The following is a 72089-nucleotide window of genomic DNA, read 5'->3' on the forward strand; positions in this document are numbered from 1 at the left end:
CACACTACTGGTGATCTGTCTGCCCGTGTGGACCAACGAAGGCGTCGCACTGTACGATGGGAAATGTACTTTCTAAGCTGCATGTAAACATTTAGAAAAAAGTTCAAAAACGAATGACGGCACATAGTGAGGCGAAAGATGGCTCAAAGTTTTTTCCATTCTGAGCGGAATACCTCTTAAGTATATTTGTCTGCATTTTTTCCTTAGTTATTGGTGTTGCAGCTGTGATTTCTCATAGATGAGTTAACAGGTGATGTTTTACCACTTTTGCATCACTATGGATATGGATATGGAGTACTGTGGATATGTGGGTTTCTAGTTCAGTGACCTACCAAGCCTTTGGATGACACTAGGCAGCTGAGATTATAAGAGACCATTTTAGTCATCAGATAAGGGGAACCCACTGATAGAACATTTGTTCTATACCCAATGTTCTTTGAAGCCTGGAGTTAAGCAATACCTAATAGTAAAGTGTTTGAACGTTTTTAGGTTTTAAAAAAGTTAAGAAGATTTTCTATAGTAAGAAGCACAACCAGTTATTTTGGGATGCTGTGTTATAATAAAGGAATTATTTCTCACCTAGAATTCACTCTAGTTAATAAATTGAGGCAGCTTTATGGGCTGAGATCACAAGATATTTTATTTCCAGAAATGGATCTGGTTGTGCTGCAATACTAGAGACAGCCTGTGGACAAACGTCCAGTGAACATCTTGCCATGTAATAGGAGACGTGCAGCCGACTGCTAATTAATTTAGCGATTGTACATGCAGCCCTGGCCGCAGAGTTATTGAGCCCCGTAATCGAGCACCTGTCTAGCAGATTGGCTCTCGTTAAAGGGCCTTTTACAAGGCCCTTATCATTCAAAATTCAGATTATCATTCAAAAAATCGTTAAATCCTATTTAAGCGATATTCTTCTGGTGTGAACGTGGCAATGATCAAACTACAAACGGAAAACTTTTAATTCAGGAACAACAACAGCTATAAAGACAGACAGCTCAGAATACTCAGGGAGACTTGGTAAGACCAGCCAGGTTTGGGAGCATTTCATTTTTTAGCTCTTAGGTGGACAACCTTTTTAAAGGGTAACTGAGTTTTCGAGAACAATTGATAACCCCGGGCTTCATTATCGAAGAATTAGGTAATGGTTGAACTGTTCTTTGCAGCTTCATTTCCCTACTTTTTCTCTTTTTCTGTTGCTCAGCTCTTTGCATTTCTCTCCATATCAGGGGGCCTGTCCCATATCTGCTAGTCTGCCTATATAGACCAATAGACTGCCAGCCACATTCTGAACATGCTTGTTTACTGAGACTAAAGTGACTTCAGACATTCATCAGCTCATACCCCAGTGGTTAGTAAAAAAAAAAACAAAAAAAAAAAACTAAGGCCTAATTCACACATCCGTTGTTCTGTCCGCAATTGCGTACATAACATAAAAACCAATGTTATCCAATGGCCCCGTTCACACATCCGTACGTGTATACTGTGCCGCAAAAAAAACAGACATGTTGTAATGCGGACTGTTTTCTTACGGCATGGATCGCTGGGGTAATGGAGTGTTAACCTAGAGCTCTGTGAAGCATGGAGCACTACGGATGCACATTTGTAGTGTGGGCCGCGGTGGCGGACTGCACTGCGAGTGTGTGAACGTGGCCTAACTATTCTTAACCCCTTAAGGACACGGACAATGTTTGTTTTTGCACTTTAGTTTTTTCCCTCCGATTTAAAAGGCCATAGACCCATATGAGCCCTTATTCTTTGTTACATCACTTTCACTTTATAGTGACATGCTTTTCCATAGAATATGCTGAGAAACCTAAAAAAATTATTAATTATTTGTACATTGAAATTCATTTAGGATTTCGCCTTTATGCCGTTTGCCCTGTGGTAAAACTGACAATTTTTTTTGTTTTCTGTAATTATGAACTAAAAAAAATGATTGTTTTTTCTTTCTGCAGGGTATCACCTATGACCATGTAGAATTAAATGTTTACTTGAATGGAAAAAATATGCATTGTCCTGCATCTGGTATCAGAGGAACAGTGTATCCAGTTGTGTATGGTAAGTCATGTTTGTTGAACAGCAGCCTTTAGATATGGTACCAAATACATAGTGGGGAGGACTGTAATTTTGAATATTTCAGATAAGTGTAAAGGGTTGGGATACCCCTTAAACTTTTTGCCTCTGCAGCCTACATTGGTCCTAATGACCAGGTAATTTTTTAATTTTTGTCTTTGTTTTTTTAGTTTCATATTTGTTAATATTTTTAAAATATTTTTCTTTTTATTCTAACTTTTCTAATACTGTAATCTGTAAACTGTAAAATCTGCAGTCCTGTTTTTTTTTCTTTTGCTTTTTTATTGTTTACATTGTTCACTCAGGAATAGTATTGGTGTATCTTAGTAGGACAATTATGACAGTGTGTCATGGTGCAGGAACTTGCTCCTTTTTGTGAGGCACCAGTACATCATTTTGTGTCAGAGGGTTAAAGGGGTTATCCAGGATTAGAAAAAGCACAGATACTTTCTTGCAAAAACAGCACCACCCCTGTCCTCAGGTTGTGTGTGATATTACAAATCATTTCTATTAATTTCAATGGAACTGAGCTACACAACAACACCAAAAATCAGGACAGGAGAGGTGCTGTTTCTAGAGGAAAGCAGACATGTTTTTCTATGCCTAGACAATGCCTTTAGAGAGACAGTCCCCACTATGTGTTTATTATGTGGCCCATTCTTGATACTTATCTACCAGTGTTTTTATGAGCTAGGTATTGTCTAATATGACTGGTGCTCAACCATGCTGACACTTGAAGCACGTTGCGTGCACTTTTTATTTTTTCATTAAAATTAATAGCGTCACTGACAAAGCACACACACACACAACTAAGTTTCAGCAAGTCTGTTTACCAGTCCCTTGATCCATGGCAATACCGGGATGGAACAGATAACTGGCAAAGACAGTGGTAAAAAATAATTACACAACATTGTACATCATGAAGGGGGCAAATGGTTCACAGAATTACTTTTTCTTTTGCTGGAGGTGCCCCATAACCCTTGTGTCAGTCTTTTGAGCAGCACAGGGTCTAGTGGCATAAGACACTTCTCACAAGGTGAACGGTGACATCTAGTTAGTTCTTTCATACATTAGATTTCCAGGCATGGATTACCATAATATAGGAGATGCCTTTCACTGATCATTTGTGGCTATGCTTTCTCCTCTAGTGGATGACAGTGCGATCCTGGATTGTCAGTTCAGCGAGTTCTACCACACTCCTCCTCCTGGGTTTGAGAAGATCTTATTTGAGCAGCAGATTTTCTAAAGACTGAATCTCTACAGCTTTTCTCCAAAGCGTTTTTGTCTCCTAAGCTGCACGATGCATACCGAAAATGTGCTTTGTATTGATATCACTGGGTGCAGACCTTCTGGATCTTGTGTGTGTAAGTATTTTATAACCTGTCACCCACCTTCGAGGACCACAATCTAAAAATGCTGATGTGATATTTTTGTGATGTACCAGGAAGTTTATTGTTGTAAATATAACCTATCAGCCAGTAACTTAGTGACTCTTTTTACACTGGTCCAGTATTAGGTAAAATCACTTTCAACCCCCCCCCCCCCTGCAGCACATGTTGACTGATACCCGTGGGCATTCTTAACGTTAGGTATCTTACACTCTTGGAATGATCAAGCAGGTTTTAGTTCCCATCGTGGCAGCTCTAATATAACTGGAGTAAAATGCGGGGGTCATGGCTGTACTGTGACTGACTTTGCCGCTTTCCAATTCTTCAGTCCCAGAGTGCCTTATGCCTTTGTGCTTGTGTCTCAATGCATGTCCGACCTTCTCACGTTTTGTTATATCTGTCACATCACACGTGCCCGCATGGATACTCAAGCCCAGAGATGTGTTTTGCGCATAGTCTGCCAGTTAGTGATTTCTCTGTCTTGTTCCAATCTGATATGGCAACAGCGTTATTATTGCATGAGGCACGCTGGGATTGACACCATTCTCAGATTTCATCCTTCTTCGTATATTTACCGTTAACACTAACTAAGCCTAGCTGGGTTTCTGTAGCACTAATAGAGAACTGAATAGAGGGAGTATTGACATAAATGGTTAAAGGGGTTGTTTCAGATTAGAAAAAACATGGCGGCTTTCTTTCAGCAACAGCTGCACTTATAATTTACATACACTACAATGTTCTGCTCCTGTGAGTTCAGACCTCAGAAGCTTATACCACAGGGAATACCCAGAATACATTTATACATAGTACTAGTGGGTACATCAGCTCATTTCAGTGAATTTTGATTTAAAAGTTAGTGTGCCTGTAAACCTGAGCTCCAGCCTATGCTTTAGATCTGTCGTGAGGAGATGCTGGTCCTTGCTGGGAAACCAGGTTACCAAGATAACAATATGATGCCCATCGGGCTTAGTGCTTGAGTCCCGTTATGGACTTGCATTTCGTGAACATCATAGTTTCCTTGGCAACCCATACCCAAGGTGGGCCTGCATCTGTGCCCGAACTGAAGAATAGGTGGGAGCTCAGCCTTAGTCTATATTCACATGTTCCATAGGTTGCCTCTAGCCACAGACCCATAGCTATGGACAGCAATGCGGAAATGCATCTGTAGTTGTCTGCAATGCACGGACCTATTCATTCGAGAAGAGATCCCTTTCATGGATATCGGCACCCGTAACAATGACGCATCAACAGGGTCATTGAAATGAATGGGTCTGTAGTGCTGTCCGTAGTTGCGGACAGCCTATGGAGCGTGTGAAAGAGGCCTTACAGATTCACTTTAAATTGACCCTTGTACATTTAGTGCCTGCAATAGCATTGACTTTGTATGAAATACTGCATTGTAACACATAAAATACGGTAGTGCCTATACTCTATATGCTTTGTCTCATTTAAAGGCACTCATACAGAGTTTTCCTATAGCTGGTAGTGTGTGCTCTCACTAGGTAGGCTGAAACTGAAATTGGCTACACTGTATTGTGAGTGATGGAAATGTCCGAGCAGCTCAGCGGAGCATTGTGTATGAATCTGACTAAAGAAAAAACTGGGGTATGCATTACTGTATCCCATATGTAGAGGTATTTTCTATACATATGGCACCTAACGGAGCCTATACGCAGTGCAGGAAGGCTCTACAGTTCCCTAGTATAGAGCCACATGTCCTTTATGCACTATAGCTATAGTCATATAGCTTCCAGACACACTGCTAAGACAATTGCTTAAGCCCCAAGATGGGAAACAAAGCACACAAATCCATCTAATGGTTCACAATACTTTGGGGTAAATAACTGGACCTAAGTGTATCCATGGCTACAGACAACAAACAAACCTACTGCAGTCATGTCACTCCACTCTCTCAGCCCTTTCACCTACCACGTGTTGGTTGGCAAGAAACGGGGACAGTTACACAACTGCAGGATCAGACTACAAAAAGAGCTTGTTTGTAGTCTGTAACCATGGATACACATAGGTGCCATATACACAAAACTCTATGATGCTTTTAAGAAAACTTTCAAAGTTGCTTACTTTTTAACGTTTTGGTAAAAGTGTAGAAAAAAAATAAATAAAAAAGAAACCAAGTGTTAAGCACATGGTACACATTGCTGTGGCGAGGTGTGAAGCTTAAAGGGGTACTCCGGGCAGAAGACTTTTTTTCCTTAAAGGGAATCTGTCAGCACTTTATCTGCTTCAGAGGTGCTGACATTGTGAGGAAGGTGTGTGTCTATCATTGTGTGTGTGTACCTTTCTTTTTTCTGTAGCTGCTGTACTTTTTCCACAATCTTTTCCGTAACTTGCGGCACAAGTGCCAAAGAGGAGTAATGGTGCCGCGTTCATGCTGCACTTCGTCCCGCCTCACAACTACTTCCTCCTCCCAGCTTCACATGAATATTCATTGCGGGCTGGCTCTGGCTTGTTGACGTCATGCCGCAGACTACAAAGGCCGCAGGCCTGCGTCGCTACGGCGCATGCGCAAAGTTTTCATCAGGAGCGCGTGCGCGCCGCACACAGCCAGGGCGCATGAGAGAAATGACAAGACCGCGGCCTTTGCCGTCTACGGCGCAGCAAGAGATGGCGACGCCAGGAAACCGTAGCCAGCCCACAATGAATATTCAGGTGAAGCTAGGAGGAGGAAGTAGTTGTGAGGCGGGACGGAGTGCGGCACCATTACCCCTATTTGGCACTTGTGCCGCAAGTTACGGAGAAGATTGTGGAAAAATTACAGTAGCTACAGAAAAAAGAAAGGTAACACACACAATGACAGACACACACCTTCCTCACAATGTCAGCACCTCTGAAGCATATAAAGTGCTGACAGATTCCCTTTAAGCTATGGCTTTGGAGGTGTGGATAAAAAGAGTAACGTCCACTTATTCCCCTGGCACCAGCGCTGAGGCAAACATTCAGCTGCTCTGGCCTATCGGCCGCTCCATGGTCTGAGACTAGGCTTGAGACTGGGCCGCTCAGCCAGTTAGCGGCTGTAGCTGGGTCCCACTTCTGCCACTGACTGGCTGAGCGGGTCTGAAACATCCCATCTCAAGCCCAGTCTCGGACCAGAAAGCGGACAAGGGGGGCGAAGCAGCTGAATGTCTGTTTCAGCTCTGGAGCCGAGGAGGTAAGTGGAAGTCATTGTCTTTATCCACTCCCCCCTGGACTATAGTTTAAAAAAAAATAAAAATCTCCCGCCCAGAGTACCCCTGTAAGAGAAAAATTGGATGTGATATGTACATAAAGTAAATTTTTGGGTGAGTAAGTCTGTGTGTCCTTTACTGCTACACTTGGGTGGAAAGGCTTAATATTAAAAATTAAAGTGTAATTGAATCTATTTATTTTTTATAAGTTTTATTTCTGAGGTTTGCTCGCACCTTTTGATGTTGTGACTAAATGCACTGTGAATCTATTCTAGATACTGTATATTTGTGGATATGTACTTCATAGTTTATTTTAAAAACTACCAAAGAGTCAATAAAACTCAGCCAGACGACTTCTCCATCCCCCTGTCAAGTTTTCTATAAAGTTGCATGAAAATGAGGCGTCCTTCAGAATACTTTGCTTACCCTTAATTCGTCTCATTTATAAGACTCAGGGCAGAAAAGAGTTAGATGAAACCTCACAACTACTACTGGCTATGCCTCTGGTCTTTGTATATGATACCCGTCCTGTGAGCATGCTCATTAGTCAAAATATAGATGCAATATTGTGTAGACTAGGTCAGTGATGATGTGCCTAGGCCCTACAGCTATTGCAAAACTATATTTCCCATACCTGGGCAGCCAAAGATATAGCTCCAGCTGTCCAGGCATGATGGGAATTGTAGTTTTGTAACAGATGGAGGGCCAAGGTTTGCCATTACTGGACTAAAACCAGTAAGCTGATGGGTTGACGTGTTTTTCCTCTGTACTGATGCTAATAAATGAGGTCCAATATTAGAAGTTAAAGCAGATGAACACTTGTATCAAACAGGTTTACAGCATTTTGGTGTCTATTATTATTTTAAGAGCTTTGTTTACATCCATATTTTCTCAAAAAAGGAAGGTCTAAAGCAGGGTTGTCAAAGCCACGGCCCTCCACCTGTTGCAAAACTACATTTTTCATTATACCTGGGCAGCCAAAGTTTTATCTTCAGCCGTCTAGGCACGATGGGAATTGTAGTTTTGCAACAGCTCAAGGGTGCAGCTTGACACCCGTGATATAAAGAGATAAAATACTCATGTGACTGAGTATCCCTCATGTATATCCCCTGTTGCACTAATATATATATATATATATATATATATATAATATATATATATATATATATATATATATATATATATATATATTATATAATTTCTGTTTGCATGGCAGTGTTTAGATCACTATTTTGCATCTGTACTTCTAAGCCAAAATGAGGGATGTGATTCTTTCCCCGTAAAGTTTTAGGCTATGTTAACACAACGTGAGAGACCGGCCGTTCCGTGACCTCGGCCAGGTCACGGAATGGCCGGTCTATGAACGGATCCTCCCCGGCCGGTTAATCTTTTGGCTGCAGTATCAGGACTCCCCATAGGACACAATGAAGCAAGCTGCCGGAGCCGCTTGCTTCATTGTGTTTATTGACAGGGTTTCCTACAACAACAACGGCCGTACGTCTACGTAGTGTGAACATAGCCTTACACTGTGGAGGGTTCGCACAAAGTTTACCTTGCTAAACATTAATGTAAAATACTTCCTTGTGGACAGTAAAACATACCTACAAAGTTATATGACAAATGACAATAGTGCAGCTCTGTGCATGCATTTTCAAATACCTGTACGAGGTCAGTGTTGCCCACACTTTCAGCCCCATATAACTATAGATAGGAGACAGATGCCAGATTGGTCTCCTAGGTAACTGTAGCCAGCACGCAACCCAGTGCCGGAGAATCACTTTACATTCTACTGTTTATGGTCTGGTGCTGGCTACTGTTACCTAGAAGAGGAAGCAGGTGCATCCATATTGCCTAGTTATATGTGGCTGGGAACACTTCATTCACGTATTTAGAGGCTGAATGGAAAATGCATGCAAAAGGCTACATTATAGTATTTTCCCATAAATTTGTGGGTACATTTTAACGGTATGTTTTTTTTTTTTTTCTTATTCAAACTTTTATTGAAACTTTAATAGTCCAAAAGATAAAAAATAGTATGGGTTTTTATGTTCAATTCCACAGTGAAGCTCCCATTAAAATCACCAGGAGCTTTAGGACAAGCCCTCTGCACTGACCGCAGCGTGGAGATACCTCCCAACTTTGTTCCTGCAGGCTACACTGCTTCCTTAACATACATTTGCTTACGTACACCTGGCAGGCTCACCAGCTTTTTTTGAGTACTTTTACACACAGATCACTGATTCAATGTGTTTACTGTCTGAATCTGTATTTGTAAGATTGTTTAAATAAACTTTCCGCAAATTGAAATGGCTTTGCCTAACTTTAGTATTTTAGCATTAAGAACAGTACCGTGAGATTGTGCAAACGTGCACCAAGAGCCAATCTAAACAAAGGGGAGGTTTATAATGGCCAGCTGCAGCCCTAGGGCTGCCAGGAAAACATGGATGCAGCTTATCAATGTTTTCCAAGACTCCCTAGGGCCGCATCCAACTTCTCCCGACGCCGGGAATCAAAGGCCGAGCATTCGGGTTTACACTAATGTTGACAAACTTGAACTTTGACCCATCATTATCCGTCAGCTGTGGGGGAGCAGTACAGTACAATGTATACATTACTGACGTGCCCCACAGCCCAAGCAGGATCCACAAGTAGCAGATTATCCTGGACAACCCTGTTAATAAACACTTTTGATATGGCAGAGACATAATTTTTTTTATTTATTTATTTGAGTATTCAGACTCCAACCCATCCTGACAAGGAGCTGGGAAAAGTCCATGTTTAGTGTGTTCTCTCTGGCTTTGTTACGTGACCAGGATGGCCTCCCAAAGCAAATGTACAACATGCAATACACACCTTCAGTTGCCATCCTAAAGCTGGTACAGCTATTTCTCTACTCCCTGTTCATATCAAAGTCTGCACCTTTTTGTCGAATTACACCAGGGGTACTCCAGAATCTAAAGTTTATCTTTTAATACATTGCTTTAAAAAAATTCTACTACTTTGTAATAGAACTTGATTAAAATGAATATATATATATATATATATATATATATATATATATATACTGTTTAATCAAAAATAAGACATCCTCTGAAAATAAGGCATAGTGCAGTATTTACAGGATAGCTTAAAATAAGGCATTCCCCAAAAGTAATTCCCCTGCCGCCACCATCTGCCTTCTTCCACCACCAGCCTCCCATGGTCCTTTAAAGGGGTACTCCGGGCCGGGGGGTATTTTTGAGGATTGCCGGGGAGGCGGAACCCCGCTATGGCCGCTGATTGGCAGAGCTGCTTTGAGACATCACATCTCATGCGGCAGCTCTGACCAGGAAGCGCTGTGGGACGGGAGTATCGGGTAGCACAATCCAGGCACTGGAACTGGGGAGGTAAGTGACCTTCGACTTCAATTTCCACGCCCTTCCTGGTGATCCTCAAAAATATCCCCCGGCCTGGAGTACCCCTTTAACGCTGGCGATGCAGGCGTACTGCTGGTCCATGGCCCGCACGTCCTGCGCACACCTGAGGTCCCACTACTGGGTGCCGTCACTCAGCATTACTCCTGCCTGCAGCAAGTGCATACTGAGGGCCCAGGAATTTGGTGAGTATTCTTGAGTATTCTTCTTCATGGGAAAATACACCCCCTGAAAATAAGACATAACGCATCCTTGGGAGCAAAACTCAATAAAAGACACTTATTTTGGGGAAAACAGAAAATATATATACAGTGGTGCCTTGGATTACGAGCATAATTCGTTCCGGGACTGTGCTTGTAATCCAAATCCACTCTTAAACCAAAGCAAATTTTCCCATAAGAAATCATTGATATGCAGACAATTGGTTCCACACCCCAAAAATAATGATTTATTATCCTGAATAACATGTAAAACAAATGAAACAAACATTCAGAAACAGCAGAATATGTGATATTATAAGTTACTGTACAGTAATGGAGAGGATGGGAAACACAAGGGCTGACAGAGACTGCAGGGAGCATGAAGGAGTGAGCAGGACATATGTGGGCACATACATGCAGCACTCTCTGTCCGGGGAGAGAGGGGTTACAGCTATGGAGAGATTACCCCCACAGTCCTGTCCCCTCATGTAAGCCCCAGCCTGAAGTAGATCTATTATGATTTGGAAGGTGAGGGAGACTTCCTGAGTCAGAGTACAGGGCTGTAGACCGCGCTATGCAGACCATGCCCCTCCTCCACTCCCCCTCCCACCCAGCACAGGGAGCTCTTAAACCAAAGCAATGCTCTTAAACCAAGTCACAAATTTGAAAAACTGTGAGCTCTTAAACCAAGTTACTCTTAAACCAAGGTACCACTGTATATATATATATATATATATATATATATATATATATATATATACATACACACACACTCACCGGCCACTTTATTAGGTACACCATGCTAGTAACGGGTGGTCTTCTGCTGCTGTAGCCCATCTGCCTCAAAGTTGGACGTACTGTGCGTTCAGAGATGCTCTTCTGCCTACCTTGGTTGTAACGGTTGGCTATTTGAGTCACTGTTGCCTTTCTATCAGCTCGAACCAGTCTGCCCATTCTCCTCTGACCTCTGGCATCAACAAGGCATTTCCGCCCACAGAACTGCCGCTCACTGGATGTTTTTTCTTTTTCGGACCATTCTCTGTAAACCCTAAAGATGGTTGTGCGTGAAAATCCCTGTAGATCAGCAGTTTCTGAAATACTCAGACCAGCCCTTCTGGCACCAACAACCATGCCACGTTCAAAGGCCCTCAAATCACCTTTCTTCCCCATACTGATGCTCGGTTTGAACTGCAGGAGATTGTCTTGACCATGTCTACATGCCTAAATGCACTGAGTTGCCGCCATGTGATTGGCTGATTTAGAAATTAAGTGGTAACGTGCAGTTGGACAGGTGTACCTAATAAAGTGGCCGGTGAGTGTATATATATATATATATATATATATATATATATATATAGTACTTAAAGTACATTGCTACAGCAGAGCAGCCTCTGCACAGCATCCAATGGTCTCCACTCACTTTTGTGGCAGTGAAGAGGCCTGTGGCTGGAGACACAGCATGAGTACACTGGGGGAGGGTGGAAAGATAACAGCTTGTTTATTCTAGAAGGCTAGCACTGTTTAACAATTTGGAGTACCCCTTTAAACCTGCAACCCTAGTTGCTGCTGCAATGATTAAAGGGGTACTCCAGCGGGGGGGGGGGGGGCACTTTTGTGCTGGGACGAGGTGGCCGAGGGAAAAGACGTCCACTCACCTCCCCGGTTCCCGCGGCCTATCCCGCATTGCGGCGATCCTGTCCCAGTTCCCATCCGCTTCCGGGGGTCTGACGCGGGCCCGAGATGTGACGTCTCAGGTAGGCTCAGCCAGTCAGTAAAGGAGGCGGGATCCGTTTCAAACCCGCTCAGATCCTGCCTCCTTCACTTAGTGGCTAAGCAGACCTGAGACGTCATGTCTTGGGCCCGCATCAGACACCCGGAAGCGGCCGGGCATCGGAGTGCCGCAATGCGGGACCTGCCGCTAGATCCGGAGAGGTGAGTGGACGTCTTTTCGCTCGGCCACCTCGTCCCCGGTCCCAGCGCAAAAGTGCCCCCTGCTGGAGTACCTCTTTAACCTCTTAAGGACGGTACGTCATGTGTCCGCAAGAGGTGTTCAGAGCGGGGCGGCGACCCCGCTGTGAACTGCCGCGATTCCGGGTGCAACGTGTAGCCCGGGACTGCGGCTATTAGCGGGCACGGTCCGATCACCGTGCCCGCTAATTCAGTAATCGGATGCAGCTGTCAAAGTTGACAGCTGCATCCGAATACTGTATGCAGCCGTTCCCTGGTGTCTAGTGGGGTGAATCGCTCCCCGAAGGAGCGATCCACACATCCTTGACCTGCCGGGGTCTTCGCCAAAATGGCGCCGTCCCCAGCTCGGCACTCGTTTGTTTTCGGCTGCAGCAGCTGAAAGCATCCGAGTGCCGATTTCATTGATCTTTGCTGTATAAGTATACAGTAAAGATCTCAATGAGAGATTAGTGCACTTATACTAGAAGTCCCCCATGGGGAATAACCCTAACCCCAGGGGGGTTTCTAGTATATGTGTAAAAAAAAAAAAGTGTTATTAGTAAAAAGCCCCCTCCCCTAATAAAAGTTTGAATCCCCCCCCCTTTCCCCATGTTTTAAATAAAAGTAAATAAATAAACATGTTTGCTATCGCCGCGTGCGTAATCGCCCAAACTATTAATTAATCACATTCCTGATCTCGCACGGTAAACGGCGTAAGCGCAAACAAATCCCAAAGTGCAAAATTGTGCGTTTTTGATCGCATCAAATCCAGAAAAAATTATAAAAAGCAATCAAAAAGTTGTATATGCGCAATCAAGGTACCGATAGAAAGAACACATCATGGTGCAAAAAATGACACCTGACACAGCCCCATAGACCAAAGGATAAAAGCGCTATAAGCCTGGGAATGGAGCGATTTTAAGGAACATAATTTCTTAACAATGGTTTGAATTTTTTACAGGCCATCTGATACAATATAAGTTATACATGTTATATATCGTTTTAATCGTAACGATTTGAGGAACGTGCATAACAAGTCAGTTTTACCCCAGGGCGAATGGCATAAAAACAAATACCCCCCAAATAAAAGAAATGACTTTTTTTGTTCAATTTCACCACATATTGAATTTTTTCCTGGTTTCGCAGTGTACTTTATGCAAAAATTCAGCCAGTCATTGCAAAGTACAATTAGTGAAGCAAAAAATAAGGGGTCATGTGGGTTTCTAGGTGGAAAAATGCAAGTGCTATGGCCTTTGAAACACAAGGAGGAAAAAACGAAAACGCAAAAACGAAAATTGGCCCTGTCCTTAAGAGGTTAATACATGTGACTAATGGAGCGTTTACACAGACAGATTTTTCTGACAGATTTCTGAAGCCAAAGCCAGGAATGGATGTGAGAAGAGGAGAAATCTCAGTCTTTCTTTTATGACCTGTTCCCTGTTTATAGTCTGTTCCTGTATTTGGCTTAAAAAATTTGTCAGATAAATCTGTCTGTGTAAACGCACTATAACACTCTGTGAGACTGTTGCCCTAGCAACCAATCACAGCTCAGCTTTCATTTTGATAGAACACGAATAGAAATAAAAGCTGAGCTCTGATTGGTTGCTAAGACTGCTTGACAAATCCCCAACAAGCATACACTTAGATCTTTGATCATTTTTTTTTGCACGCAACGACATGACTTGCAGCAAGCCTAAAAACGGCCCTACAAACCATCCCCCCTCCTCCCCTCCCAGTTGGCACCTGCCAATCACACGCCACCGCCTCTACAAGAAACACCGGGGTTACCCATGTGGGCGTGTAGAACCTACATCTTAAGAAAAGGCGTGTTCTTTAGCCACGCCTACTAGCTAAGCGCTGGAGCGTTCTTTAATACCACGTGACATGGAACGTCACAAAGGACCGCCAGTGGAACCCATAACTTTTTTTTCCCCTCCTCTCCCGAAAAACTTTATTAAACATTTACAATAAACATTACTCAGCACTTCACCCCCCCTGACAACAGCATAGGGAGATCACGTGGTTTAGGAACGCGTTGTTACACACACATAGCGGCCAATAGACACAGGGCCCGTCCCGGATGATAAGCGGGAGTCGCTGCTTCCTCCTGGTGACGGTAGCCCCGCCCCTTGCCTTCCCTCGCAATCAGGGCCCCGCCCTCCGCCTTCCCCCTGTGTGACGCTTGCGCCCCTCCCCCATTCCCTCCTCCTCGAAGCGAGTACGCGCAGGGCGGGGGAGTGCGGCTGGCGCGGTCGTTGTGGTGTCGCAGCCGGTAACGGGAAGAAACAGAAAGAGCCGCCATGGCGGAGAGCGCCGGCCTGGACAACCACCGGATCAAAAGCTTCAAGAACAAGGGCAGAGATGTAGAGGTGAGTGCGGCCCGCCGTGTACCGGGGCGCCCTGGGCGAGCGCTGCCAGGCTCCAACATGGTGGCCTCCGGGATCCCGGCGCTCCTAGCGGGGGATCCCGGGGATACGGGGGTGGCTGGGGGCAGCGGGGGTGAGGTCTGAGCCACCGGGAGGAGGAGCGGGGATTAGCGCTGTGGCAGGGCGGAGGATTAGTGCTGCCCGGGGATTACTGAGGGCAGGCCGCAGCGCCGGGAGGAGGTGGCGGGGTTAGCCCGGTGTCATGGTGCCGGTGCCCTCCCCGCTCTGCATTGCAGGCCGCCGCTCTGGATGGAGGAGGATTTCCGGAAGTGCCCATGAGCCCATCTTCCCTTAGATGGCAGCAGTGTGGGGAATGCGGCCCCCTCCCCTGTCACTGGGGCCCCTGACGGGAAGGTGACACGGCTCACACACAACCTGTGGCAGAACTACAACTCCCAGCATGCCCTGACACCTCCATCACACAGCAGAATGTGGTAGCTAGGGCAATCAGCTGGCTGAAGCAGAGCACTGTAAGAAATGTAAGCTGCACTGTCATTGGTTGCTGTGGGCAACGGCTAATCAGAGTCCAGCTTTGGCTTCTTATATTGCTGTACAGGATGAAAGCTCACCTCTGATTGGTTGCAATGGGCAATGACTGAGCAAGGTTTGTCTCTGACTTCATACAGTACCGTGCTGGATTAAAGCTCACCTCTGATTGGTTGCTATGGGCAATGACTGAGCAAGGTTTGTCTCTGACTTCTTACAGTACCGTGCTGGATTAAAGCTCACCTCTGGTTGGTTGCTATGGGTAACGGATGATCAGAGTCCATCTCTGACTTCTTACTGTGCTGTGCTTGATGAAAGCTTGGCTCTGGTTGGTTGCTATGGGTAATGGCTGATCAGAGTCCAGCTATGACTTATGACAGTGCCCTGCACGCTCGCTCTGATTGGTTGCTATGGGCAGCTGAGTTTTTCTTCAGAATTATAATCTACCTTAGTGTGTTTCCAGTGATGGATGACAGGACAAGTGTTGGGAATGTATGGCAAGGTAAATGGCACACACCATCTGGGGATTTAGGTCCTTGTTGGTACATGAGATGGAATTGGCCTCCCTGGTGGCAGCAGCTGACCTGTGTGGTGGTGCTGGAGTGTAGTCCTGAAACTGGTCCTGTGGTCCCTTGCCTTGTGCTGACGCTGTTTAGAACAGTCCCTCCTCTAAGATCACTACCTACAGGACTGACCTTCTCCACCTGTGAGTGTTATTGGAGCTGTGTATACATCACACACAGTGACTGGCGGACATCTTTCACTTATAATCTTAATCCGCTGAGGTTTCCATGATCGTGTTGGCAAGAATAGTGCGGCCACTGTGCCGTTCTCGCTGGCGGAGTCTTGTAACAGCCATAGAAACTATGGCCTGGTGTGCCTCTTGTCTGTTCCTTTCCATCAGGTTCCCATTGCTCTTTACTGTTTCTTGTTATGGCCTATTATGTGGAAAGGGGAAAACCCTGTTAAATGGTTACTCCAGCCCTTCAAATCTTCTATATATTGCTGCCCTTATATAGAACATAATAAAGAGCCTATGCTTACCTCACCGTGCTCCCCCGGGGTCCTCCTGCGGGGTCTTCAGCTCCCCCGCTGATCAGTCCTGCCGCCACATATGAGGCGTACACCACTTGGCAGTGGCAGCCTGCTCAGCCATTCACTGACAGAGACAGGACAGCGCCGCGACCAGTGTAAGGCTGAGCTGTCGCTGATAAGACGCCGCAGGAGGGACCCTAGAGGAGCGCAGTGAGGTAAGAATAGGCTCCTTATTCTGAAAATATATATATATATTCTAGATGTTACTCATACAGGGTGATCAGCCTTGTTAGTCTGACAACTAGAATATACAACCCCTGGATGCTGATAGGCTATCATTAGAATAGTGTTGTTGCCTTTCTGTTGGTTTACAGCAGAGAAGGGAAACGCGCGGCCCAGCAGTTGTTGCAAAACTACAGTTCCCATCATGCCTGCACTCTGGTTGCTTTCTATTGGACCGATTCCTTAGTTGCTAAATATAAAGATGCATTATAGCAAACCCTTAGGCCTGATCAGTACCACTGATGCGTCAGTCAGGGAATGCTGGGAGCCGGAGGCCTACAGGTTCGCCTTCCCTGGCTTACAGGGTCACAAACATGAGGCCCCATGGTCCATACTATTCATGTGTTCTAAGTATGGTGGAGCAAAGTGGCCGTGTTGTCCTTGTGGCAGAGCCCAAGACTCCTTTTTCTGCTAAGCAGGTGAGGTAAGTTGTTGCTCACTGACTTCCTCATCACAACAATTCTGTAATGATTCTGTGCACTGTATGATACTATAATCCACACCCCACCGCGCATGTATGTATGTATGTATGTATATATATATATATATATATAATATTAATTAGATGGAGGGAGGTAGTGCTCTGTCACCCCATCAGCACCTACAACTTGACTAAAGGGTGTCGGGGTTACTATGGCAATGGGACCCCGGGTTACCATGTACGAAGGTCTATTGGATCCCGCCCAAGGTTTAGCATACCGCATTCGTACAGCAGTATTTTGCTTACCATTTTGTATCTGTATTTGTAAACCAAAACTTGAGAGACAGATTTTTATTTTATTTTTTTGATTACTTTCCCCCTCTAGTTTTGGCTACAAATACTGCTACATAGTAGCGCTGTGTGATAGAGGCCCAATTCAGGCCCTTTCCTAATACAACAAGCATGGCTGAAGTATTTCCCAGCATTCCTCAGCTTGCAGGCGATATAATATACTAATCCTTGCTGATAGATTTCTTTGGCGCCTCCCAGGTGGTGGGTGTCTGATATGGTAGCATTGATGAATGATGGGGGGGTAATGTTGCCATGAGTGACCCTATCATGTCCCTTATGGTGCTGCATTGTAAATCCTGCACTATATGTTTATACATACGGGTTACTTTTGTGGGTTTTTTTTTTCTTTCTTGTTTTTGTGGTGACAGGAAGTGCTTCCTTTTATACTGTTGAGATGCTCCACATGTGATTGGTTTTCTCTATGAAGAAAGGCTTTATGGGTCACAACACTGATGTGTATCCGTCTGGATCCTTATGGAAGGGGGTGAGCAGTACCTCCTCCATGAACACACTCACAATCCAGTTACTGACGCTGTGCTTGCCTCAGTGTTGTAAGTGGACACGGCTTTGTAATACTTGTGTACACAGTGGCACTGTTGGGAGACATTGAGACGTGCGGTGGGTTTGTAATGCACCCCTTTAATAATGCAGCAGTACTAAATACAAATAAACAAATCCCCCAAAATAATCCATATAAAATAGAGATGGGCACACCATACAAGAGAGTTCTATGTGAATGGATGTATACCAATATAAGTTGCATATCTAGCATATGCCCAGTATTCAATATATATCCGGCAGGTGTGTCAGTTGCTAAACCTAAGTGGGACCAGTCACACAGGTGTTGGTAAGGAAATAGACATCTAGTATGTGGTCAAAGATAAATTCATGGACCGTCTATATGCCTAGTATAACATGCATCAAGATACCATGTATAAATAAAATCCATGAAACATAACCATTGTAACAGCAGTAGCGTTTTTTTAATTTTTATATATTTTTTAATCCAAATTTGCAGCACTAAACATCCCTTTTAAGGGGTACTCTGAAATCTAAGAATCCAGGGTCAGCAGTGGGTGGGGGGAACATAATAAAGAATCTGACAAATATAGAAGAATCCAGCACTCACCGGATAGACGTCTTCCAAAACTTTTATTGCAGCAAAGCTTGCTGGGAGGGGATAAGATGGAGATGTGTAGGTGCGTCACTTCAGTAAGAAGGGAGGAATCCCAAATCTTCTGTCCCAGATGACGCTACTCCTAGTCTTATTCCCTCCCTGCAAGTTAAGCTGCATTAAAAATTTTGCAAGATGTCTACCCAGTGAGTGCTGGATTCTTCATTTGTCATTAAACACCTCCTCCCTCTAAGTACCCAGGCGTGTATCCTCCTCCTAATGTACCTGCTGTACCTAAGTGCTAAGTTAGCAGTGCCGGTCAGCTTTTTCTGAACTGTGCATAATAAAGAATCTATACTTACCCATCCCTGTGCCCCCTGCTCACCGACAGGCATCGGGCTACAGTTTCCTTTGACCTCCAGCATCGTCATGCCCCAGCAGGAAGGGCTCGCTCAGCCAGTCAGTGACCTCAGAGGTTTTTCACCCAAGTCACTGACTGGCTAAGTGGGCATTTCTGAGCAAGGACATGACGTTGCAGGAGTGGGAACCGCAGGAGGTTGGCAGGGTCCTTGACCCGTGATGATGCACGGGGATGGGTAAGTATAGTTTCCTAATTATGCTTCCCCCTGCCGGACCCTGATTTTATTTTTTATTTTAAGATTTTCCTAGAGTTTCTTTTAAGCCAACTAGATATTAAAAATGCATATGTTATAGACTATCATGGCTATGACGCCACACTTACTACTGGATGCATCCTACAACGGAGGCAAGTGACACATAATGGAATCTACTACAGGGGTCCTCCTTCCACACCCACAAGTTATAGTATGGAATCTAGCATTGTATAGTGGTGGCGTCCGGTCCCTGTACCCCCCTGGGTTCTGCTGACACAACACATTTCCATGACAATTACTTAATGTCCCCGGTTACAATGAAATCTCATTAGCCCAATGCTCTGAGTTTCCATTTACTAATGTGAATCACGTCATTTATGTGTCGTGAAGATGAATTTGACTCCAGCTTATAAAAAATGATAAAGAAAGGTCAGGACGGAGTCGACATGACCGCACTCAGGCATCACACATGACTCAGTGTGATGGTGATGTGGCTGCCCATTTCAGTAAGTGATGACCTTATTTTTAGTATGGGTAAACATTAGACTGTTCTGAGAGAACTCCTGGTTGACCTGGAAAGGTATCACCAACATACTGCTAGTAAATACAAGAAGCCAAGAAGGTACTACCAATGTGTGCTGAGTAACCCCATGACTATGAGCATACACTGTGCTGCGCGTGAGGGCTGTTTGACAGTTCTGAAAAGTTGTCTTTTATACTATGGACATTACTTAAAGGGGTTATCCAGGCTTAGAAAAACACTGCTGCTTTTTTTTTTTCCTCCCAGAAATGGCACCACTCCTGTCCTGTGTTTGGGTGCAGTTCATTTACATTAGAGTGAATGGATCTGAATTGTAATACCACACACAACCTGAGGTCATGAGTGGCACTGTTTTGGCAAGAAAGTAGCTGCGCTTTGTCTAATTTAAGGTTGATTTTGATGTATATCGTTCTCATATTCACACAGAATGGGAGCAACCATGGATAGGTCACAGGCTGCGTCTTGTACAAAGAGATCACCCTTAAGGGTGGGTTCACAAATAACGAGTTCGCAGCAAAATATGATTTGATTTCCGTACTGTCAGTTTGAATAGGATGACAAACTCGCAGCAAATTTTTCATCCTGCTGCGATTATGTAAACTTTGTCCCCTTTAACCCGTGGCGGCCCAGTGAATACTTAACCGGTCTGCGTTCCAGCCTGCTTCTGTGGCTCCCAGCATCCTGATGTCCTGCTTAGCCAATCAGTGTGCTGTCCTGCCACAGCCTTTGGCTGAGCGGATGGATGACTGGAGCCACAGAAGCAGGCTGGAACGCAGTCCGGTTTAGTAGTCATCAGGCAGCCGCAGGTTTAGGGGATCAAGGTTCACGTACTCGCAGCGGGATGAAAATTCCACTGTGAAACAAAACACTGTGCAAAACAAAATTTGGTGCCTCTTGTTAGGTAATGGTAGCCCGATGGGGGCCCGATAATACCTGTAAACGAGCAGCGATCTGCTAGATCGTCGCTTGTTTACTGGGCCTATTACACGGCCCGATAATCGTTTAACAAGGGCTGCAAGGACATCGTTACCGATGTCCTTGCAGCCCTTGTTTAAACTACATACATTACCTATCCACGCTCCAGGGCTGCTCCTGCGGTCCGCTTCTCCCTGCATCCAGTGCGCTCTAGCTTCAGAGTGGCCTGTCAGTGGATAAGTAATGTATATCGTCATCGCCACGCACTGCTATTACATGTAGCGGTGCGCGGTTGGCGCCCGACGAAAATAGGTCAGAACCTATATCAATGATCAGCCGATGATCGTTGTATTTATTACACTGAGCGATAATCGGCCGAATCGGGCCTGTTCAGTGTAATAGTACCCTTAGGCCACATTTTGGTTGACTGACTTAGGGTGGTATTACACAGAACGATTATTGTTCGAAAAATCATTATATTGTTCTGATTCAAACGATAATTGTTTTGGGTAATAGACAACGATTAGACCTTAAACGACCAACGAGAAATCGTTGTTCGTTTACTAGAATTCTGACCTATTTTTATCGTTTGATCATTCGCATCATAGTTCCGTGTAATTGGGCAAACTATTTTGGGTCCTTTTCCATAGTGGTCGTTTGAGAGTCAGTCACCTTTCATACAGTAGAGTAATGGAATAGCCACCTTACAGCGTATGTCCACAGCCATCTGGGCTATCACTTTAATGTGTGCACAGGTACCAAAAAGACAAGCTTGGGTCCAGCGTGCGGTGAAACAAAATCCAAGATTTTTTGCAAAACACCATCAAAGTGCAAACTGTACAGCAACACCCCCACTGAACACCTTCAATGGCGGTGTTGCTGTACAGTTTGCACTTTGATGGTCTTTTGAAATAAATCTTTGACTTTGTTTCGCTGCCTGTTGGAGGTTTTGCCTCTTTTGTTCTGTATAACAAGGTACACCAAAGTTAAAATGTGACTCTTTGCCACTCTGCACCATGAGCTGCTCATGGTGTATTTGCCCAAAGTGTTCACCTTGGTAGCACCACCAGCGATCAGCTATTATCTGTGAAGAAACCTGTCAGTAAGGGTTCAGTTTCCCTGCCGCACCACCACAGGGAAAATGTAGCAGTACCCATTCACATCAATGGGTTGTCTGTATATTTCAGAACAAGATGGGTCAAGAGGTACTCTGTGTAACCACCCTCAAAGAGGATCCTTTCCTATTATCTATTAATAAGACATATAGCAATGTTTTTTTTCTAAAACTGGACACTTCCTTTATCTGCATGGTATAACCACTGTATCTGCATGGTATAACCACTGTATAGTAACAAGTGCTGCTCCGTGCTGATGGATGCCATGCACAGGACACGTGTGCTCAGACACCGGCAGCCGACACCACCGGCAGCATTTTTCAAGGCCCTCTAGCTGTCAGGTGACATTCCCAAAACTGTGTGAGGAACGTGAGGCCCCATATAAAGGGAGTCTTTTGCCCTTCCTAATTCCTGTCTCTACAGTGATTGGCTGAGCAGCCTGTCAGTGCAGAGAAGGGATCAGAAGGCCCGAGGACATCTGGGAACATGGTAAGGTAAGTAAATACTTTGTTTTTTATACTGCGATCAGCCACTAACTATTACATGTGGAGATGCGCACCCGACGATTTTAGGTCTGGATCTAAAGACACAATCAGCTGATCGTCCTCTTTATTACACGCTCTGTGTAATAGGGCCCTAAGAATTGCTGGGAATTTGAGTGGTGGACAGTGCTCCTGCATACAGGAACGGCTGAGGCATACCTTCTCCCTCAGAGTCCCCTGCACGGTAGGGAGTTATCAGCAGGGTACATTCATCTAACAATCAGAAAATAAAAATTTGAGGGAACATTTATCAGATATAGAAGTCCTGCTCTCTTTTCCCCGACCCGATTCACTAAGGCCTTGTTTACATATAAAAGATGCATCCGTTTGCGTTTTTTGTAAAAAACTGACTGCAACTGATATCACAACTGATGGCAAAAAGGTCATCAGTTGACATCAGGTTTTATATCATTTTTTAATGAAAAACCATCAGTTGCCATCAGTTTATTCCTTTAGTTGTCATCTGTTTTTTCAAATACAGTATGTAGGGGGCCATCTATGTAGGGGGCAGCACCAGAACAGGAGATAAAATATTGTGGACAACTTTTACATGGGAGTCCTCTAGAGCAGGAGTAGGGAACCTTGGCTCTCCAGCTGTTGCAAAACTACAACTCCCATCATGCCTGGATATCCCAGACATGATGAGAGTTGTGGTTGTGCAACAGCTGGAGAGGCGAGGATCCTAACCATGGTGCTGCACTGTATAGAGGAGCTGAGGGGGGGCCAGGGGTCACAAGAGTTTAATGTCGGGAAAGGGACTTCTCTATGGAGCGCCGGAAGATGCATAATGCATGCGTCTGCACATGGCATGCCTCCGGCGCCCCATAGACTTTAGTGGATGCGGTGCCGGATAGCTAATCGGGCCGTACGTCAGAACGCTGCATGCTGCGTTCTGCCGTATGGGCGGTCCGGCGGCATAAGTTGCAGAACAGATGATCTGAACTGTCCCATTGAAAACAATGGGATCAGTTCTCAGATGCATTTCCCTCCGGTGCTTCTCTACTGCAACGGAGGGAAACGCCGCCGGATTTATGTAAACTAGGCCTAAGAGGCGCACGCCTGCACCTGGCACAGACATTGTGGATTAAATCTACACCTTGGGACCAATGGGCATCCTGGCATGGGAGGAGGCCCATTGGTGCCGGTGGTTGTAGGATTGGTATTTTACTTTCAGCACCCTGACTGAAGACTGCTATATTGAATGAACACCTATGGATGGAACATTTGGGGCCCCCACATTTGGCCCTGTAATGTATTTTAGGCATTGAATTCCATCCGGTATATTGGCAGAAGTAAATCTCTGTTCATCTGTCCGTAGAGGAAATGATTATTTAGCCCTGATCTCACTGCACCCTCCGGCCAATGTCTGTGGAAGTCATCAGTACTGGCTCCCGCCTATGATGTTAGCTCATAGAGGAGAGGAAACTGATATGATCTCTATTTAAAGCCTAGACGGTGATTTGTGTCACTCATTTGGGAAAGCATGTATAGGTGTAAACATGACTAAATGCTTCCCCTCATCAGCTACAATCCTAGGTGAGAAGCTTCTGCCGGATTAGTTTATTAGCAGGACATACTGTGTGTATATAAGACCAGTTTCTCTGGTTATTCCGAGGATCCAAGTGTCAATGTCCTAACCTTGGTTTGTAACATTTGGGAATCCAAACTCTTAGGGTATGTTCAGTCTACGTACTGTTCCATAGGCTCCTATTATAATTCTGTTGACTGCTCGTATTAGCAGTTTACAGAATTCATCTCCGTTCAGCAGAAGTGAAGGGACAGAGCGCGCTGCAGAGCCCTTCTGCTCCGTCATTCTAGTGATCGGCAGGGGTCTCAGTACCCAGACCCCCGCTGATACGCCCTTCTGACATGTCGCTATGACACGTCGGAAGTTTTTACAAATGATAGTTATACTTTAAGGGCCTTTTACACAGGCCGATTATCGTCCAGGAGAGTTGCTAGAAACATTCCTGCAGCCAAGGACGGGGAAAATACCCGCTCCTTGGCTGATCCGGTCTTTACAACAAACTACAAAGTTTCTTGTTGTCGGCCGCACATCTCCCTATGTAATCAGAGTTTTGTGAGGCCCACAACGATACAAGGGAACTGACAGCGAAGAAATGTATGTAGGATATGTATATATCTGCTGTCTGTTTCCTGATCACAAGCAGCAGTGTATACTTACCAGCCATGCTGCTTGTGATCCAGCATCCGGGTCTTCCTCTGGCCGCCGGCTGTATCTTCAGAATGATTGACAGCTGAAGGGGACTGGACCTGAAGATAGTCTGCAGAGGGGAGACCAGATGCTCATTCACTAGCAGTGCGCATGGTAAGTGTACGTTACACTGCTGCTTGGAATCTGGAAACTGACAGCGCAGATATAATAATATACATGTCTGTGCTGTCATTTCTAAGGGCTGCATAAACAATAGAAGGATTGTTTGTGTAGCCCATCTGTCCGATTTTGTTGTGCCATGTAAAGGCACTGCAAACGTTTGCCTCCCCGGTGGCGGACACATCTGTGCATCTAAAAGGACCCTTAGACCCATTGCCGTAATATCTATTTGCAGCACGGGGCTGTCTAGTAGAGGGGAGTCCTACCATGAAGAATTGTCTGTGGTCCCAGAAATAACATCCCCATTCATAGCTTACTATGTGAAGATCAATCCAGAATGTTTCCTTAAACAAATCTTGGATTACTGTGACAGTGCGGCAGCATGGACGTCATCCTCTCAGCTTCTGAAATGAGCAAATGCTCCGTACATTCCTGGCATACTTCTGGCTTCACACAGGGACGTTCCTGTAAGGGTGTAATGGAATGGTTACACGGGGGTTACTGGGAGCTGTGGCGGCTTTTTAGGTGGTGTTTATGATCTTGAGTGTGAACGAGATACATCCTCACACTTTGACCTTTCAACAAAACTCAAAAGGACAGTGGCCAACACTTGAGTCTGTGTATATGGACTAAAAAACTCGTCCTTGGTATGCGGTAGCATCTGTCCCCTGTAATCCACCTTATTTCCAGGGTAAAGGACTGGACACACACATCAGCTGAGACCGACTGACCATCTAGTGGTAGATATCGAGGGAGTCTGGCAACAGCTTTTTTTGGGATCACATATGTGCTTGACTGAGCTGGCGTCTATATCGGGGATCAGAAGAGAGAATTGTTGGCCAAGTGAATATTTGGCTAATGTGTGTGGCTTGTACTTAAAGGGTTATTTCCACCATCAGAAGTTACCCCTATCCATAGAATGGGGTGATAACAAATGATCAGTGGGGACCCACTGAATGAATAGAACAGGAGTGTGACTGCTTTACTCTAAGCATAGAGAATGAATGGAGGGCTGCTGCTTTTTTTTATTTGGAGGGACAGCTGACCTCTCTCTTTCAAGATCGGAGTGGTCCCCAGTGCCCAGCTTGTTGTCCCCCATCCTGTAGTTAGAGGCAATGTTTTATGTTGGGAATAACCCTTTAAAAACTATTTGCTGCTACATGTCCACAGTACAACAAAGGTTAATAAGGTATTAATTTCCTTGTAAGCCCCTCTGTCATGTGGCCATGTAATCTTCCTGCGGGAACATGTATATTATCCGGCCTAGTCAGCATAAAGCCCGGCCATCAGCCTGTGAACCACTGCTATTCTTGTTCCTGTAAATGTCACACACATCTCCAGGGAAATCTTCATGGAATGCAGCGTCACCTAAAGGAGCCGAGCGTGACGAGTAATGCTGAATTATGGCATATTCTGCTGTTGTAATGGCTCTGTCTTATGACTTGCCACTTTCTGACGTGTGAGTCACCTTGGGTAGCCGATGAGTCAAAATCTACAGCTGTATGCTTCCTGGGCCCGGCACCTCCTGTGGCCTGACAAAGATTTATTACTCGGTGATCTCATTGCATTAGAGAACATTCAGGTTGTAGTCTGTCCTGTTCTGTCCTACATAGAAAGAAGTGCTGTGAAATTCCTTTAGGGTGCGTTCACACATACAGGATCTGCAGCAGATTTGAAGCTGCAGATTCAAAGCAAATCAATTCTGGGCCATCAAAACTGCTGCGGATCTGTTGCAGATCTGCTGCAGATTCAAATCTGCACCATCAAATCTGCTGCAGATCCTGTACTTGTGAACGCACCCTTAAGGGTCCAGCACCTTTCAGGAATAGGGTCCATGTTGGTTTTCATAGAATCCAAGATGTGCAGAGATCATATTACATGGATGATAGTTGACTTGCTGTAGACTTCTTGGCTTGTCTGATATCAGACAATGGTGTAAAAGTAAGAATGGGTTCAAACTACATTTTTGCAACCTTTTTTTTTCCATCCATTTTTGCAAAAAACGGATGCATTTGTGTGCATCCAATTTTCCATTGACTTCCATTATAAAAAAGAGTAATTAAAACACATCCAATTTTTTTTTTTTACGTACACAAAAATTGTCACTTTTTGTGTGTTAAAAAAAACCAGATCCATTTTGATCCCTTTTTTTTTTTTTTTTTTGTTTGTTTTATTGCTTGTAAACTTTGTTTTTGTGCTTTTATTGCAGGGAATGTGATAGATACCAGTGCATGATTATTGTTTTTAAATATGAAAAGCGTATATATTTTTTTTCATTACATTAAATGAAATCTTATTTTATTTCTAGACTATGAGAAGACACAGAAATGAAGTAACTATAGAGCTCCGAAAGGTAATACAATGACCAACTTTATAGACTATTGTGGGTGGGGTCAAAAACAAGATTGACAATGCTCTGTTGGCTGTTAGGAGGGGTATATGCTGTATGATGCACCTAGTGGTTGTGATGGGTATTATAGTGTGTTGAGGACTTGACTGACATGTCATATGATAACTAGAATTTGTCCTTAAAGGGGTACTTCAGGCGGGGGTTATTTTTAGGGTATGGCAACTTCCTGGTCTGAGCTGCGGCTTGAGACGTGACGTGTCAAAGCAGCTCAGCCATTCAGTGGTCTTAGCGGAGTCCCACCTCGGCCTTTGAATGGCTGAGCTGCCTTGAGACATCACGTCTCAAGCCACAGTTCAGACCAGGAAGCGGAGGCCGGACGAGAGAACAGGGCGGCACGATCCGGGACCCGGCCCTGGAATCGGGAAGGTAAGTGACCGGCGGCCTCTATATCCACCCCTTCCCAGGCCATACGCTAAAAATAACCCCAGCCCGGAGTACCCCTTAAAATGGGTTACTAAAACATTTTTCTCTCAAATTACCTGGTGCCAGAGATTTGTAATTTACTTCTCTTAAAAAAAAAAAATCTCTTCCAGTACTTATCAGCTACTTTATGTCCTGCAGCAAGTGGTGTATTTTCTCCAGCCTGAAACATTGCTCTCTGCTGCCACCTCTGTCCATGTCAGGAACTGTCCAGAACAGTAGCAAATCCCAATAGAAAACATCATCTTCTCTCCAGACTGGAAAGAATACACCACTTCCTGCAGGACATACAGCAACTAATAACTACTGCAAGACTTGAGATATTTTAATAGAAGTAAATGACAAATCTCTGGCACCAGTCGAAAGATACTTTTTTTTGTGAACTTCCCTTTTAAAGAGTACCTGTCATGTCAACAAACCTCTAACAGGTCACAGTTATGTATGAGAAGTTGGGATCGGTGGGGGGGGGGGGGGGGTGCTGGAACAAAGGGGCACAGCGCTCAGATTGAGCACTTCTGCCTTCTAGCCATCGGTGTGGGTCTTTTCAGCTGGACCTCCCCACCATTCAAATCTAGTTATGTCCCTATGAATGCCATAATTTGTAGAAAGGTACAGGTGGGCACATCTGTAATTCTTTTTTAGTTTGGCTTCACACACAAACGTATCCGCTGCGGACTTCTCACTGCGGATACGTTGTGTGTGAAGCTACCCTTACAGTGATTGTGTTTTTGTATCTGTTGCTGATGAATTGTGCCTTACACTACTAAACCTTGCTTATAGAACAAAAGAGACGAGCACCTTCTTAAAAAGAGAAACGTTCCCCAAGAAGAAAGCTTAGAAGACTCTGATGTAGATGGAGACTTCAAATCGGTATGTTTTACATGTAAGGTCTGTTATGTGTATGATGGCGGCTGAAGGCACCCGATATAAATGGGCCAGAAGGAATGGACCCTAAAAGAACAAAAAGGCTTCTAAATAAATAAAAAAAATCTAGAAAAACTGCATGAATGACTGTGACAGCTAGTATTAACTAACCTGTGTATGGCCTGTAACAGAAGTGATTGGTGGCGTATGTATAAGATGTGTCAAGTATCTTATTGATGCAGGTTCTTACACTCTCTTTAGTACGACCTCTTTAGTAAAGACCAATTGTTGCCCTTCCAGGCAAAATGAAGTCTATTATAAAGCAATGAATTGATAGATAAATAACTCTACAAAATGCTAATGTCACTTTGTTTCTATTGCAGCAAAACGTAACACTAGAAGCAATACTACAGGTACGTACCTTAATGGGAATTTATTTTAGTCAAGTCTTTGTTTCACTTTGTATCTCTAGATACAACCTGGAAAATGTATGGATGTGTGCCCCACTCCCTGGTTTAAAGTGACACTGGCATCCCCTTTTTGCATTCTGACTTCTCTACACAGGTGTAATAGGTAAATTTAGCAGTTTTCATACCTTATTTTACATCATGCATCATGGTGTTTGTTCAAATAAAAAGTGATCTTTTATCATGTGCAGATTGTGTGAAGTGGGCGGGGCTTCACTGCAACTCTGTCACTTAGCCCCGCCTACAGCACCACCGTAGACCCTGCCCATCTAGAATGTCATCAGCACATAGGCCCCACCCCCTCTGCGTCAATTGGAATGGGCCAATGTAGAGGGGTTGGGGCCTAGACCTTTAGGCCAGCCTGTTCCAATGGTCGGCAAGGGGCGGTGCCTACGTGGGTGCGGTGGCTGTGGACAGTGGTACAGTTACCACAAAGACCTGCCCACTTGGCACAATCTGCCGATAAAAAGATCACTTTTTACTTGGAACAAGCACCATGATGTATGATGTAAAAAAAAGGTATTTGCCCATTACACCTGTGTAAAAGGAGGTGACCGTATCACTTTAAATATATATCGGTCTACACTGTTTAACACTTTTTTCCTTTCTTGATTGATTTCAGAATGCTACCAGTGATAACCCATCAACTCAATTAAGTGCTGTACAGGCTGCAAGGTATAGTCAGATCCTGATCTAACCTAAGAATAATGCGTTATATGTGGGTGAATCATTTTCTCTGTATTTATTACCCCTTTTGCTCTTTGTACTTTCAGAAAGTTGCTTTCAAGTGACAGGAATCCACCCATTGATGACCTCATAAAATCTGGAATTCTGCCGATACTGGTGAAATGTTTAGAGGCAGATGATAAGTAAGTTCAAGTCTTGCTCTTTTTTTTCCCCCCTTCTATTAAACCATGACGTATGGTCCTTTTACACAGAGCGATAATTCGCCCAATTGATCTTTTAACGATTTAACGCTCAGCGTTTAGACAAAAAGATAAATCGTTTGAAAAAAAATGTTATTGCGATCATTTTAGGATCGCTTAAGCCCATCTCACACATAGGATGAATCTGTGAAAGAGACTTTGCACAAAGCAATCTGAGAATCTTCAGTGAACGACCAACGATGATTTGAGAACATGTTAAAAGACCAAGATTAATGATTTCTCGCTCGTCGCTTAATCATTCGCTGTGTTTACACGAGCCGGTTATCGGTCAAATGCGTTAGTTATCTTGAAAATTCGAACAATAATCCCTCTGTGTAAAAGGACCTTAAAGGGTACAAACCCACTTGGCGTATTTGCTGCGTGAATCAGGCTTAAAAATAAGCAGGCAAAACGCAGGTTGGCTTTATACGATTGTTCTGCGTTAAAATACGCAATTGCGTATTTTAACGCAGAACAATTGTATAAAGCCAACCTGCGTTTTGCCTGCTTATTTTTAAGACTGATTCACGCAGCAAATACGTCAAGTGGGTTTGTACCCTAAGGGTCCTTTTACATAGGCTGATCATCAGGCAAATGATTGTTCTTAGGAACGCTCACTGCTGACAGTCGGCACCTGTAAAAAGAGCAGCAGTCAGCTGGTAAAAGTTAAGTAATACTCTCCTGCATAGGACACTTTTTTTTTTTTACCAGGATTCTGAGGTTTGATCAATTGCTGGGCGTTCGGGTTATATTCAGCATCACTAGTCATCAATAGAAGAATAGTCATGTTCTCTACAAAATAATGTAGTATCACAAAAATATAATTCCCCTTTATTTTGCAGTCCTTCTTTACAGTTTGAGGCGGCCTGGGCACTAACCAATATTGCATCAGGAACATCTGCGCAAACCCAAGCAGTGGTCCAGTCCAGTAAGTCTTATGCTGAATGCAATAGCACTATTGATCATTGACTTAAAGTCATAGGGAAGAAAAACGCCTGTATAAGCGATTGTCTGTGCAAGACTGTCCCATAGACTGGTGTTAGGAATCAGTCTTGTCATGTGGCACAGAGCTAGCAGAGAACGGGCTTAGCATGCTTCTCTCCCTGCAGTTTTTAAAGTTAAAGCATAACTGTCATGTTTTTTTTTTTATTGCAGAAATCAGTAGTATAAGCGATTTTAAGAAACTCTGTAATAGGTTTCATCAGCCAAAAAAGCCTCCTTCTGTACTCAAGAAGCAATCTCCCAGCCTCCCCCCCTGACTTCTTATCTGTGCATTATCAGGCAAACACGTCTTCATTACAGAGAAGCCAGTGAAGACGGGTTCTGCTCTCTCCATTGTAAGCCTATGAAGGGGGGAGGGGCTGGGGGAGATGAGGGAGCAGGAAGAGGTGACATGAAGGTCAGCTGTTTGTAGACTCTCTGGGCACCTAAACCACAGGATTCAGGTGTCAGAAAGGTCAGTGCTTATCTATGAATTTACTGAGGGAAGATTGCAGGGTGTTGTGCTGTGCAGAAATCCTCCGTGCTCAGTCACTCCTAACAGCCCCTCCCCTCTCCATAGACACATAATGGAGACCGAAATCCTGCTTCATTTGATGTGAAGGGGGAGGCTGGGAGATTGCTTTTTCACTACAGAAGGAAACTCTTTTAGTACATAAAACCTATTACAGAGTTTCTTAAAATCGCTTGTACTGTTGATATTTATTATTTTCAGAAAAATGACCCTGAAATGACAGTTACGCTTTAAGTGTTGAGATTGAGTCTTTATGACATGTAATCGAGTTGTTTGTTCCTTAACAAGACAATGCCCATTTAATCTAGTGAGATATATCTATCTATCTCACTAGGTGGGCACTTTTGCCTATTTTGGGCTGTCAGACATGTAAAGTGGCTCTGCTTTCATTTATTTGCATCGCCTTTCTTTGCTCTGAACAGATGCTGTTCCCCTATTTCTGAGGCTTCTTCATTCCGTGCATCAAAATGTCTGTGAACAAGCGGTCTGGGCACTTGGGAATATCATCGGTAAGTATATCAAGTATGCATGGAATATGTTAATGAAAACTGGTACCTAAAGTTACTGTAATGCAGGACAAGCAGATAATCTGTAATTTCCCCAGTACTTTTTAGATTAAAAGCCCAGGATTGTGAGACCCCAGGGGCGGCCAGGGGATGCTTCCCATGCATACATTTCAAGATCACCCCTTTTTATTTTTCTCCAGTAACATTTTTAATGCAGTATTTTTTTGAAACCCTTTCATTTCTGTAGGTGATGGTCCTCAGTGTAGAGATTATGTCATCTCACTTGGAGTTGTCAAACCGCTCTTGTCCTTCATCAACCCTTCCATCCCCATCACCTTCCTCCGGAACGTCACATGGGTCATTGTCAATCTGTGCAGGAATAAGGACCCTCCGCCACCAATGGAGACTGTGCAGGAGGTAATAAGACTGTAAAGCAATGATCGTTGTGTTGTTGTACAAGCTGCGGGTCTTTATCCTATTCTATAATGTTTCTACTACGGTGCACATGTCTCTTCAGGATATAGTTAATGCCTATTCGTTTTACAGAGGTGCTCACGTGCTCTCTTCAGGGCACCTTATACATGCCCATAGTCCATGAACTAGGAAGCACAGTTGTATAGCTGTTGCATATAGATTTGCTTCCTTATGCTTCTTGTAACAATATCCACTTTGCCTTTGTTTTACTTTTTTTTTTTTGCAATAAATCTTGAATTCCCTAATGAAGTTTTTTTTCTTTCCTGTCATAGATTTTGCCTGCTCTTTGTGTCCTGATATACCACACAGACATTAATGTAAGTATAAGGCTCTTCACGTAAAGCAGTATACTGTAATTGTGCAGCTAAAGATGTTAGGCCAGCGATTCTCATCCTGTACTCAGAAGTTAAAGGGAACCTGTCACCGGGGACGTGGGCACAGAGCCCGCCGGACCTCCCGGTGCACCCTTTAGGATGCTTGGACCCTCAGCAGTTTTGAGCACGGGGGTGTTAAGTTTTTGGTCTGAATAGATTGGCAGTCATGAGTGCTGCTGGAGATATTCAGACACTGCACTGCAATCTCCATCTGTCTCATAGACAGTGAATAGAGCGGCAGTGCACAAATGTTATTACTGCTTCATTCAGACGGGAGACCACTAATAGTCTTTATGTAATCTATTTGTCAGTATTTTTGTAAGCAGGTTTTTGTCTTTCTCCCCTTTTAGATTCTAGTGGATACAGTATGGGCGTTGTCTTACCTAACTGATGGTGGCAATGAACAGATACAGATGGTGATAGATTCTGGAGTTGTGCCATACTTGGTGCCGCTCTTGAGTCACCAGGAAGTAAAAGTTCAGGTAAGAGATTCTCCATTGATCATACATATAGCTGCCACACATGCCCTTTAATTGGACTCCGTCACCTCCGACCCACTCCCCTCCACCCCTAAACAAAATTCAGCAGTAAATAGGATAAAAGATGCAGATTTCGGGACTTCCGGTTCCGGCGCGCGGATGTTAACAGTGTGAGGGAGAAGCTCCGTGCCGGGTGCCTCATTTATCTGTCCTCCCGCCACCGCTTCTGTTTGGGGGGGGCCGAAAAGATTACCGGCTACTCCCAGGACACCTGCGCTGTTAGATGGAGAAGTTTCTGCAGCGTGGCGGAGAGGCGTCATCATCATCCCAGGCGGCAGTGCTACCACAGCGTGTGAAGACAAAAGCTAAGATGGCGGCCGCTGTTAATGAACAGGAAGGTGCAGCAGCCCCTAACCCCCACCCACCATTATCCCAGGACACTGGTATATATACTGATGAATCGGGTGAGCAGTTTATATCTGGATTACATATAAGCTGTAAATCGTTGGCCATAGAAGTGGCGCGTATACTGAGCCCTGATCTTAAGTCGTCGCTTGACTCCACTATAACGGCAGCCCTCAATCAAATAAGAGGGGACATAGACAAACATGCCGACCAAATCAATGAGTTAGAAACCCGCTTAGATACGGTGGAGACAGAACTGACTCATGCCAAAGCTAAACTTCAACAATCCGCACGTCAGATAAAATCACTGCAGGACAAGACAGAGGATCTGGAGAATCGCTCCAGAAGGAGCAACTTGAGAATAGTGGGGTTGCCAGAATCCATCTCAGCTCCTTGCCTGCTTAAAATATGTGCAGAAGAGCTACCCCTGGCACTAGGACTGCCGGCGCCATATACTGTGGAACGGGCACATAGATTGGGCCCACCCCGCATGACACCGGGCAATAATGTGGCACCAAAACCGCGCCAAGTTATAGCAAAATACCTGAACTATGCGGACAAGAATATGATCATGCAGATGTACAAGAAAAACCAGGCAGATACTGTAGTCAGGGGATACAAGATCCTACTATTTAACGACTTTTCTGCCGAAATCGCGAAGAGGAGGAAGGCCTATGCTCCGCTTTGCACAGAACTGGTAAAGCGCCAGATCCGTTTTGTCTTGCAATTCCCAGCGACGCTGAGGATTTTCAGAGCGGATGGCACCTCGGAAGTCTTCCACAACCCGGATGACGCAGCACACTTTGTGGGCATCAAGGATCCCCAAGCCACGCAAGACAAGCACAAGCGTCGCAGAATGAACAGTCCCGAGTCTTCCCAAGACACCATGGACTGAGTGACTTAGCTCGTGTTGGGCCTCTGCTGAGGTTCGACCACCCAGTGTATCCTTCTGAAATATGATCACTTTTATGGTTCTTCATAATTAGCTAATAACTGTTCTAGGTTCTTTCTTCCTAGTTGGGACTATTTCTTTTAGTAGTTATGTTCTTTGTTCTCACATGTCATTGGTAGAACTGTTTCTCTACCCACCGCTGGGGGCGTTAATTTCCTCTAGGTGGCCCCGGTGGGGATATTCCCTCCTCCACGTAAGATAGAATATGTTACCACGTCAGTGCGAGATGGTGGACATACGAGGTCCACGTTTGTCCGCGAAAAAAGTGAAGTCCATGACACACCTTTTGCTCGTGGCTCTGATAAGAGCTTATTGTTCCTTCTTTATTTCTGTTATTGTTGCTAAGTCGTTTTTCTGTCCAGCCTATATGTTTGTCTGTTTTTCCGCCGGCAGGGGGTCCAGACTGTCAACCATCTGCCTCAGCAGGGGTGTTCGGGTGCCTCGCCAACTCACTTCTGATCAAGTAGCTACATTATGAGGATAGTGATCTGGAATGTAAAAGGTCTGCGGTCCCCAGCGAAACGCATAAAAGTCCTGCGTCATTTAAGGCGCCTAAAAGCGGACATCGCCATGCTCCAAGAGACTCATCTCTCGGGGGCTGATTATTTTAGGATGACTAGATTGTGGGTTGGCGAGGCACATGGATCCCCGGCAATAGATAGGAAAGCAGGGGTACTCACGCTACTACATAAACACTTAAATTATACTGTCATTTCGCAGTCATGCGATACAGAAGGGAGACGCCATAGTCTATTGTTGGAAACTCCAGCGGGGAGACTGTCCCTCCATAATATATATGCCCCCAATTCTGATAGACGTCCCTTTTTCTCCCAACTGGAAGCAATTGTACTGCAGGACGGGGAAATGAACAAGCTAATAGGTGGTGATTTTAACTCTGTGTCTCATGTCACGGAAGACCGCAGGAGGTCTAAAATAGTTGGTTCTGCCAACCTCTCTTATGATACATATATCCAGCCACTATTAGACATGACTGGTCTCACAGATACGTGGCGCCACACGCACCCCACTGAAAGAGAATTCACACACTATTCTCACTCCCAGAACGCATGGTCCAGGCTGGATTACTTGCTTGCCTCCCCATCCCTCCTTCACAAAATTGATGATGCACATATCCATGATCTGGTCATCTCGGACCACTCCCCGGTGAGTCTAGTTATCAGGGAAGACTTTCCTAAGGGACAGGACAGGGTATGGAGATTCCCCTCCTATTTAGCTGGAGACACAGATTTCCAACAGCTGCTACAACACTGGTGGCTTGAGTTCTCCTCTGATAATGCGGCCCACACCACAAACCCAATATTATTCTGGGAGACTTCTAAAGCAGTCATGAGGGGGAAAATAATGGCTTACACAGCGGCTCATAAAAAGAAGGTAGCTCTTGAATACAACAAAAGGTCCAATGCACTCCGACAGGCATACACCACCTTCCTTCAACAACAGTCTCCCCAAAACAAAGACAAGTGGGTAGAAGCTAAGTGCAGTTTTGATAGGGCACAGGATGACTTGGAAAATTGCTGCAGAGACCAGAGGTTTGCTGACCTATACCGGTTTGGCAACAAAGCCGGAAAGATGCTGGCCAACTTGGCTAAAGGCAGATGGAAACCCACACACATCAAGTCGTTACGTGATTCCTCTGGATCTCTGCAGCAGGATCCGAAGTTGATCTCACACATACTAAAAGACTATTATCAGTCTCTATATTCGCAGGGTCCGCTGGACTTGGAGGCAGGCCGCCTTTTCCTAGATTCTTTACAACTACCCCAACTAACTGGAGATAACCTTGACTCCCTAAACGCACCGATCTCAACGGCGGAGGTCCGTGATTCCATTAAATCTCTAAAAAATAATAAAGCGCCCGGACCGGACGGGTTTTCTGGGGAATATTTCAAAATACTATCTGATAAATTTATCCCAGATCTCGTCAACACTTTTAATGCTATCCTGACTGAGGGAGAGCGTCTACGCTCGGGAGACTTAGCTCATATAAAGGTTCTACACAAAACGGGTAAGGACCCGACACTCCCCGGATCCTACAGGCCAATATCCTTGATCAATCAGGATCTCAAACTATTGTCAAAGATATTGGCCTCTAGGCTTGGCTTGTTTCTCCCAGATCTGGTTGGTCCTCATCAGTCGGGTTTTGTTATGGGTAGGTCCGCGGTGTCCAACCTGAGGACCGTTCTGGCGGTTCAGACTGCGGTTGCCAGACAGCGGTACTCCAACCAGGCCCCAGCCCTTTTCATAATAGACGCCGAGAAGGCATTTGATAATGTCAGCTGGGCTTGGTTGGACATGGCGCTGGACAAATTTGGCATCAGAGGCCATTTTCGCACTTTTCTCAAGTCCTTGTACTCTAACCCCTTGGCACGGATACACACTCCAGGGACCCTGTCTGAGGTCTTCCCCCTTCGGAAGGGCACCAGACAGGGCTGCCCACTCTCCCCATTACTGTTCAATTTGGCCCTGGAGCCCCTGGCTCGTCATCTCATCCACTCTAAAACGTATCAAGGGATAATGGTGGGAGATCAAGAAGTTAAAGTGGCCTGCTTCGCTGACGATACCCTCATATTCATGAACTCCCCCAGCAATCATTTGTCGGCACTGGTTGACACCCTGATCCATTTCGGGACGTTTTCGGGGTATAGAATCAATGTCGACAAATGCCAATTATTGCCCCTTAATGGAAACTTATCATCCAGAGACATATCTGAAGACCTGGCCATCACAATCAATAATTCATATATCACATACTTAGGAATCAAGGTCGGTAAATCCCCCACTTCTATCTACAATTTAAATTACCCACCTCTCATTAGAAAAATAGAACAGGAGCTCTCTAGATGGACATCCCTCCCCCTCTCCCTAGTTGGCCGTATTCACCTCCTTAAAATGATTTCCTTCCCTAAACTCCTGTATCCCATGCAAACCATCCCCCTGCTCCTTCGCCATGTGGACCATAACAAATTGAAAAGTATTTTTGTAAAATTCATATGGCAAAGAAAAAAGCCCCGCATTTCATACGAAACACTCTGTTTATCCAAATTGGTGGGAGGGGTTCAATTACCACATATTAGGATGTACAACCTAGCTGCTATGTTCCGGCACGTCAGGGATTGGATCCTGCACACTAATTACCACTCTAACTATGCTCTGGAATCCAGTCTAGTTTCCCCGTGGTCATTGGCAGCATTATTACATTCTAAATATGCACTCTTGCCGGGGTGTGTACGATCCAATCCACTTGTCATTGACACTATCTCGGCCTGGAAACAGATCAGAAAACTCTTTAATTTACCTTACACAGTGTCCAAATTTTGCCCCTTATGGAATTCCCCAGCTTTCCCTCAGGGCTCGATTAACAAATTCTTTAGGGAATGGAAGACCCGTGGGGTGACTTGCTTTGGAGACCTACTAGATCAATCCACAGGCACCTTCCTATCCTGGGAAGCATGCTCGGCCAAATTCGGTCTGGCTTCCTCGCAATCGTGGCAATTTATACAACTAAAATCCCACTTTAAAGCTCTAGCCACACAATGTGAGAAGCTGGAAAAAGCAAACTCCTTTGATTCTCTTATAGGCCCAGCAGGTAGACATGATTCCTTGTCAGACATCTATAAAAACTTAAAAGATCTACACCTTAAACCAGTGGAACTTAAATCTCTTAATAAATGGTCACCCTGCCTCCAAACCACGGACCTCCCAGATAAAATAAAGAAAGGCATCTGGTATGTCAGACAGGCAACTCCCAGTGAAATATTGAGAGAGACACACCTCAAAATGGTCCACAGGGCTACATATGCATTCAACATCCCGTTTAAAGACACTCAAATAGTACATCTAGATAAGTGTCCGAAATGCAATTTGCCCAAAGCGGACTTACTCCATTGTGTATGGCAATGCCAGCAGGTGCAGGAGGTCTGGAGGGGTGTGCAAGTATTTATCAAGAAAGTGTGGCATGCTCACGTCCCGCTAGACCCTCTTGCTTGTGTATTTCACCACATTCCCAAAGACTCCTCTGACCCCTCTTCCTCCCTGGTAGCTCACAAAGGGATTCACCTATTCCTACTAGCAACACTCAAGTGTATATTGCGTCATTGGCTTCAATCTACCACCCCCAAACTTGAGGAAATTCAGGAATACATGGAATCCCTGCTACATCACGAACTGATTACAACATTGAGGAATAAAGAACTGTCAGCGAAGACTTTCTTTCTTAAATGGAAGGACTATATACAGGCCTGGACCTCAGATGACAAGAGACACCAATTAATGTTTCATTTTCGTTTGACCTCTTGGTACTGCCAGGCGGATCTCAATGACTCGCTGGGCAATCTCAAGATTCACGACACATGACGCAGGCTGTCCTCTATATTAACATACGCACGCCTTGTCTAGTTTAGATCCACAACGCTACCTGGCGGCCCGGTTCGCCTAATATCCTCTATTCCCTGAGAGGGACAGCCCCATGTCCGGGTGGGGGACCTTTGGCGATATGTTGCTCCTGCCGGAGAACTTGGAACTTAGAAAATTGAATAATGTTTTGTGGCTGGACGGATTAGTTTATTGTTTAGTTGGTTTCTAGTTATGATTTGTTAATTGTCATTACTGGTCATTTTACCCTATGTTGATCTGAACGAATAATCAAGCATATCGGGTATGGATCACAGTGCCATCATTAGGAAATGAGGGTCAGTAGGGCCCTAGAAATGCGGTCATTTGCAAACTTGGGTTATGGGTACTACTGATTTCACAACGCGCTGTACATTATTCCGTGATATGGGGTCATACCATCCTACTAAGGTTATCTTTGCTGTGATGTAGAAGAGATGTACAACGAATAATATGTCGATATGCATGTCCCTATCCTGTACTATTGAAAATCCAATAAAATATGTTTTAAAAAAAAAAGATGCAGATTTCAAATCTTTAATTTGTAGCTTTCTACCCTTTGCATTTTCCTGCTGTAAGCTTACAAACTCCTGATGCATAGAGAGGACTACTTAGTTCAAGAATTTAATGGAGAGGACTACTTAGACTTCTTTGTTTGTGGGCTTAAAGCGTTCATTAATCTATGTACTGATATGGATTGGTGGTCCCAGAGTTTAGACTCCCAGAATGATGGCATATCCAAGCAATATGTCTTTGGTTTTAGATTGCTGCTGATGCCAGAAGATCATACTGCTATAGATATGACCACGTTGTGTGATTTGCATGCACAAGCCCAATAAATCAGAACAGAGTCTGAAAATTACCTATAAGGAGGTAACTTTGTGGGTGTTAAAGGTGGGCATACACTTTCAATAACATTGGCTGAAAGACAGTTCGGCTGACAGTTATGTCTACCATCCTCTCCATACACAGGAACATTCGGCACGGCCAAGTGTTCCTGTGTTCTGTTTGGAGAGGGGAGGAGGAAGCCGCAGTTAAAGAGCTTTGGCGGTGGCTTTTCTCTCTGAAGTCAAAGGGGGTGGGAAAACTGGAGTATAAAGTGTATGTCTTGGAACATGCAGGGCTGTACACTGCCTTACACAACATTAGTAGAATTGTGAGGTCAGAACCTTGCCTCCATGCTACTGTCTGCCAGTCATTTGCTGGTGCTCATTGGAATGGATAGATGTTTACTAACAGTAGCTTCCAGTACTGCCCTCAGGCTGTCCATTTTAGACACAGTAACCAGCCCACCAAGCTCAGGTCGTTCCAGAACCAAACAGACATTCAGCATTTCAAAACACGTGTACATTTTGCAGCTGAACCAAGTCTCAGTCATGAACAATACAGGCAAACTGTGCAAAGATGAATGGTTTTGTATTAATGAATAAAGGAATCTTATATTTGTGTTTTTTCCCCTCCTTTTAGACAGCAGCATTAAGAGCTGTGGGTAACATAGTAACTGGCACAGATGAACAGACCCAAGTGGTGTTAAACTGCGACGTTCTCGCTCACTTTCAAAATCTACTGACACATCCTAAAGAGAAAATTAATAAGGTATTCTGCTTGTTGGGCTTAGTATGTTTATATGTGCACACGTATCACAGTTACACGTTTTCACATTACAGGAGAACCATGTGACAACGAAGGGAGCTATGGGCGGGATCTAACAGGAAGAAAGATTGTCTGACAGATTATCTGGCAAAGATTTGATGCCAAAGCCAGGAATGGATTTGAAAAGAGGAGAAATCTCAGGCTATCCTTTATGACCTGATTTCTGTCTATAGTCTGTTCCTGGCTTTGGCTTTAAATCTTTACCAGATAATCCTTCTGTATAAAGGGTGCTATTACACGGAACGATAATTGGCCGAATCGGCCCTATCAGGCCGATTATTGTTCCGTGTAATAAAGACAACGATCAGCCAATGATCGTTGTCATCGGCTAATCGTTGATATAGGTACTCGCCTATAATCTGAAGATATGAAAAGAGGAATACATTACCTATCCAGGCTGCAGCGCTCCTCTTCCTCTGTGCTTCTCCCCTGGTCATGCACGCTCCAGCTTCACAGCGGCTTGTCTCAGCTGACAGGCCGCTCGGCCAATCACATGCCGGGCCAGTGATTGGCTGAGCAGCCTGTCGGCTGAGACAAGCCGCTGTGAAGCTGTAGCGCGCGGGACTCGGAGAAGCACAGAGGAAGAGGAGCCCTGCAGCCTGGATAGGTATGTATACAGTTTAAGGCTGGGTTCATACTACGTATATTTCAGTCAGTATTGTGGTCCTCATATTGCAACCAAAACCAGGAGTGGATTAAAAACACAGGAAGGATCTGTTCACACAATGTTGAAATTGAGAGGATGGCCGCCATATAACAGTAAATAACTGCCATTATATCAAAATAACAGCCGTTGTTTTAAAATAGCAAATATTTGCCATTAAATGGCGGCCATCCACTCAATTTCAACATTGTGTGAACAGAGCCTTTGTGTTTTCAATCCACTCCTGGTTTTGGTTGCAATATGAGGACCACAATACTGACTGAAATAGACGTAGTGTGAACCCAGCCTAAACAAGGGCTGCAAGGGCATCAGTAACGATGTCCCTGCAGCCCTTGTTAAACGATTATCGGGCCGTGTAATAGACCCGGTAAACAAGCGCCGATCTAGCAGATCGTTGCTCGTTTGAAGGTATTATCGGGCCCCCATCGGCCAGTGTAATACCACCCTTAGTAGACCCTAAGGGCCAATTATCAGCTGAATGACTGCGATTAACGAAATTTCACCCTGATATTCAGCCCATATTAAAAGAGCCAGCAATCAGCTGACAAATAGGAAAACAGTATTTTGCCAGATGATTGGTTCTTTTGCGTGGCTATGTCAGTCATTGTTATTGACCGCGTATAACCCTATTTAAATAGGGCATGTGCAGCAAAAAAAAAATTATTAAAATGGCTGCACCAACAATCTAGCGATCATTCATCAGTCCTGTCCTGCTGTTCATGGAGCCATGGGAAGGCTTACTAACCAGTTGCCAATCTCATTGATTTTGCAGCCATTAGGCAGTGTAAAAGGCCCTTTGGTCCTTCCTCACTATTTACCCATTCATTTTGAGAAGCTGCATGTGTGATTGCAGCCTAAAGCGGGCATTGCCAATAACACTGTTAGAGTATGTCTACAGATGCAGATTTTCTGGTTTAATAAATAGATATGTTTTCATATGAAATTACTACATGTTTTTTGCAGTGGATCTGCATATGTGTACATACCCTTATGCTGTGTTACCATGCTGCTCTGCATCCTCAGAGTAGATCTGTATTGGCAGCAAGTGTCATTTCTGCTCCAGTCAGAAGAGTGGGATATTCAATGTCTGTGAATCCAATCAAAGGGAATTATTACATTTGCTGTGTGCGAAAACTAATCCTAAATGTTATCAGCCTACACATAGCTATAATACGACCACATTTAAGCATACTTTTCAAACCCATTACCCCAGACCTCTGGTTTCCCTGACCTGAACGTAGATCCTCATTTGATTCTGTGGGGATCTAAGTTTAGATATGGAGAACCACGGCCGTCTGGATATTACGGCTGTGTGAAGGTAGCCATAAACTGATTTTTCTGCACACATGCACTTAGCATTGGATCTGCAGTGTAAGATTCTATTCTGTGTTTTCTTTGTTTTAGGAAGCAGTCTGGTTCCTTTCTAACATCACAGCTGGAAATCAGCAACAGGTTCAAGCTGTTATTGATGCCGGACTGATCCCTATGATAATACACCAGCTAGCTAAGGTGAGTGTGTGTCTGCCAATGACGAGTGTGTGCCACTAAAGGGGTAGTATCACCTCTTCTTGAAGTGGTTGCCAGGTGCATTTAGGATCAGACTGTGCTAAGTGAATTATCATTGTGCACATCTATCTCTGTTCTACTTACAACCAGTGTTGCATTACCTTCATTTCATCGATCTTTTACATCACTTCCGTCACATACTCTTGGCTTGTAGAATATGATGACTTAAAATAGACCTGCGCTTTAGGAACTGTCCGACACCTTGTCTTACCGTATAGCTTACCGAACATTCTCTTGGAGAAAGCATGTGTTTTTTTTCACGCTATAGAAAGGTCTGTCTGCTTAGCATTTCATAGAACGGTTTCTGTCCTTCAGGGAGACTTTGGAACACAGAAAGAGGCCGCATGGGCGATCAGCAACTTAACAATAAGTGGCCGGAAAGACCAGGTAAGCTAAGGAGTAAAAACAGTTGACATGGAATAATTGTTTTTCAGGATATAGCCAAAATGGCTAAAGTGTACCAGCATCTTCTTGTGGTATGTAGTAGTACCAATCCCTTCATGTTGTATTGTATGTGCTTGATAAAGAAGCAGCACAATTTCATATAGAGCCTTGGGGTTCCAGCTAATGGTAGGCAACAGGCAGAATGGTAAATAGTAAAAACAGAATAGTCTATTATTCTTCTAGTCTTGTGGGACATTGGCTCATATACCTGTAGCATATAAGATTTGCGCGTGTTCCTTTTAATTTTTACACAGCTGTCTATTAGAACTCTATTTTAACATTTAGTTATACATGAAACTCAACACACATTAGTACAGTGCAGAATTGTGACTGATCGGCCATGTTATGGGGCCTGCAAACTGTGTAAATGTCACTTTTAACTTGTTCTATACAGGTGGAGTACCTGGTGCAGCAGAATGTCATCCCTCCATTTTGCAATTTGTTGGCTGTGAAAGACTCCCAAGTTGTCCAGGTAGTCTTGGACGGCTTGAAAAACATTCTTATAATGGCAGGAGAAGAAGCAAGCACAATTGCCGAGATCATTGAGGAGTGCGGAGGTGAGAAATGAGCGTGTGAAAATTGTTGCAAAAGTGTCTATAGGGGGTTGGAGGCTGCGCTCACACCTGTGCCAGTACTATAGAAATATCAATGTTAGTATAACAACCGCACTCGACTCTCGGACCAGTATTTATAATGCCATCTTTTTATTTTTATAATTCATATAATATCTTCAAGAAAGAATTCTCATCACACATAAATTAGTACACCCAATCGGGACAACCATGTTGTGAGTAGATGTGCTCCGGCCGCCATCCACATCTACTCACAACATGGTTGAGCCATCCTGTTCTTTCGGACACACCTCCTATCTTTCATACCATATGTAGTATACCTGGTTGACAAAGGTCTTATGACCGAAACGTCCCGATTGGGTGTACTAATTTATGTGTGATGAGAATTCTTTCTTGAAGATATTATATGAATTATAAAAATAAAAAGATGGCATTATAAATACTGGTCCGAGAGTCGAGTGCGGTTGTTATACTAACATTGACTTTTCTTGATCAACCTGCACCAACATAGACGGAGTGCACGGACATAACATACTACAGAGTACTATAGAAATATTGATGGAGAACCTAAGATAAGTAAATTGAGTATGCGACTCGCAAGTGGCCATGAGCCAACATTTGCAGTGCATCCACGTTGGATGGATTTTCTGTGGCTGCTGGGTCACTGCCACCACAACTTTGGGGTCATAGTGCAACCCCGTTTACTTTCTTAGCTATGCTGCAATACAATCTATACAGTGCAACATGGCAATCTCTAGTCCTTTTGTGGCCAGATTTATTGTTTAGTCGTAGGTCAGATCCAGGAGTGGCGCTGATACGATGTTATTCCTGGATGACCCTGGATGTTTTTTTTGTTGTTTTTTTTGTCAAATATTGATGCAACTCGGTATTTCCCTTCTAGAATTCACCCAATATTTTGCATAAAGTTTTTACATGTCCGTGTCGCACACTTTACTGATGACTTTGTTCTTTTTTAGGCCTGGAGAAAATAGAAGCTCTGCAGCAGCACGAGAATGAAGAAATTTACAAATTAGCATTTGAAATCATAGATCAGTATTTCTCTGGTGACGACGTAAGTCCATTTCATTAACTGAAGTGAAGTCTATCTCCACCTAAGTGTAAAATTTGCTTCACACCACAATCTCAGCTGACAATGTGGTTTAGGTTATGTGACTCAGGTTGTTCCATTGTTTATATTGAGAGCAGCAGATGCACGCAGGAATGCCAGCAATCTCAGCTGCCAGCCAGGAAACATTAATAGAAAGGAGGATCCAAGGATGTGCAGAACGTCAAGGTTTATGACATAATCCGGCACATTACAGCAACGTTTTGACTGTATAGATTTTTGTAAAGCACAAAGACTGCTTAACAAAGACCTACGTGGTTGAAATGTTGCTGTAATGTAGCGGATTATGTCATAAACCTAGATGTTCTGCACATCCTTGAATGCTGTTGGATCCTTCTTTATAGGGCTGCCTTAAAGAGGACCTGTAACCACCCCTGGCCTGTCTGTTTTAGTAAATACTTGCATTCCTGATTGATAACCCTTCTGGATCATCATCTTGTATAACTCTGTAATGAGCCGTTGTACTTACTAGAAATGTATTGCTAAATAATCAACTAGGTATTATCAGTTGGGGGGGGGGGGTGCGTCCTTACATTTTCTGATACTATCCAATCAGATAGCATTGGGGGACACCCCCAAATGGTAACAACTAGTTGATTATCACACAAAGTGTGGCCAAATCAGTGGTTATACGTGCTATACGATATTTCCTTCTCCTGTAACAATTTCTTCATTGATATCGTGTTGCTCTATAGAGAGAAAGACACATACTCACAAAGCTTCATCTTGTTGCCATTTATTTCTGGTTATATCACAGCATTATGCTCACAGGCTGACATATGTTCCTTATCAGTTATGAGGAAGGAGGAGTCCCATCCTCCGAAACGTCGCGGCGTTAGGCTGGAGTGTTCGGAGTGTGTAGTGAGCATATGTCAGCCTGTGAGCAGGTATAACCAGCGATTTGGCCACACTTTTTTCTTTGTGATAGACTGTTGTTAGTACGGATCTGTGAAGTCCGCATTGTGTGGAACTCGAGTTCCTTTAGTAAGTGCGGTGTTTGTTGTTTTTGAACAACAACTAGTTGGTTAGTTCAGTCCAGTTGGAAATAAGCCTGACTATATTACAGCTGGGCTCCTGACGCAGTTTTAATGCTACCAACAAGTCCATTGTGACTGATCATGGTGTAAAAAGTAACATCCACTTATGATGATATATCCATCATTTGTTGACTTTGTAACAATGTATAATAAGGTAAAACACAACTATCAAACTGTACACCTGCATACCTTCCCACTATAAGCTGCCATAGGCTTTAATAGAATTTTTTTTTATTTATTTTTTTCTCCTTGACAGATTGATGAAGATCAAAGCCTCATTCCTGAAGCCACCCAGGGAGGTACCTACAACTTTGAGCCTTCATCCAACCTTCAGGCAAAAGAGTTTAACTTCTAAGTGTGTTGCAGTGCAGCTTTTCTCTGTTCCTCAACTTCTAGCACCACCAGACATCCACCAATTGAAGACAAACCCTAAAAGCTTCTAGACACAAACGCCTCTTCATTTTGATGCTTCTAAAGCGAACCATGTATCTTTTCACTTGCAGTTGCCAAATGTCACTCACATGGACTGTAATTGCATATGCATGAGCTCGATTTTCTTTGAGATTCTAACAGACCCAGCTGTATTTTTTACCTTCTCCATTTGGCACTGTGTGCTGACTGCCACAACATTCAGCCTTTTTATTTTTGTTTAAGATAATTTCATAGTGATGGCATATCGGCTTCCTGTGGAAAAAAAAAAGTAGCTTTTTCTTGAATCTGGTGCACTGTAAATCAAGACTTTGCTCTAATGCATTCATTGTGGAAGACTCTGCAAGAGTACAGTCTACTCTGAGCCTCCATCTTCCTTCATAGACATTTTCATATTTTGAGGAACTATAAATTTAATGGATACAAAACATGCAAGCCAAAAGATTTATTTCATGGAACTGAATAAAAAGATAACGTGGGTGAATTGGAAGAAAAAAAAATCTGTTTAAGAGAAAACTGCAATTCCATCTCTTACTTAGTATTTCCCAAACTGCCTCCCAAGTCAGGATCAGAAAAATGGAACTGACCGTAAAGCAGAACCGCTTTGTATTTTACTGAACATCGAGCCCTGTCCGACCACTTCGACCTGTTTTCCTGCTGTTTTCAAGTAACCAAAAGCTGTGCATGGAGTTCCCCCAATCTATAGAACAGGTCAAATTTGATCACAAGCTGAAAGCAAGTGTGCCTAAAAAAAAATCATAAGAACGAAGATCTAAATTGTGGGTGGGAAAGAGAAACCTTGCTTTCAACTTCAGTAGACATGGTATGTTACGTTTTGTTTCGGTGGTTCGAGGTGGTTTGTTTTTTTTTTTCCATTGGGGCTTTACATGTTTACTGTAAATTGTCTGAAATTTCTACTTGTATCCAGTGCTTTTGAGAAGGTGGTTGGACAATGGCAAATATCTAGAGATGAGCTAGGCAAGATTTTATGGTCATGAATTACAAGGTGACTCAGTTGTAGTTCAGCTGCTGGTCAAAATTTTATTTTGAAGAGATTCTAAGTGTAAAAAGAAACTTTTGTTTGGCCCATTGAAGGTCATCTGTTCTGTCTGTAATGGGGCAGGCAAGGAAGCATCAGGCTTAATTTCCCACCTTCATGTATTGGAAGATAAAAATTGCTGTTGGTGACATTTCCTCCTTTACCTCGGATTAGATGGTCATACACAGTTAAAGTGGACCTATTATGGAAAAAAAAAATGTTAAAAACTTTTATCTGTTGGGATCTGAGTGTTCTGACCCTGACCAATGAGTAGAGGAAGTAGGGAGCTCCCCACTATATGTCTGTGAGTAAGACGACCCCATAGACTTGAATTATGAGTCCTCCTTGGTCTTGTGACAACCGGGGGAAAAGGGGCTAAGAGTGGCCTCCTTCTCAGCTTGCTCTCGTGGTTAGAGATAAATGCTACTTGAGCGTGCTCGAGTCCGATCATTCGGCAGTAGAATACCAGTGGCTAAAGAAGTTGAATGCAGCCCTAGGGAGTCCGGGAAAACACGAATACAGACATAAGCCATAAGCTGTATCCATGTTTTCCAGGCAGCCCCAGGGCTGCATCCAGCTTCTTCAGCCACCGGTATTGAAATGCTGAATGATTGAACCTGAGCATTCTTAAGTTGCGCTCATCTCTCCTTGTGATGAGTTTCTGAACACAGACCCCCGATCTATCAAATCTTTTAAGTATATCTAGCTTTTTCCATGAGAGTCCACATTTAAAACAAGAGACTGGCATGGTCCTGAACATGGGTAACCTTATTATTTTTAGGTCTTATCACTGCTCCATATAGAGCCATAATGTGATTCCTATGTCCATGGGGCCTTATTGGATTTGGTTTATTTCTGACTTAAGGGGGGGAAAACGCACCATGGTCCGCCAGATGCTGTTTGGCACTGACCACACTACTGTCGGAGATTCAGGGCCTCCATTGGCAATTCTGTCAGATTTGATAGAAAAGTAAAGCGCAGAATGCTTTTCTTTCTATTAAAACAACAGACTCCATTATAAGTTAATGGGGTCCATTAGACACAGTTTTTATGGTTTGACAAATTGGGCACAGCCGTCGTGGTTTCCGTTATAATAGAAGCCATAATGGCGGTGTGTACAGAGCTTTAGGGAAGTATTCTCTATTGCATAGTACAGATCTGTAGGCAGTCTGTGTGCGCCATGGTAGGCACATTTGGCCATCTAGTCTTTTGCCAACTGGAATTCTTATGATCCTCTCCTCCGGGCTTCATGTGTAGGGACACTTTTTACCCATAGAACAGTTTTGTTTATATTAAGAATAAATCTAGGCTTGCTTTCCATACCTAGAGAAAGAGGCAGCGCTGTATCACTGGCTGTCAGGCAGTACCGTTCTAGGTTTCTGTGGGGTACTGGCATTTCCCCTCCTTCGCCCTTCCCTCTGTACAGTCGTCTTTTAATAACCCCCAAGCGTTAACAGGCTTAAAAAGTTAGAATTATTTAATTTGTTTAACCAGGTTCATGCCAATGGTATCGTTCCGAATCTGGGCATACGAAGATATGGTGTTATATTTGAACAGCTTTGTTTCAGAATTTCAGATATGCATATAATGTTTAAAAAAGATTAAAATAAAAAGTTTCTCTTTTTTTCAAAAAATTTTTTAATTTTATTTGTTTTGCGGTGGGAGCTACAATCGTCTAAGGAACTAGTTAGGAAGATTTTGTAACAGGAAGACTTAGGGCGCAGTTTAAGGCGTGGCTGGCTTCCGAAAAATCTGATGTGAAGGGATAAGTTAAATTAAGAAAAAAAAAATTTTTTTTTGTTCTTAGGTAGCAGAGTTGGGTTGTGTTTACTGTGATAATGAAAAGAGATGCCATCCCAAACTTTTTGTGGATCCGCTTTCCTTTATAATGTTCAGTCTATGACAACAACACAGCAGGTGTGCATTCATTACAATAAATATATATATATATATCTGCCAAGGTGGAGCCACTTTAAAGAGGGGGGGGTGGGGTTTGTCTTGTATCGCGAGATGGATACAAGCGTATGTTTAAACTGCAAGATTTTTACTTGCTAAAGAATCTGTTTTAATATAGCAGTCTGGCCTCTCATTATTTATAGGTTTTATAAATTTTAGATTCGATTTTTCTCTTTAAGGTGGCTCAAAACTTTTTCAACTCTTGTGCACATAACAAAAAAAAAAAAGAAAAAAAAAGAAATGAGTTGAAGTTCATTGTGCCTTTTTTTCTTCCCCTCCTACCCCCTGCCCTATCATTCAGAGAGTTTGAGCTGGCTTCATATCATAGCTGCATCCCATTCACACCGTAGTAGTCTAACGTGTGGTGTTTTACTTAAAGGTAGACTGGTTTATAGCAGAACTTGATATGGTCACAATTTTCAAAGACAGAATCTCCATCCTGTTTCCTTAAATTTTGTTTTTCAATTCTACAGTTTAACATTTTTTCTTTTAATTTGTACAAATGTTACATTACATGAATTTACATGTACATAGATATATATATATAAAAGCTGCATTTGGCCGCATTGTTTCTTCCTAGGATTTCCAGAAGTTTTTTTTTATGAATTGGCAGAAACACTTTAAATCCTCCAGTGGAAGAGGAATAAAGACATCCATGTGTGTGTATATGTATGTATGTATGTGTGTATATATATATATATATATATATATATATATATATATATATATATATATATATATATGCTTTAAAGTGGATTTGTCATCTGAGATCTGTTCTCAAGGGATTGGGGCAATGTATGTGACCATGTCCTAGAGAACCGCTGGACAGATGACATGTTCCGCTATTAAAGCCCTGGCAAACTGGGTAGCTTTATCTGTGACCTTATTAAGTTTTGATAGGGATTGCATAATGTGATAGTTACAGAAACAAAGAATATTGCTGCATTTTTTTGTTTTCAAAACAGTGTTTGGAAAAATGCATATTTTCTTTTTTTTTTTTTTTTTTCCTTTTTTTTATTAACTGTTTAGACTAAAATTTTCTTTCAAAAGAGGCATCAAAATGTGTTCCTAATTTTGTATATGGGCTTAGGTTTTGTAACCAATAAAAAGCTGCTATCAAATACTATATCGTATTACCTCGTGTCTGGCTTTTATTTGTGGCTCTGTTTTGCATTTTTTGTGCATTTTCTGTAGGCAACATGCAGACAGATTGTTGGGTTGGAAATCTGAGAACATTACCTTTGGATATCTGATGCTAATTTTCACTTTGCAGCTGTGGATTTGCATGGGAATGGGCCCCATTTAGTGAGGGTGGAGCCAAACAATGTCCTGATACCGGACAAGATTTCCAGGGTGTAAGATGGCAGTAGGTGGCTTTCTTTTTCCCCTGCACTTGAATTTACATTTGTACATTGGAAAAATCCACACCATATAGTCAACAACTTAAAGCCATTCTGTACCCACGATCTAACCCCCCCCCAAACCGCTTGTACCTTCGGATAGCTGCTTTTAACCCAAGATCTGTCCTGGGGTCCGTTCGGAAGGTGATGCAGTTATTGTCCTAAAAAAAATACTTTGGAACTTGAAGCCCTGTGCCAAAACTGTCTGCTTGTCTGCACTGCTTCTAGCTCCAGATTAAAACTTTTAAAAATTATCCCAGTTTTACATAATGGCACCCAGCTAGGAAACTACATCTCCCAGCATGCATTGCACCTCACAGCCAACTGCCAAGTATCCACCTAGTCTCGTAGTATCTGCCCATTACTGGCTCAATCACACTGTGAACAAAATATCTATATCTATTCCTCTGCATAGATTAGAACGAGAGAAATGAAACAACTGTGACTCCTTTCCCCTATACTTCTCAGGAGGCTGTCACTGTTCTGTTTCCCTGCCCCTTGGCCAGGTGCTCACAGGTTGGTGTGACGTCAGTGGTGGGCAGGTTTAGGCTGCATTCCCACGTTCTGTGATCATGACGGATCACGGACTTGGAATGCATGTACCGGAGTCCCCCCGCGCCCGGACAGCATCTGTAATTAGATGCTGAGAGCGGGGAGACTATTCATAAGCGCCGCGCTGTAATGAATCAGCCGTGCGGTGCTGTTACTACAGCGCGGCCCTTATGAATACAGTCTCCCCCGCTCCCAGCATCTAATTACAGATGCTGTCCGGGTGCAGGGGGACTCCGGTACATGCATTCCACGTCCGTGATCCGTCAGGATCACGGAACGTGGGAATGCAGCCTTACAGATGAAGTGTTCTAGCTTGCCTGGCAACAGAAGAGAATGGTCATGTGACCTGGGTGTCAGAAGGGAGGGGGGGGAGGACGGAGAACTGGAGACAGTTGACCAGATAGTCAGGATTTTCTGCAGCTTTAGGCTGGGTTCACACTACGTATATTTCAGTCAGTATTGATATGATATCCTTGCATGGGATCCGAATTCAGACAAGAAAACCTCCACTCCACAATTTCACAGGTAATATGGGGTGCTGGTCATTACATATTGGAGATGGTAGTTATTACCTCCACACTGCTCTGGAGAACTGGATATTATACAAGTTTCCTGATAGAAAATAGATTGATAATGATGAAGTCACTTTTTGTGAAATTGGCAACAAGTAGTCCAGACCTCTATTAAACTGAAAAATTATGGTATTAAAAACCCCCCACAATGCTCCACCCTGCAAAGCTGATCTGCCAAATTGGAAACCAGCTTGAGGTCCTGTTAATTATTCCTATTCGTAAAGCTCATGCCCCAAAGAGTTCCACATTTAGATGAATCCTTGAGTGGGTTATGCAGGCTTAGGAAAAGATGGCCGCATTCCTGCACAAGCCACCACTCTTGTACTGTTTGTGTGTGGGTTTTGCTGCTCAGTTCCATTGACATGAATAGACAAATGAAAGTCAGCGCTGCATGGCTGGAACCTCAGCAAACAGTGTGTAACAGAAAGATGAAAAACTAAAAAGTAAGAGACACAACACTTCCTTTGGCATAAGGTGAGAGAAAGGACCACAGCCTCTCCTATGATATCCTTGCAAGGGATCCGAATTCAGACAAGAAAACCTCCACTCCACAATTTCACAGCTAATATGGGGGCGCTGGTCATACATAGAACAATAACATGATCGCAAAAAAAATTTACACCCTTAGGCTACGTTCACACAGAGCAAAAGGAGCGGATTAAGCAAGGAAATATTTCCGCCTGAAATCAACTGACGCTGAATTCCGAGCAGAATATAAGCAGAATGCAAGCAGAATCCCTGCGTATTCCGCTAGGAAAGTGTTCAGCTCGTAATCAGCTCTTGACAAATTCAGCGCGGAATACTCGAGGAATCCGCGCTGAATCCGCATGCATTCAGCACTGAAATTCAGCGAGTATTTGGTGAGTAAACTAGACTATACCAGAACATATACTAGAATCCTCCCCCCCCCCCCCTTTTCCCCATTTCCGCGCTGATTCAGCGAGTAATTTCCGCTTGTATTACGCTTGTATTCCGCGCTGAATCCGCGCTGAAACAGAAAATCAGAGCCCCATTGATTTGTATAGGCTTCCGCTAGCGGAAGAATGAACATGTTCATTCTTCTGGCGGAAAGCGGATTAGTTCAGTGCGGAAATTCCACTGTGTGAACTGCAGAGCAGAATTTCCATTCAACACAATGGAAATTAGCTCTGCACCTATTTTAACGGCTGAAATTTCAGCGCTGATTCAGCGCAGAAATTCAGCTGCTTTTGCTCAGTGGGAACGAGCCCTAAGGCTGGGTTCACACTACGTATATTTCAGTCAGTATTGTGGTCCTCATATTGCAACCAAAACCAGGAGTGGATTAAAAACACAAAGGATCTGTTCACACAATGTTAAAATTGAGTGGATGGCCGTCATTTAATGGCAAATATTTGCTGTTATTTTAAAACAACGGTTGTTATATTGAAATAATGGCCGTTATTTACTGTTATATGGCGGCCATCCACTCAATTTTAACATTGTGTGAACAGATCCTTTGTGTTTTTAATCCACTCCTGGTTTTGGTTGCAATATGAGGACCACAATACTGACTGAAATATACGTAGTGTGAACCCAGCCTTAGGGTGTAAATTTTTTTTGCGATCATGTTATTGTTCTATGTATGACCAGCGCCCCCATATTAGCTGTGAAATTGTGGAGTGGAGGTTTTCTTGTCTGAATTCGGATCCTATGCAAGGATATCATAGGAGAGGCTGTGGTCCTTTCTCTCACCTTATGCCAAAGGAAGTGTTGTGTCTCTTACTTTTTAGTTTTTCATCTTTGTGTTACACACTGTTTGCTGAGGTTCCAGCCATGCAGCGCTGACTTTCATTTGTCTATTCATGTCAATGGAACTGAGCAGCAAAACCCACACACAAACAGTACAAGAGTGGTGGTTTGTGCAGGAATGCGGCCATCTTTTCCTAAGCCTGCATAACCCACTCAAGGATTCATCTAAATGTGGAACTCTTTGGGGCATGAGCTTTACGAATAGGAATAATTAACAGGACCTCAAGCTGGTTTCCAATTTGGCAGATCAGCTTTGCAGGGTGGAGCATTGTGGGGGGGGGGGGGTTTTAATACCATAATTTTTCAGTTTCATAGAGGTCTGGACTACTTGTTGGCAATTTCACAAAAAGTGACTTCATCATTATCAATCTATTTTCTATCAGGAAACTTGTATAATATCCAGTTCTCCAGAGCAGTGTGGAGGTAATAACTACCATCTCCAATATGTAATTCCATAGTCTACATGATGGGGGAAATTTCACTTCTCCAGCTGTCATCTTTATTTCACTAGAATGGCTCCAGGCAGAAGTTCCAGCATCATTTCCTTGGCCAGTGCCCATAGATGATTTATTACTGAGTATCACTTTCATCCAATTCTTCAAACTCCATGATCAACATTATTAGTCCTCTATAATGTTGTTTTCTTCTGTTTTAGGTCTTCACGCTGATTTTCATTTGACTTTTCTATATGTAAATCTCATTTCGCTCAGATAAAACAAACACAGACTCCTGTTTGTTTTTTACCTTTTTTGACACTAGACATGCTTTGCATTATCTTGACACTGATATCTTCCTTGGTCTAATGATATTTTGTTTGTATAGCTTTCCTTTTACACACAGCAGTCTGGGAACAACCATCATCTTTTGCCATACTCTTTATAGAATTTCCATCCTGACCTAGTTTAATAATCCTTTTTGTTGCTTCCAATTTTTTGTGCCATATACTCTTCCAGTTGGCCTAGTCCACAGCTTATTGTGCAAAAGAACACTGCAGAGACACCATCACATGTCTCGACGTCAGTGAACTAGCCAGACCTTCCCTCCGGGAAGGAACAACCAAGCCAAAGCGTTCTCCAGTCAAGGAAACCACCTAAGCAAGGTATCCATCCACATACAGCTGTTACGGGAGCTTATTGTAAGATCCCTTTTACCTGCAGACTGATTTGTATTTTTAGACCTGCCAATATTTGCTTTAGAATTCAAATTACAAAGTATTTCCACAATTTTACCTCTACTTGATCAGTTAATAATTTTTATTTGTTCAAGGAATGATTTATAAAAACATAATCTAAGTGTGGTGATTCTATAATTTCCTCCAGGGTGGTGTACCTTAAAATCAGATGTTTTTAGCCAAAAAAAATCCACATAACACGTACAGATGTGTGTATGGGGCCATAGAAATAAATGGGTCCACTTTTGCGAATACACGGATGTGTGAAAGGGGCCAAACTTTTTGGACATGAATTAAAATCCTTCAGGTCCCTAATACATAAGCAAGTTGTACGTTTTGCTCTTAAGGTATAAAGTCCAAGCCCGTCTTTACACTGCCATAGCCTTATCAGTAATGATCTTTGTTTTTACACACATCATTACATCTGAAGGTCGTCTCTGGTTGTGTCCTTGCTGTATAAAGTGTAGTTCAGCATCATATTTCATGACCTCTGGATCCTGTGTCAATAATGTCTTTGCACCTTTTGTATGTTTTCCTAGACTTTTTTTTTTCTTATTTTAGTCACTCTATGGCAGTAATTATATATATATATATTTTTTTTAGAGGAAAGTTTTATTTTATTGCTTCCAAATACAAAAAAAAACAATTACAAAAAAATGATCTTACAATGACAAGATAAAAAAATATCAACCAGCACAAAGGATCATCAGCCTATTCCTAACCCACTCCAGCGAGAAGAGGGAGAAAAAAAAACACATTGCAATCATTGTTCATATTTATTTTTACTGCTGCCTAGTTACCTAAATCTACTTTTCCCAGATATTTTTGTATTTTCTTAAAGCCCTGCCCAGAGATTTTTTTGCCAGAGATTCCTAATATTTTTTTAACCTTAAGGGTAGGTTCACACTACCATTCTATGCACGAGCGGATTCCACATTTCGCTGAAAGAATTGACATGTCAATTCTTTCGGCAGAGAGCGGAATCGGGCCACCCACAGAATGGTGTCTATGGAGCCCGCGGAAAGGCGCGAATTTACCTGTGCGGATTCCGTAGTGTGAACCCACCCTAATAGTTAAGAGGCGCCATTCCTCTCATCAGGGGATTCTTCGTTCCTAACCAATACCTTGAGATTACTACTTTAGCAAGTGCACAAAATCGTTTTAATAAGGTGCCCTCACTACCATCAATAGAGAACAGCCCCAAGACCATGCTCTTCATATCTACCTGAATATCAGATTTTACTCTTGTCTTACAAAAATCCCTAATCCCCTCCCAGAACTCAACTATCTTAGAGCAACCAACATTTAGAGCAATCAACATTGATTCTACATCCCCACACCGTGAGATTTTGGGGTGAATAATACAGTCTATACAGAACCTTCAGTTGAATTATTCTATCAGAAGAATTAACAGAAGAGGCTCTAGTGTTGTCAAGACTTAATTCCCACTCCTCTCCAGAGAGAGGCCCAAACTCCTGCTCCCATTTCCTTTTCAAACCGTTAGGATGCATGCCTCTCCGCTCTCGAATCAGGGACCTATAAATCTCTCTAAGAATTTTTTTTTCCTTTAGGGGGTTCAATTATATCCTCAAAAAATTTGAACAAACCTGAAAATTCTCACTGTTTGATCATCTCTGTCCGTCCAGGAATGCCAAAAAGGATGGTTGCTGTCATGTTTAAAAACAAAGAGGTTTGGCTTACCTTCACACCAAGGGGAGAGGACGGGGAAAAGAAAAGGTACTTAACTCAGTCATATTCACCACATTCCCCAGCCATCTTTATGTCACTAATATCCAGGCTGTACACTCACAGATAGGCGTGGGGTCAGCGCCAGTCTCTTCCAGGCACGGGACTAGGGCCGTCCACACAGCACATGTAGCCGCATCACATCTCCTCAGCGCGCGGGGCCTTTTACCTCTGACGTGGCGGTCGCCCGCCTAACGGTGCAGCTACGCCACCTCTCCCCATCAGCCACTGGGCAAATGAGGCAGCTGCAACCTCAACTCTGTGCCGCCACCTCAAGTCTTCCTCTGGGAGAGTCCAGCTAGGGAACCGGCACCCACCACAGGCCTCCGCCACGCCAGCAGGCACCATTTCAGACAGGTGGACATGGCACTTGGGGGGTCCTCAGATTCTGTCAGAGAGCCAGAGGTACGGAGGAGAGGGGGAGGTCAAGGGAACGCTTCCTACGTCATGACCCACAACTCCCCAGCTGTTTTCCTAGACTTGATAACAGTTTAGACTTCTTTTTATCAGGTCTGGAATAAACCTCTAAATTGGTGGTGTTAAATGATATTTTCTTTATTTTCCTGCTGTTAATAAACCACCAACATATTCTACAGCTCCAAACAGAGATTGTCATTAGTGTTGAGAGGAGAGGCTGAACGTATTGGGTTTAGAGGACGTTGCTGAACCCGAACAATTTTGGCCTCTCCGCTAAACACTAGTTGTCATCCCTGATCAATACATATTTCCAGTGGTGTGTTTTCAATCTTAATTCCCTATGGGTGGAAAGTGGGGGATATCTGGCTATTCCTGTGTTTTGAGACTCGCAACTTTGGCTCCACTGACCCCTTTTTGCACATTTAAATTTATAGGGGGCAATGTATCAGTGGAGACTCTTCAGTGAGTATTTCATTGGATTTTTTCTGCTGATCTACCTGAGCTCAGTGATTGCTGTGTTTTGTTGGTCTTTATTTTCATTGCCCGAGAGCCAGAATCCTACTCCACACTGACGAGGGGCAAGTACCCCAAAACAGCTGTCTGTGGAAGTATACCTGGCTTTGGTAATTTGGTATTTCCCCACTTATGTTCCAATACTCACAGATGAGCTATGTATCAAAGTGGTTTGGTGATCTCCCCGCTGGGAGGCATCCCTTGCCAACAGGCTTCATTTTCTGGAGGGATATCTGGCTATTCCCATGTTTTGAGATTCGCAAGCGAGGCTCCACGGACCACTTTTTAGCATATGGAAATTGAAAAAAAAAAAAAAAAAAGTGGGCTGTAGTTTTGTTTTTTGTTTGCCGAGGGAGCTATCATTCTAATTGGAATCATATGATGTAGATGGGACTTTTTGATTTTTTTCCCCTGGTATGCCCTGGGTGTTGGGCATTTTTTTCCATATATGCCGTTAATCATACAGGACATGCATACATGGCAATACCAAATGTTTTTTTTTTTCATTTTAAATTTTTATTAGGGAGGGACTATATATATATATATATATATATATATATATTATTTTTTTTCCCCCTTGATTGAGTCAACCTCTCATGATGGAAAATTCTACAGAATTAGAATAGCATCTAACTATACAGCGGGCTGCTAAAGCTGTAAGAATTCTTGTCGTCAGATTTTAGCTCCTAGGTACCCATTATAAAACGCATATCCATGTCTGTCAGCATAGAAACATGGAATCCCAGTGATGTCGATTCTCTCCTCTAGGAACCAGTAGCTTTTTAATGGATTTCCATATTTGCTTTCTATTTCTAGAAGTTGTTAGGAAAGAGACATCTTTATACTGGATGCAGGAGATTCCGCCACCAGACCTGTACCACAGTGTAACATATAGAAACACCATCACCTATATGTGCCACAAGATGAAGGTTGTGCTCTGATCTGCCTATTCTATCTCATCAGAGACATGAGGAAAGGCAACTGGAACTGGGGCAAAGACACCAGTCCCAGGGCTAAACTACGACTTGGTGCAGACTGTGCTGCTGATGTTGGCCGTACTGATATGGGGGCGCTGTGGCTGATATGAATTATTATTTCTGCATGTCCAGCGCTGCTACATTCTACCCTGAGCTGGAGCAGCCTGGAGTCATGTAACATCCCCGGTGTATGCCTGGCCTGTGACCGCCCCCCGGTGTATGCCCGGACTGTGACCGCCCACACTGTGACCTCCCCCCCGTGTATGCCCGGCCTGTGACCTCCCCCCCGATGTATGCCCGCACTGTGACCTCCCCCCCGTGTATGCCCGGTCTGTGACCGGCCCCCGATGTATGCCCGGACTGTGACCGCCCCCCCCCCCCCCCCCCGTGTATGCCCGGACTGTGACCGCCCCCCCGTGTATGCCCGGACTGTGACTGCCCCCCCCCCCCCCCCGATGTATGCACGGACTGTGACCGCCCCCCCCGTGTATGCCCTGACTGTGACCGCCCCCCCCCCTCGTGTATGCCCGGACTGTGACCGCCCCCCCGTGTATGCCCGGACTGTGACCGCCCCCCGGTGTATGCCCGCACTGTGACCGCCCCCCGGTGTATGCCCGCACTGTGACCTCCCCCCTGTGTATGCCCGGTCTGTGACCTCCCCCCGGTGTATGCCCGACCAGTGACCGGCCCCCGATGTATGCCCGGACTGTGTCCGCCCCCCCGGTGTATGCCCGGACCGTGACCGCCCCCGACCCTCCCCCCCCACCCCAGTGTATGCACGGACTGTGACGGCCCCCCCGGTGTATGTCCGGACTGTGACCTTCCCCCCATGTATGCACGGACTGTGACCTCCCCCCCGGTGTATGCCCGGACTGTGACCGCCCCCCGAAGTATGCCTGGACTGTGACCGCCCCCCGATGTATGCCCGGCCTGTGACCGCCCCCCGTGTATGCCCGGCCTATGACTGCCCCCCGTGTATGCCCGGCCTGTGACCGCCCCGGTGTTTGCCCGGACTGTGACCGCCCCCCCGATGTATGCCCGCACTGTGACCGCCCCCCGATGTATGCCCGCACTGTGACCGCCCCCCGGTGTGTATGCCCGCACTGTGACCTCCCCCCAAATGTATGCCCGACCTGTGACCGCCCCCCGATGTATGCCCGGACTGTGACCGCCCCCCTGGTGTATGCCCGGCCTGTGACCGCCCCCGATGTATGCCCGCACTGTGACCGCCCCCCCCCCCATGTATGAACGGACTGTGACCTCCCCCCGTGTATGCCCGGCCTGTGACCGCCCCGGTGTTTGCCCGGACTGTGACCGCCCCCCGATGTATGCCCGCACTGTGATTGCCCCCCGTGTATGCCCGGAGTGTGACCGCCCCCCTGGTGTATGCCCGCACTGTGATTGCCCCCCGTGTATGCCCGGACTGTGACCGCCCCCCGTGTATGCCCGGACTGTGACCGCCCCCCGTGTATGCCCGCACTGTGACCGCCCCCCGTGTATGCCCGGACTGTGACCGCCCCCCTGGTGTATGCCCGGACTGTGACCGCCCCCTGGTGTATGCCCGCACTGTGACCGCCCCCCGTGTATGCCCGCACTGTGACCTCCCCCCGGTGTATGCCCGGACTGTGACCGCCCCCAGGTGTATGCCCGCACTGTGACCGCCCCCCGTGTATGCCCGCACTGTGACCTCCCCCCCGATGTATGCCCGCACTGTGACCTCCCCCCCGATGTATGCCCGCACTGTGACCTCCCCCCCGATGTATGCCCGCACTGTGACCGCTCCCCGTGTATGCCCGCACTGTGACCGCCCCCCGTGTATGCCCGCACTGTGACCGCCCCCCGTGTATGCCCGGACTGTGACCGCCCCCTGGTGTATGCCCGGACTGTGACCGCCCCCTGGTGTATGCCCGCACTGTGACCGCCCCCTGGTGTATGCCCGCACTGTGACCTCCCCCCGGTGTATGCCCGCACTGTGACCTCCCCCCGTGTATGCCCGCCCCCCGTGTATGCCCGCACTGTGACCGCCCCCCGTGTATGCCCGCACTGTGACCGCCCCCTAGTGTATGCCCGCACTGTGACCTCCCCCCATGTATGCCCGCACTGTGACCTCCCCCCCCGATGTATGCCCGCACTGTGACCACTCCCCCCCCCCCCGTGTGTGCCCGGACTGTGACCGCCCCCCCCCCCGTGTATGCCCGCACTGTGACCGCCCCCCCGTGTATGCCCGCACTGTGACCTCCCCCCGTGTATGCCCGCACTGTGACCTCCCCCCCGATGTATGCCCGCACTGTGACCTCCCCCCCGATGTATGCCCGCACTGTGACCTCCCCCCCGATGTATGCCCGCACTGTGACCGCTCCCCGTGTATGCCCGCACTGTGACCGCCCCCCGTGTATGCCCGCACTGTGACCGCCCCCCGTGTATGCCCGGACTGTGACCGCCCCCTGGTGTATGCCCGGACTGTGACCGCCCCCTGGTGTATGCCCGCACTGTGACCGCCCCCTGGTGTATGCCCGGACTGTGACCTCCCCCCATGTATGCCCGCACTGTGACCTCCCCCCCGATGTATGCCCGCACTGTGACCTCCCCCCCGATGTATGCCCGCACTGTGACCACTCCCCCCCCCCCCCGTGTATGCCCGGACTGTGACCGCCCCCCGTGTATGCCCGCACTGTGACCGCCCCCCGTGTATGCCCGCACTGTGACCTCCCCCCGTGTATGCCCGCACTGTGACCTCCCCCCCGATGTATGCCCGCACTGTGACCTCCCCCCCGATGTATGCCCGCACTGTGACCTCCCCCCCGATGTATGCCCGCACTGTGACCGCTCCCCGTGTATGCCCGCACTGTGACCGCCCCCCCGTGTATGCCCGCACTGTGACCGCCCCCCGTGTATGCCCGGACTGTGACCGCCCCCTGGTGTATGCCCGGACTGTGACCGCCCCCTGGTGTATGCCCGCACTGTGACCGCCCCCTGGTGTATGCCCGCACTGTGACCGCCCCCCGTGTATGCCCGGACTGTGACCGCCCCCTGGTGTATGCCCGCACTGTGACCGCCCCCCGTGTATGCCCGCACTGTGACCGCCCCCCGTGTATGCCCGGACTGTGACCGCCCCCTGGTGTATGCCCGCACTGTGACCGCCCCCCGTGTATGCCCGCACTGTGACCTCCCCCCGGTGTATGCCCGCACTGTGACCTCCCCCCGGTGTATGCCCGGACTGTGACCGCCCCCAGGTGTATGCCCGCACTGTGACCGCCCCCCGTGTATGCCCGCCCCCCGTGTATGCCCGCACTGTGACCGCCCCCCGTGTATGCCCGCACTGTGACCGCCCCCTGGTGTATGCCCGCACTGTGACCTCCCCCCATGTATGCCCGCACTGTGACCGCCCCCCCGATGTATGCCCGCACTGTGACCTCCCCCCCGATGTATGCCCGCACTGTGACCTCCCCCCCGATGTATGCCCGACCTGTGACCACTCCCCCCCCCCCCCGGTGTATGCCCGGACTGTGACCGCCCCCCCCCCCCCCCCCCGTGTATGCCCGCACTGTGACCGCCCCCCCGTGTATGCCCGGACTGTGACCGCCCCCCCCCCCCCCCCCCCCCGTGTATGCCCGCACTGTGACCTCCCCCCCCGGTGTATGCCCGCACTGTGACCGCCCCCCGTGTATACCCGGACTGTGACCGCCCCCCGGTGTATGCCCGCACTGTGACCGCCCCCCATGTATGCCCGGACTGTGACCGCCCCCCGTGTATAGCCGCCCCTGGCACCCCCGCTCCGTGCCCCCTCTCCGCCATCAGTGCGGGGCCGGGAGGAGGAGGAGCGGCTGTCAGGGCAGGAGGCGGGGGGAGGATTGTACATGAGGAGATCCGGCCTGCAGCCACTCAGCTCCGGGGTAGGTGGGAGGATTGTGCCCGTGGACCCGCCCCCTCCTATCACCCGGTGTACCGGGCCTCACCTGCAGAGGAGGAGGAGGGCATCCCCGGGAGCAGCAGCCATGGCAGAGCCGGGAGAGGAGGCGCCGCTGGTGAGCGCGGTCACCGTGTACTCCCTGGCTGCCTGCGCCGCCCAGCTGGCACTGGGGTATGTGCTGGCACAGCGGCTGGGGAGGAGGTGCCCGCCCGCCGACAGGTGGCTGCTGGTCTGGCTCTTCTATGATGCCATTGTGCACTTCACACTGGTGGGTAATATATATATATATGTGCATGTGTACGTGTGTATACAACGTGTGCTCTATAGTATAATATACAGTGTATAATGTGCAGAGGTAATACATGTGTATAATATACAGTGTATAATGGGCAGAGGTAATACATGTGTACAGTATATAATATACAGTGTATAATGGGCAGAGGTAATACATGTGTACAGTATATAATATACAGTGTATAATGGGCAGAGGTAATACATGTGTACAGTATATAATATACAGTGTATAATGGGCAGAGGTAATACATGTGTACAGTATATAATATACAGTGTATAATGGGCAGAGGTAATACATGTGTACAGTATAATATACAGTGTATAATGGGCAGAGGTAATACATGTGTACAGTATATAATATACAGTGTATAATGGGCAGAGGTAATACATGTGTACAGTATAATATACAGTGTATAATGGGCAGAGGTAATACATGTATACAGTATAATATACAGTGTATAATGGGCAGAGGTAATACATGTGTACAGTATAATATACAGTGTATAATGGGCAGAGGTAATACATGTGTACAGTATATAATATACAGTGTATAATGGGCAGAGGTAATACATGTGTACAGTATATAATATACAGTGTATAATGGGCAGAGGTAATACATGTGTACAGTATATAATATACAGTGTATAATGGGCAGAGGTAATACATGTGTACAGTATAATATACAGTGTATAATGGGCAGAGGTAATACATGTATACAGTATAATATACAGTGTATAATGGGCAGAGGTAATACATGTGTACAGTATAATATACAGTGTATAATGGGCAGAGGTAATACATGTGTACAGTATATAATATACAGTGTATAATGGGCAGAGGTAATACATGTGTACAGTATATAATATACAGTGTATAATGGGCAGAGGTAATACATGTGTACAGTATATAATATACAGTGTATAATGGGCAGAGGTAATACATGTGTACAGTATAATATACAGTGTATAATGGGCAGAGGTAATACATGTGTACAGTATAATATACAGTGTATAATGGGCAGAGGTAATACATGTGTACAGTATATAATATACAGTGTATAATGGGCAGAGGTAATACATGTGTACAGTATAATATACAGTGTATAATGGGCAGAGGTAATACATGTGTACAGTATATAATATACAGTGTATAATGGGCAGAGGTAATACATGTGTACAGTATATAATATACAGTGTATAATGGGCAGAGGTAATACATGTGTACAGTATATAATATACAGTGTATAATGGGCAGAGGTAATACATGTGTACAGTATAATATACAGTGTATAATGGGCAGAGGTAATACATGTGTACAGTATAATATACAGTGTATAATGGGCAGAGGTAATACATGTGTACAGTATATAATATACAGTGTATAATGGGCAGAGGTAATACATGTGTACAGTATAATATACAGTGTATAATGGGCAGAGGTAATACATGTGTACAGTATAATATACAGTGTATAATGGGCAGAGGTAATACATGTGTACAGTATAATATACAGTGTATAATGGGCAGAGGTAATACATGTGTACAGTATAATATACAGTGTATAATGGGCAGAGGTAATACATGTGTACAGTATAATATACAGTGTATAATGGGCAGAGGTAATACATGTGTACAGTATAATATACAGTGTATAATGGGCAGAGGTAATACATGTGTACAGTATAATATACAGTGTATAATGTGCAGAGGTAATACATGTGTACAGTGTATAATATACAGTGTATAATGGGCAGAGGTAATACATGTGTACAGTATAATATACAGTGTATAATAGGCAGAGGTAATACATGTGTACAGTATAATATACAGTGTATAATGTGCAGAGGTAATACATGTGTATAGTATATAATATACAGTGTATAATGGGCAGAGGTAATACATGTGTACAGTATAATATACAGTGTATAATGGGCAGAGGTAATACATGTGTACAGTATATAATATACAGTGTATAATGGGCAGAGGTAATACATGTGTACAGTATAATATACAGTGTATAATGGGCAGAGGTAATACATGTATACAGTATAATATACAGTGTATAATGGGCAGAGGTAATACATGTGTACAGTATAATATACAGTGTATAATGTGCAGAGGTAATACATGTGTACAGTATATAATATACAGTGTATAATGGGCAGAGGTAATACATGTGTACAGTATATAATATACAGTGTATAATGTGCAGAGGTAATACATGTGTACAGTGTATAATATACAGTGTATAATGGGCAGAGGTAATGTGTACAGTATATAATATACAGTGTATAATGGGCAGAGGTAATACATGTATACAGTATAATATACAGTGTATAATGGGCAGAGGTAATACATGTGTACAGTATATAATATACAGTGTATAATGGGCAGAGGTAATACATGTGTACAGTATATAATATACAGTGTATAATGGGCAGAGGTAATACATGCATACAGTATATAATATACAGTGTATAATGGGCAGAGGTAATACATGTGTACAGTATAATATACAGTGTATAATGGGCAGAGGTAATACATGTGTACAGTATAATATACAGTGTATAATGGGCAGAGGTAATACATGTATACAGTATATAATTTACAGTGTATAATGGGCAGAGAATACATGGTAACAATTTATTCCCTGCACATTATACACTGTATAATATACTATACACATGTATTACCTCTGCCCATTATACACTGTATATTATACTGTACACATGTATTACCTCTGCCCATTATACACTGTATATTATACTGTACACATGTATTACCTCTGCCCATTATACACTGTATATTATACTGTACACATGTATTACCTCTGCCCATTATACACTGTATATTATATACTGTACACATGTATTACCTCTGCACATTATACACTGTATATTATATACTGTACACATGTATTACCTCTGCCCATTATACACTGTATATTATATACTGTACACATGTATTACCTCTGCCCATTATACACTGTATATTATATACTGTACATATGTATTACCTCTGCCCATTATACACTGTATATTATACTGTACACATGTATTACCTCTGCACATTATACACTGTATATTATACTGTACACATGTATTACCTCTGCACATTATACACTGTATATTATACTGTACACATATATTACCTCTGCCTATTATACACTGTATATTATACTGTATACATGTATTACCTCTGCCCATTATACACTGTATATTATACTGTACACATGTATTACCTCTGCCCATTATACACTGTATATTATACTGTACACATGTATTACCTCTGCCCATTATACACTGTATATTATACTGTACACATGTATTACCTCTGCCCATTATACACTGTATATTATACTGTATACATGTATTACCTCTGCCCATTATACACTGTATATTATACTGTACACATGTATTACCTCTGCCCATTATACACTGTATATTATACTGTACACATGTATTACCTCTGCCCATTATACACTGTATATTATATACTGTACACATGTATTACCTCTGCCCATTATACACTGTATATTATATACTGTACACATGTATTACCTCTGCCCATTATACACTGTATATTATATACTGTACACATGTATTACCTCTGCCCATTATACACTGTATATTATATACTGTACACATGTATTACCTCTGCCCATTATACACTGTATATCATACTGTACACATGTATTACCTCTGCCCATTATACACTGTATATTATACTGTACACATGTATTACCTCTGCCCATTATACACTGTATATTATACTGTACACATGTATTACCTCTGCCCATTATACACTGTATATTATATACTGTACACATGTATTACCTCTGCCCATTATACACTGTATATTATATACTGTACACATGTATTACCTCTGCCCATTATACACTGTATATTATACTGTACACATATATTACCTCTGCCCATTATACACTGTATATTATACTGTACACATGTATTACCTCTGCCCATTATACACTGTATATTATACTGTATACATGTATTACCTCTGCCCATTATACACTGTATATTATACTGTACACATGTATTACCTCTGCCCATTATACACTGTATATTATATACTGTACACATGTATTACCTCTGCCCATTATACACTGTATATTATACTGTACACATGTATTACCTCTGCCCATTATACACTGTATATTATATACTGTACACATGTATTACCTCTGCCCATTATACACTGTATATTATATACTGTACACATGTATTACCTCTGCCCATTATACACTGTATATCATACTGTACACATGTATTACCTCTGCCCATTATACACTGTATATTATACTGTATACATGTATTACCTCTGCACATTATACACTGTATATTATACTGTACACATGTATTACCTCTGCACATTATACACTGTATATTATACTGTACACATGTATTACCTCTGCCCATTATACACTGTATATTATACTGTATACATGTATTACCTCTGCCCATTATACACTGTATATTATACTGTACACATGTATTACCTCTGCCCATTATACACTGTATATTATACTGTACACATGTATTACCTCTGCCCATTATACACTGTATATCATACTGTACACATGTATTACCTCTGCCCATTATACACTGTATATTATACTGTACACATGTATTACCTCTGCCCATTATACACTGTATATTATATACTGTACACATGTATTACCTCTGCCCATTATACACTGTATATTATATACTGTACACATGTATTACCTCTGCACATTATACACTGTATATTATATACTGTACACATGTATTACCTCTGCACATTATACACTGTATATTATATACTGTACACATGTATTACCTCTGCCCATTATACACTGTATATTATACTGTACACATGTATTACCTCTGCCCATTATACACTGTATATTATACTGTATACATGTATTACCTCTGCCCATTATACACTGTATATTATACTGTACACATGTATTACCTCTGCACATTATACACTGTATATTATACTGTACACATGTATTACCTCTGCCCATTATACACTGTATATTATACTGTACACATGTATTACCTCTGCACATTATACACTGTATATTATACTGTACACATATATTACCTCTGCCTATTATACACTGTATATTATACTGTATACATGTATTACCTCTGCCCATTATACACTGTATATTATACTGTACACATGTATTACCTCTGCCCATTATACACTGTATATTATACTGTACACATGTATTACCTCTGCCCATTATACACTGTATATTATACTGTACACATGTATTACCTCTGCCCATTATACACTGTATATTATACTGTACACATGTATTACCTCTGCCCATTATACACTGTATATTATACTGTACACATGTATTACCTCTGCCCATTATACACTGTATATTATATACTGTACACATGTATTACCTCTGCCCATTATACACTGTATATTATATACTGTACACATGTATTACCTCTGCCCATTATACACTGTATATTATATACTGTACACATGTATTACCTCTGCCCATTATACACTGTATATTATATACTGTACACATGTATTACCTCTGCCCATTATACACTGTATATCATACTGTACACATGTATTACCTCTGCCCATTATACACTGTATATTATACTGTACACATGTATTACCTCTGCACATTATACACTGTATATTATACTGTACACATGTATTACCTCTGCACATTATACACTGTATATTATACTGTACACATGTATTACCTCTGCCTATTATACACTGTATATTATACTGTATACATGTATTACCTCTGCCCATTATACACTGTATATTATACTGTACACATGTATTACCTCTGCCCATTATACACTGTATATTATACTGTACACATGTATTACCTCTGCCCATTATACACTGTATATCATACTGTACACATGTATTACCTCTGCCCATTATACACTGTATATTATACTGTACACATGTATTACCTCTGCCCATTATACACTGTATATTATATACTGTACACATGTATTACCTCTGCCCATTATACACTGTATATTATACTGTACACATGTATTACCTCTGCCCATTATACACTGTATATTATATACTGTACACATGTATTACCTCTGCCCATTATACACTGTATATTATATACTGTACACATGTATTACCTCTGCACATTATACACTGTATATTATATACTGTACACATGTATTACCTCTGCCCATTATACACTGTATATTATACTGTACACATGTATTACCTCTGCCCATTATACACTGTATATTATACTGTACACATGTATTACCTCTGCCCATTATACACTGTATATTATATACTGTACACATGTATTACCTCTGCCCATTATACACTGTATATTATATACTGTACACATGTATTACCTCTGCCCATTATACACTGTATATTATATACTGTACATATGTATTACCTCTGCCCATTAGGGCTGGGCGATATGGCCAAAAAATAAAATCTCGATTTTTTTAAAATTTTGGACGATTCTCGATTTAAATCTCGATTTTTTTCTCTTTTTGCTAAACAAACAGACATTTTTCTCCCGGCAGCATCAGAAACTATTTTATAGACGTTTGAGACAACAACCATATTGCTTCCCAGTGTAACAGTGCTCCTCCCGTGCCCCTATGTAGTACACAAGCCCATTGTGTGCCCCATATAAGTAGTTTTCCCAAATATGTGCCCTATGTACTAGTGTATTAGTAGTACAGATGAGGGGATTAGCAGTACAGGTAAAGATGAGGGGTGTAGTAGTGGTACAGATGAGGGGTGTAGTAGTACAGGAACAGATAAAGGGTGCAGTAGTAGTAGTGCAGGTAAAGATGAGGGGTGTAGTAGTAATACAGGTACAGATGAGGAGTGTAGTAGTAGTACAGGTAAGATGAGGGGTGTAGTAGTAGTACAGGTAAAGATGAGGGGTGTAGTAGTAGTACAGGTACAGATGAGGAGTGTAGTAGTAGTACAGGTAAAGATGAGGGGTGTAGTAGTAGTACAGGTAAAGATGAGGGGTGTAGTAGTAGTACAGGTATAGGTGAGGGGTGTAGTAGTAGTAGTACAGGTAAAGATGAGGGGTGTAGTAGTAGTACAGGTAAAGATGAGGGGTGTAGTAGTAGTACAGGTAAAGATGAGGGGTGTAGTAGTAGTACAGGTAAAGATGAGGGGTGTAGTAGTAGTACAGGTAAAGATGAGGGGTGTAGTAGTAGTACAGGTACAGATGAGGGGTGTAGTAGTAGTACAGGTTCAGATGAGGAGTGTAGTAGTACAGGTAAAGATGAGGGGTGTAGTAGTAGTACAGGTACAGATGAGGGGTGCAGTAGTAGTAGTACAGGTATAGATGAGGGGTGTGGTAGTAGTACAGGTAAAGATGAGGAGTGTAGTAGTAGTAGTAGTACAGGTAAAGATGAGGAGTGTAGTAGTAGTAGTACAGGTATAGATGATGGGTGTAGTAGTAGTACAGGTATAGATGAGTGTTGTAGTAGTAGTACAGGTATAGATGAGCCTGGTGTAGTAGTAGTACAGGTATAGATGAGCCTGGTGTAGTAGTAGTACAGGTAAAGATGAGGGGTGTAGTAGTAGTAGTACAGGTAAAGATGAGGGGTGTAGTAGTAGTACAGGTAAAGATGAGGGGTGTAGTAGTAGTAGTAGTACAGGTACAGATGAGGAGTGTAGTAGTAGTACAGGTAAAGATGAGGGGTGTAGTAGTAGTAGTAGTACAGGTAAAGATGAGGGGTGTAGTAGTAGTAGTAGTACAGGTACAGATGAGGAGTGTAGTAGTAGTACAGGTAAAGATGAGGGGTGTAGTAGTAGTAGTACAGGTAAAGATGAGGGGTGTAGTAGTAGTAGTACAGGTAAAGATGAGGGGTGTAGTAGTAGTACAGGTACAGATGAGGGGTGTAGTAGTAGTAGTACAGGTAAAGATAAGGAGTGTAGTAGTAGTAGTAGTACAGGTACAGATGAGGGGTGTAGTAGTAGTACAGGTACAGATGAGGAGTGTAGTAGTAGTACAGGTAAAGATGAGGGGTGTAGTAGTAGTACAGGTAAAGATGAGGGGTGTAGTAGTAGTAGTACAGGTACAGATGAGGGGTGTAGTAGTAGTACAGGTACAGATGAGGAGTGTAGTAGTAGTACAGGTAAAGATGAGGGGTGTAGTAGTAGTAGTACAGGTAAAGATGAGGAGTGTAGTAGTAGTAGTACAGGTAAAGATGAGGAGTGTAGTAGTAGTACAGGTATAGATGATGGGTGTAGTAGTAGTACAGGTACAGATGAGTGTTGTAGTAGTAGTACAGGTATAGATGATGGGTGTAGTAGTAGTACAGGTATAGATGAGTGTTGTAGTAGTAGTAGTAGTACAGGTATAGATGAGCCTGGTGTAGTAGTAGTACAGGTATAGATGAGGAGTGTAGTAGTAGTAGTACAGGTAAAGATGAGGGGTGTAATAGTAGTAGAGGTATAGTGGATAAGGGGTGTAGTAGTACAGGTAAAGATGAGGGGTGTAGTAGTAGTACAGGTACAGATGAGGAGTGTAGTAGTAGTAGTACAGGTAAAGATGAGGGGTGTAGTAGTAGTACAGGTACAGATGAGGAGTGTAGTAGTAGTAGTACAGGTACAGATGAGGAGTGTAGTAGTAGTAGTACAGATGAGGGGTGTAGTAGTAGTAGTACAGGTAAAGATGATGGGTGTAGTAGTAGTACAGGTACAGATGAGGGGTGTAGTAGTAGTACAGGTACAGATGAGGAGTGTAGTAGTAATAGTACAGGTACAGATGAGGAGTGTAGTAGTAGTAGTACAGATGAGGGGTGTAGTAGTAGTAGTACAGGATAGATGAGGGGTGTAGTAGTAGTACAGGTACAGATGAGGGGTGTAGTAGTAGTACAGGTACAGATGAGGAGTGTAGTAGTAGTAGTACAGGTACAGATGAGGAGTGTAGTAGTAGTACAGGTAAAGATGAGGGGTGTAGTAGTAGTACAGGTACAGATGAGGGGTGTAGTAGTAGTAGTACAGGTACAGATGAGGGGTGTAGTAGTAGTACAGGTACAGATGAGGAGTGTAGTAGTAGTAGTACAGGTACAGATGAGGAGTGTAGTAGTAGTACAGGTAAAGATGAGGGGTGTAGTAGTAGTACAGGTACAGATGAGGGGTGTAGTAGTAGTAGTACAGGTACAGATGAGGAGTGTAGTAGTGGTACAGGTAAAGATGAGGGGTGTAGTAGTAGTACAGGTACAGATGAGGGGTGTAGTAGTAGTACAGGTAAAGATGAGGGGTGTAGTAGTAGTAGTACAGGTACAGATGAGCAGTGTAGTAGTAGTACAGGTAAAGATGAGGGGTGTAGTAGTAGTACAGGTAAAGATGAGGGGTGTAGTAGTAGTACAGGTACAGATGAGGAGTGTAGTAGTAGTAGTACAGGTATAGATGAGCCTGGTGTAGTAGTAGTACAGGTAAAGATGAGGGTCAGGGACATAGCTAAGAGCATGGGGCAGACTGAGGGGGAAGGGCATGGGGTACACTGGGCTGGAGAGCATGGGGTACACTGGGGGGGGGGGCAAGTATGGGGCACACTGGGGGGAGCAAGGGGCAGACTAGGGGGGAAGGGCATGGGGTACACTGGGGGAGCATGGGGCAGATCGGGGGGAGAATAGGGCAGATCGGCAGGGGCATGGAGCAGACCGGGGCAGG

At 44.0% G+C, this 72089-nt stretch overlaps 3 protein-coding genes across 3 annotated transcripts in view; all 3 read left to right on the top strand.

Moving 5' to 3' along the window:
- The window catches only part of SPRYD7 (SPRY domain containing 7), a 7117-nt gene extending 2423 nt beyond the window's left edge, over positions 1–4694 (top strand). Inside the window, exons 4-5 of the mRNA XM_069972119.1 lie at positions 1959–2061; positions 3225–4694. Coding sequence (XP_069828220.1) covers positions 1959–2061; positions 3225–3322 — 201 coding nt within the window. The 3' untranslated portion in view covers positions 3323–4694. The remainder of the gene's footprint in view (positions 1–1958; positions 2062–3224) is intronic.
- Positions 4695–14289: 9595 nt separating this feature from the next.
- On the top strand, positions 14290–50205 carry KPNA3 (karyopherin subunit alpha 3). Its single transcript, XM_069969993.1, has 17 exons — positions 14290–14578; positions 26695–26739; positions 27997–28086; positions 28464–28493; positions 29170–29222; positions 29321–29416; positions 30316–30401; positions 31409–31495; positions 31740–31909; positions 32239–32283; positions 32691–32822; positions 40054–40182; positions 42308–42412; positions 42785–42856; positions 43308–43470; positions 44463–44557; positions 45905–50205. The coding sequence occupies exons 1-17, from the start codon at positions 14510–14512 to the stop codon at positions 46001–46003; spliced, it is 1566 nt and encodes a 521-aa protein (XP_069826094.1). The 5' UTR covers positions 14290–14509; the 3' UTR covers positions 46004–50205.
- Positions 50206–61940: 11735 nt separating this feature from the next.
- The window catches only part of EBPL (EBP like), a 13550-nt gene continuing 3401 nt past the window's right edge, over positions 61941–72089 (top strand). Inside the window, exon 1 of the mRNA XM_069972120.1 lies at positions 61941–62368. Coding sequence (XP_069828221.1) covers positions 62048–62368 — 321 coding nt within the window. The 5' untranslated portion in view covers positions 61941–62047. The remainder of the gene's footprint in view (positions 62369–72089) is intronic.

This window comes from Dendropsophus ebraccatus, chromosome 5, assembly GCF_027789765.1.
Source record: "Dendropsophus ebraccatus isolate aDenEbr1 chromosome 5, aDenEbr1.pat, whole genome shotgun sequence".
Lineage (NCBI taxonomy): Eukaryota > Metazoa > Chordata > Amphibia > Anura > Hylidae > Dendropsophus > Dendropsophus ebraccatus.

Coding starts and splice junctions, on each gene's coding strand:
- KPNA3 (XM_069969993.1), top strand. CDS start 14,510: ATGGCGGAGAGCGCCGGCCTGGACAACCACCGGATCAAAAGCTTCAAG. Junction 14,579..26,694: donor ACAAGGGCAGAGATGTAGAG/GTGAGTGCGGCC, acceptor TTTTATTTCTAG/ACTATGAGAAGACACAGAAA. Junction 42,413..42,784: donor TAATACACCAGCTAGCTAAG/GTGAGTGTGTGT, acceptor TCTGTCCTTCAG/GGAGACTTTGGAACACAGAA.